We start from the raw sequence: 72,089 nt of genomic DNA on the forward strand, positions 1-72,089 counted from the left end.
CTATCGGGTGGAGAAATTAGTGAAATAACTTTGAAGATCTTTCCAACAAAGGCATATATGTTGATCAACGAAGTGAGCAAAGTGAAGATATCAACCATCATAATAAGTAGTAACACCCCATTCTGATTGCTAAATGTGATTGAATTAAATAGCTCTATGTCAATGACTCAAGCCACAAATCATAATAAATTGAAATAGAGATTAACTGTTTAAATACTTCCGCCATGGGATATGAATTTAATATAGTGCTGGATTCTTATTATAATACCAGCAGAATGATGAGAGTACTCTGTTGAGTGCACTAGATCTCCTTGATGACATTCATTAATTCATAAATTAATAAAATACACCTGGATATGTATGTATATTATACTATCTGTCATAATGCATTTTTAATTAAAGTATGATTTGACTGTTCTGTAGAATATGTTCACACTGTTTAGAAATGTAATCAGTTCTATTTACCTTCACTGTAACACTGAATTATTAGAGATTAGTTAATATAAATCCACTCACTGACAGAGATAATGAACAAATAAACTTAAATCATTATGATTGCCAAGCTCAATCATAATGGACTTAATGTCGTCAGACATGTTGACTGCTACCAGATTACAAACAAATTTTCTCCAGACTTCAAGTTTCCTCCCTATGTTATCTAAAGAATTTTTTGTACTTTTTTTCCTTTGTGCTTTTACAGTCAGAAGTACAAAACTAGGAAAAGTATATTTCTAGATACTTTGACAGAGACTAAAAAAGTGAGAATTGTTCTTCCAGACTGAGAATGGTGTTGGCATTCATTTAAAGTTTGCTCTGAAACAGACTATAAATTGATTGCCTTGATGCCTGCTTTAATCTCCATATAGCTTTTAATTGGAGCCATTAGTAACTAGTCTGTAACTGCTGTGTTATGCAGTTGAGATGAATAATCGAGCATTAGAGATGATAAGGGGTCTTGAAGTTCTACCAATTTTTATCAACAGAATGTGAGTTATACACATTGAGGGTATAGGAAGGCATTTATGCCAGGATTTTGTGGGTCAGTTCATTTTATGATCTACTATGGTGTTGTATGTGTATCTTGCCTTTAAGAGAGATCCCCTTTAAGGACTTCATGTAATGTGTATGTATAATGTTCCAACTCTGCCCAACAATTCCTCTGCTTTGTGTGTACCAGTTAAACTCAGCACAGAAACCAGTTGATTTGTTGCAATGTCTGCTTAATGACTTATGCATTTCACTGCTTTAAATTAACTAATCTACAGAGTTAATCTATCTGTGATGAGTGATTAATTATTAACTATTATCATCAACACAACATGGTGAACAGTGGTGGAAAACCTTACATTTATGCAGCCCTATCCTATTTTGAGCAGTCAGTCAGCAAGTTAATCCACAGGTGAAACACACAGCTGACAGGCATAAATCATGCCAAAGTACATGAGATAAACCTCAATATCTTTGTTCATTACAATGTCAGAGTGTTGAAGAAACAGCTTGCTGGTAAGCAGATAAATTCCAAATGAGAGACCAATTTAACTCACTTGAGAATGATCAGAATGTGCATGCGATCGAGTAAGGGAAGTTCAAAGGATTACCGTCAGAACACCCTCAGACATTTCCTAGTTTAATTTGCAACAAATCAGACCTTCTAACAGAATTTAAATGTTCAAACAGCATTCAACACATTGGGACAGAATCTTTTCAGGCATTGAATGCTATGGGCACTGATTAGAAATTTGGGAATATTGCAAAGAATGGCAATGAAGGGCTTCTCGGCATCAAGAGCAAACATCCCATTTTTAACCAAATGTTGAAAAGCATGATGAGCTTCACACTACTGAACAGCAAGCAGCCTATTTCCAACTATTTTTGTCCCACTAACATCAAATGGCCTCATTTATATGCAATATCCCATTTTAACACCTGCCCCATTGAAACTAGACAATAACATTTGCTGACATGAAAGTCTGAACAGTTAGCTGGCAACTGCAGACTGCCACTTGCACCTCAGGACCTCCATCTGTATACCCATGACTGTGTCGCCAAATACCAGACTAATGCCATTTAGAGGTTCGCTGATGACACCACCGTAGTCAGTCGAATCTCAGATGGCGACGAAACAGACTACAGATGGGAGGTGGCAGACTGAGAAAAATGGTGCACTGAGAACAACCTAGCTCTCAATACCAGCAAAACCAAGGAACTCTTTATTGACTTTCAGCTGAATGTTACTCATACCCCTTACACATTAATAGCACAGAGGTGGAACAAGTGGAGAGTGTCAAGCTCCTAAGAATGGTCATCCACAATAAATTTTCTTGGACTGTTCATGTGGATGCACTGGTTACAAAGGACCAACAACATCTCTTCTTCCTCAGGCAGCTGACGAAATTTGGTATGACAGCGAATACCTTTGCCAACTCTTATAGGTGCGCCATCAAGAGTATCCTGTCTGGATGTATCACTACCTGGTATGGCAACTGTACCATTCAAGACTGGAGACGGTTACAGAGAGTGGTGAACTTGGCCCAGACAATCACAAAGGACAACCTCCCATCTATAGAATCCATCTACCAGGCTCACTGTCAAGGAAAGGCCACCAGCATTCTCAAAGATCTATCCCACCCTGCAATGCTTTTCTACAACCTCTACCATCAGGGAGAAGGTATAGAAGTCTGAACACATGAACCAGCTGGTTTCACAACAGTTTCTAACCTACTGTTAAAATACTGAATGGACTCACAAACTCTTAACATTCGCCTGTATCTGTGTTTTGGTTTTGCAGCTGTTTACCTATTATTATTTACTATCTATGCTACTTGACTCTGTGATCTGCCTGCATTGCTCGCAAGACAAAGCTTTTCACTGTGCCTTGGTACACGTGACAATAAATTCAATTCACCTTGGTCAGTAGTTACCAATATCTCAGGGAATGCTCCATGAATAGCTAATGCATGCAGCCTATATTTACAGGTGCTGGGATTTGACATATACCAGTCTCATCACACCTTCACGGCACATTCCAGGTTCATTTCCTTGGTGATTCTGCACTTCCGTGCTGCATGGTGGATTGGAATGGCAGATGTGCCAGCAAGCCAAGGATCAGCTGCAACCTCTGGCAGGTCCAAATATGTTCCCAATGAAAAGGACAAAACTGAATGTCCCTTCATTTACAGAGAAGCCCGGAATCTATTGTCGCCAAATCCATTTCCTCAAGATGAGCAAAGTGCAGTGTCGCTGCAGACTGAGGATGTCTCATGACACTGTCCTAGAATTAGGCCACCTGCTGAAGCAACATCTGGGATATGAAGGACTGGGTGGCAATCCTGTCCTGGTTAGCACCAAGGTGACAGCGGCACTTTAAGTTTGTGCAACTGGCTGCTTCCAAGGATCCTCTGGGCATCTGTGTAGAACCACTCAATCCTCAATCCACAAATGAACTAAGACTTTCATTGATACAATTTCTGTTGATCACACGTGTAATGAATTTAGTGCTGCAGCCAGGCAAGAGGCTGGCTCTCAATAGGTGCAGGCTACTATAGACTGTACACACACCATATTGATAGTGTCATAATATGACATTATCAACACATAAGCAGTCCATTCCATCAGTGTGCAGGTCACCTGAGTTTCAGTACCATATCTTGGCTAAATGCGCTAGGAATCCTGGGACCTGCTATGATGCCTATATCCTTGCATTTTCTCATGCTTCTGCTTTATTTAAATGGTCAGGTGCCTAACAAAACCTTGGGTTACTGGGAGGCAAGAGTTATCCTCTGACATCATAGCTGATAACTTATTTATGTAACTCCCTGACTGAGGCAGAATGTAGATATAATCCAACCAAATCTTTGACCAGGGTCATCATCGAGCAGACGAATGGCTCACTGAACATCAAATTTCACTACTCGGCTTTGTTGGGGGGAACCTTGCAGGACATTCCAGACATAGAATACAGCATAACACTGGCATGCTGTGCACTGTACAATTGGAGCATTCAAATAGGTGATGTGATGGATTCTAAGGAGCCATGTGAGTGGCAGAGTCTTTTGAAGAGGAAGATGAAAAATATCACCTTCTGCATTATAGAGTGCTGCAGTAACAAGCCAGACAGAACTTCACTGACATGCAGTTCCAGTCGATGATAGGTGGATCCAGTGATCATTCATTGATTGGAAATTTGTCGGAGTTTGAAAAGCAAGCAGTCCTCATCCACTCCCAGAGTTAAATACACCTTCAGTCTGTTCATTTATTGTTCACGTTTGCTGTTGCTAAGTAAAATAGAATGTTTTGAACTGTTTCAACTGCGTGTGGCATCATCAGATTGGGTGGAACAAATGCTACTTCACCTTGAGGCCAGGAGTTCACGCTGGGCCAAAAGACTGCCATAGGCTACTGAAAGACCACCATGCCGCAGCGAGAGACCATCACGCTGGGCTTCTGAGAGACCACCATGCTGGAACAAGTGATTGCCATACTTCTGATTGAAGCATTGACTTATAACTAAAGCATTATGCAGATAGGTTTGTATCAATTGTTATTTGTGAAGGGAATTCAAAGATTAACAAAAGAAAACAGTTTTGTTTTGGTCAATTCAAGCAAGGTAACTCATAATATAGACATTCTGAATGTAGTGTTGAGGGACAGAGAGCTTGGGATATCCTTCTGACAACAGCAAAGGACTTAGGTGTTTTAGTTTTTTTAATTAAAACTCTCACTAATTTTCACTAAGTCCTGACCAAACTTACAGACCAACAGATTAAGGTGAATTCTTGAATAGGTTAAAAATGATTGGTATAAGAAGCCTATTGTTTTGTAACAATTTAGATTCCACAATCATCAAAAGGAAATGAAACCTCCAATAAGAATTTGAGAAATTGGGTCTAGTAGAGCTGTTAGCACATTCGCTTCTGAGGCAGAAGGTTGTGGGTTAAGTGCCATTTGAGGACAATACTAAAGGCTGATACTTGAGCGAAGTGTTTCAGAACTGCTGAACTAATCAAGGTGGCTCTTTCACATGAGATGTTAAACTGAGGCGATGCAACATCTTCCATGTCCTGGTTTATATTTTACCCTTAATTATTCCAGAAAAAAGAACAATGTGCATAGGAAGGTGCAATGCATTCTTGCAGTCATTCGTTAAAATTTTGACATTTCAATTGAAAAAGAGATGGAGAGAAATTCTCAATCAGTTGGATTCAGACGGTTTTGTTTTAAAGTGTAATCAAAACAGGTTGCATGAGTGAGGCCTTTTGTGGCACAGTTGTAGTGTCCTTACCTGTAGACCAGAAGGTCTGGGTTCAAATCATATCTGCTTCAGGGGTGGGTAATACCATCTTTGAACAAGTTGACTTAAGAAAAAATGTTGCACATTTGTTCTTTTTACAACCCGATTCTCTCTTCACCTATGTACCCTGTAAGATGGGAGTGGAGTAGAGCTTCCTGGGTTTCCTATGCTACATTCGCTTTCCTTTTCTTCATTTCCACTCTTTTCTTCCCCTCATTTTCTTTGTTATTTTACTCACCTCTTGTTGAAGAGCTCAGTTGTGGCGATGGCATTAGTGGCAGCGAGGGGGCCCAGTGTGGACTCATAAGTTCCTAACAACTTTTGCATTGACGAGGTAGTTCTAGCATTGTCTCATGACTGCTGTGGCCTTGGCAAGTGCAGATTTGCTCATAGCGGAGATTCATGGGAGGCAGGGGCAGGTTTGGGCCCAGTAACAAAGCCAGCAGCTGTATTGGTGAGGTGGGCCTGAAATGGACTCATGGCAGCAGTAGAGTTGAGTTCGGGCTAGTGTAGTCCTTGGCTGGATCGATGCCATGTGCATTGGCAAGGACCATGGGGGACTCGCAATGATGAGGGTGTTGGTGGAAGCAAGATGGCGCCGAAGACTGGCAACTTTCGTTCCAGCGGTGGCAAAGGGATCTATGCCTGCCCACCAGGCTCATGGCCCATGACAGAGCACTTAGTAAGAAAGATTGTAAAGTTGAACACTTTTTCTTTATCTTTTTATTATTTTGATTTTATATTCTATGTTTTGGTTTATTTTTCTGTGTTTTAAGAAGGCACTGAAGAGTGGTGACATTGTAGAACACGTTTTGCTAAATTTTGTAACAAAGTACATGTGTAACAATAAATAGGTCAAATCAATCAACATCACAGAAAGAGAGATTACTGACCATTAATGGAGTGTCATAAAATCAACATAATGAAGTATGAAAATCTGAAATAATACTAGAAAATGTTGGATATATTCAGTTGGTCAAACAGCATCTCTGAAGTGAGAAACAAAGTTAAAATTTAAAGGTGCGAGCTTTCATCAGAACTGAAAATGTTAGGAATGAGATGGGGCATTGATGGGGTGATGTGACAAGGACTAAATGGAAGGTCAGTGAAAAGGTCGCGGGGCAGGAGAAATTAAATGCTTAAATGTTTCATGGTTCAAAAGCTAATTCAAAAATAAAAAAAGCAAACAGTAAAGTTCTGAGATAAAGTGTAACTGGCTGGATTGCAGAAGTCCAAGTGGAAGTTGAGAGAATTAAGAAAGAAACAAAACAGAAAACACAAGATTAGGGCAAAGGTTATGATGGAAAATTGTTGACTTGAGTGTTGAGTACAGAAAGCTGTGGAGACAACGTATTGTTCCTTGAACTTGTGTTGAGCTTTATTGGAGCAGGCCATGAACAGAAAGGGCAAAGTGGGAGCTTGGGTAAGAATTGAAATGACGAGTGGCAGGAAGTTTCGAGTCAGGTTTGTAAACTAAATTGAGGTGGTACCCAGGGTATGTTGGCCTCTCCAGTGTAGAAGAGACCACATCATAAGCATCAAATACGATATACTAAAACTGAAAGAACAAAAGTACATCGTAGCTTTACTTGGAGGACTGTTTGGCCCTTGGATAGTGAGGAGGGAAGAGTTAAAAATACAGGTGTTACCTTTCCTGTGCTTGCAACAAAAGATATTAGGCTTTTTCTGAGGTTAGCATTTGTGAAGAAAGAATGAGGTCATCAAATTGTGAGAGCTCTGAGCTCTAACAATGTAACATAGAAGAGATGCAGAAGATTATTAAGATCACTTCACTTTTTTTTTATTTATATCCACAGAGGCCACTAATACATTTTGGATTTCTCTACTAATTTGGTGCCAAACATATGTGCATACACTTGCCGTTGATTTAAAATCCTTTTCCTTATCCTGGAAAAAATGACCAAATCTTTGTTATACTGTTTTTAAGAGTACCCAATTTCACAAGTTTTACAACCTGCAACTGAATTACTCTTGAAATGTATATAGATTTGTTTTGGGACATAACATATTCTCTAATTTTCATTTATTTGCAGCTAAGGCACTTGTCCAGCTACTAAGTTTTCAACATTTTGAAAACTGAGCCTCACCAAAAGAAATAAATATCTTGTTTAGGTGGTTGTTTTTGTTCAGCATAGACTTGATGGGCCCAAGGCTTTTTTCTGTGTTGAAGACCTCAATGTCTCTATGACTCAGTTCATAACTTAACAGCACAAATTCCTTGAATATCACTTATTCCTTGAAACCATCATCAAATCTAAGAATGATTAAACCAAACCACACTCCAAGTGTGATATCATTAACTGCTCACAATTAGAAGGTAATACTTCTTGGAGTTATTTTTAACATCTTTTGCATTTGGCTTTCTTTAGCAATTGCTCTTAGATGCCATATAAAACTTGTTTTGCTATCAGGTTATTCAATATACATGTAATTGTGTAATCTTTCTTTCATTATGTTGTTGTATTTAATCCTATTAAATCGTATAGATTTATTAGATCCTGGAATTTGTCAAATTCTGAGTTTTGTAATATCTAACACCTAAAAAACTTAGCTTTCCCTACCTTAGCAAAGTCATTAAGAAATATTAGAAACAGCGGGGAGCTGAACACTGAGCCCTGGGAGACTTCACTGGTCACAGTTATCCAATTAAAACAATGACTATTGATAGCAAATTTCTGTTTCTTATTATACAATCAATTAAGAATCCAATTTACAACTTTATCATGGATCTCATTATGTCTCACTGTAGTTATAAACCTCCTGTGAAGGGTCTTTTCAATGCAACATAATAAACTTCATTTGCAAGTGTTGAGATGTCTTCATAAACTTATACTAGATTTGTTTGGAAAGCCAAAATCATTTGCTTTGATTTTGTTGGTTTTATACCCACTGGTTGTTCTTAAGTTACTGCAGATTTAATGACTTGCCTTATAAATTTCTTGTTGTGTAGTCCTGTCAATATATCTAACACTAAGCATATTCAACCCTAATGAATATTTCCCCAAGAGGATATCTTTATAGCACTGTAATGTTGGAAGATCTGTGATAAAGTGAGAAAACAAGAAAGAGATATAGAGAATAGAACACTAACTTGTCTTTTGAATCTAAAAACAAATGTAGAACTATGGATGCTGAAGGACCGAAACAAAAACATAAATTGTTGGAGAAACTCAACAGGTCTGGCAGCATCTATGGAGAGAAAGCAAAATTAACACTTTTCAGTCCAATGACCCTCTTAGCAGCAATTTCTGTTCTGTGTTTTGACTCTATCAGCCATTCTTCCAGAGCCAAATATCCTCTAATAACTGACAAACAATGGAATAGGTGAACTTGGTCCACCTAAAAAATACAAATTTTACTAGTATTCCATCAGCAAATGCTTATTTACACTTTTGTGACTGTCATATACTTACTGCGCTATAGTGTCTGAACATTTTAGATCAGATCTGTTCCCTGGTATTACTAACCTGCCTTGTAGATAAACTAATAAATCAAAGGACAATGCCATCCATATCTAATCAGTGCAATATCTTCAATGAGAGTCAGCGTGTTTCACACATTTGTTAAGTACAATATGCCCTGGTGTTTAGATAGTTCTTGCATATGAAGCAAAGTCGAAACCCTATCTCTTAATTTCTATCTTCACTTTTCATTTAAACTTCTTTGAACAATTTTCAACTATCCAACTTCCAATTGAATTACTTCAGTCTGGTTTCCATCCTGTTCATTGTATTAAACTGAGCTGATTCAATTCAGCAAAACCACGAAATGAGAGGAAACCACATAGCTCTGTAAGACTGTCCATAGCTCAAATAGATCATACCTTCACTTCTACATCAATTCCTATTTTCTTGCGATACCCAGCATATCCCTCTTGGTGGCTGCAAAGCTATTGATAGCAATATTTAACATACTAATGGACTGATCCTGTATGGGGTAGCAAATTCCAAATATTCAAAACCTTCTGAATGATGACATTTCCCCTCATCTCAGCTGAAATGTGCAGATCACTTAATCTGAGACCATGCTAGTTCTGGACTTATCAGCCAGAGGGAAACAGGTTGTCAATATCTGCCTGTCCAAATATTAAATTTCAATGAGAACACCTTTTATTCTTCTAAACACCAGTGCATGTTCGCCCATTCTGCTCGATCCCACCTCTTAGAATAGTCCCCTAGTCACCAGAATTAATCATCAATGCTATCTGATGCTAATGTAAAGGGTCACCCTGTTTTACATCTCCATTCTTTCAATATGTTTACCACTCCATCCTTTCTCCTCTGTGGTCCGTTTCTGTCGTATAATGGTTTTGTCATACCACAATCAGCATAAAATCCATTATATAGGCTGTCGCTGCATACAGACTGTTATATTTGCTGAGTCTCAAGGTTCCATACCTGAAATCCTCTAAATCTTCCTTTACTCTCTTCCTCTCAGAAAAAAGTCTTTATAATTATTAGTGTAACTTCTAATTCTTTTGTTCAACACAATGCATTTTATGTTATTTCCCACCCAACTTTGTTTTGTGACTGTTGGTTGCGCTGCCTGATTGTCTATTCAACATGAAGTTTAGATAAGCCATAATTTTCCCACTTAGGTTTTGGTTGAAATTATCCTTTCGTCCTCAATCGAAACTTCTTACACTTGGTCCCCACTCTGCTCTCTTGATCAGGATCAGCAACTGCAGAATTTGTTACTCTTCTCAATTCTGAGCTATCCATCAAATCCTAGCTTAAATGTCCCCAAAATGACTAATTTATTTCTCTCAAACATTACCTTTCTCACACCCTAACTCACACAAACACCTTCAACCTTGATCTTGCCATTGTTCTTTTGACCATCTTATTGACACCATTACTGGCTGCTGCATCACATACCATTAATTGAGTGATAGCTTTTTCTTTTAGAAATAACCCATCTTCTGGCAGCTTGAAGGCTGTGTAAGTGTAAAATATAACAACCTGACATGAGGGAAGCAATCCATTGCTGCAAATCAAGGAGCCCTTTCATTTTAAGCATCGTAATTCAGGGGAAAAATGATATATTGGCTGTCCAAGACAAATAGGGCAGTAGTAACTGAATGATGAAGGCATGCACTGCAGAAAACTGGGTGATGTATCTTGCAACTGTCTGCAAGGAGCCTGAGGCAAAAAAATGTGAAGGGTGGTGGTGACTTTGACAGCTACTGTCAGTGAATGTTTACCTGGGACAGAAAGAAGCAAGTTCTGGTGCAGGAGGCTGTGTAGAACAGTGAAAATCTGTTTGGTGAAATGCAGTCTCCCTTGTTAAATGCAAGAAAGTAGCTCTTGGCCTGGAGACCCTAGGGTTTGGGTAAAATCTTCTATTGGTAGCCCTCTCATCTACTGTCTTTTAAATACCCCTTTTGCTGCCCAAATATAAAAATTGTCTTTCATTATTCCACAATGTGGGTGGGTGAGTTAAAATCAGTTCAACTGTTCTTTGATGGAAGATATAAATGCGTGAAATCAAGACAAAGCATATTTCTCTTGACTGAAACAATAACTAACCAACCAGTCAGTTTAATCATTTATGCTGCTTCATTAAACTTTGGGAGACCAAGGCTTTTGAATGTAGGATTCATCATATATTCAAAACGTAAGAATTCAACAACTGTATTTCAGTGTTAGTGATTGAACTCTCAGATGTCATGTAGTCTTTTTGGGTTTTTCTACTTATATTCCTCCAGGATGAAGGATCTAAACCAAATTGATGAGTGCAGTTATGTTGACATTTTGCACTCCTGGAAAGTGGATCTAGGTGTGGCATCGGTGTTGGCAGGGGCAGGTCTTGTAAGCAGTGATGGTGGTATTGGGCTGCATGTTGGTGAAGTAGGAATGGTGTTGAAGGTTTGGTTCAGTTACACGGAAAACAACTTCTCTCTTTCTCAACATTCTCTGGAGCTCGGAGTCCACAACATCCATTTCTTTCCCCCTCAATAGGTTCTGCATCTACAAGTCAGATTGATTGGTTGGATCCCTGTAAAGAACAAAACAAAAATAGCATCCACAAATGGCCTTTATAGAGATCTATAATTAAATAATATGTACTAAGATGACAGAGTAAAATTAAAAGCCATTTAAGGCTCTAGTAGGACAAATGACCAAAAAGCTGGCATTCAGGGGCATCTTAAAGGATATAAGAGAAGTAGAGATTAGAATGGTATAGTGAGAGAACTCCAGAGCATAGGAGCTAGACAGCTGAAGGTTTGTTCATAAATGGTGGAACAATTAAAATCCAGGATCATCAAGAAGGCCAGAATTGATGGAGGTAGGTAAAACTCTGGAGAGACTGCAAAAAGAATGTCATCTTAGTTGAAGTGTGAAATGCAAGGGATTTAATTTCCAACTGTGGGATATGTTGTGATTTCCCATTCTGCGAATGGGTATGGAGGGGAGTGCAGGTGGGAGATCCCAGCTGAGGGGGAATTTGGAAATAGGGCAAATAGTAAGGCAGTGAGGAAACAATCCCATTGCTTTTGGTCAACAAGCAGTGCTGTAGGAAAGTAACCATTTTCCTCAGGCTGACTTTTGCTACCTTGAACTGTTGAATTTCCAGAAGTTTATAACATTGGGAAGACCAGGGCTAAACTTGTAAAGTGGTTTATCAGCCTCATTATCATAGAATCATAGAATCCCTACAGTGTGGAAACAGGCCGTTCAGCCAAACAAGTCCACACCGACTCGCCGAAGAGTAACTCACCCAGACCCATTCCCTTATGCTATTAACCTTTATGTATCCCTCACTAATGTACCTAACCTACACATCCCTGAACACTATGGGCAATTTAAAATGGCCAATTCACCTAACCTGCACATCACTTATAACATCACTTGTCCCAGCCTTACTGTTTTTGAGATTAAACTTACTCTCTAAGTCTGGGTTTAGTTCAGGTCTCAACAACACTGGAGTAGAACAATGTTATGGGATACTGCTTCAGTGAAACTCTAGTACAGCATCAAATCCAGTTCAAACACTGGCGTGAAGTTCCCGAGGACTTGTGAGGAATTTAAGAAGTTTTTTGTCAATATTCTGTGTTAGAGAACACTCCGGTCTGCATCCTCAAAATATTTATGATTTGTGTCCAGATCCATGTGCAGGCGTCTGACTTGATGGAATTTACAGGTGGGTGGAATAAATAAGTCACACCCTGATAGCAATTGGTGCATTGGATATCAATTTCAGATTGATAGCTGCAGTGTAAGCACAAAACTACTTTCAGATATGCATATATCAAGAATCAAATTTGACAATGAAAATCATCAACTGCAGGGAATGTGACTGGACATAATAAGTTATCCCGAAGGTTGAGGAAATGAAGTTGAGTTTTCATATGTCAAAGTCTATAGCCATGGGCACACACCCTTGACAAGAACCTGTTGTGGAAAAATTAGTTTGCAATTACTATAAGCCCTAAATTAGAAATAATAACCACCAAACTACAATATTGTGCTATTTATGTTTGTGTGACTTCTCATAGCAGATTGTAAGGTTTTGCAGTTTGAAAATTTTTTGCAGTGATTGTAATGTCCTTTAAAACTGCCATCAACTAGCAAACAGAGAAAATAAATGGTCAACTGGTAATTTGATCTTTCGCAATTGACTTAAGCAAAACTTATTTATTTTGTTCATTTGAAGATCTTTAAATGACTGATAAAGTAAAGATATTATATTGAGAAAAACTGTGTTGACAAGAAGTTAAAACAAGGTTATTAATAAGTGGGAAAATTAAGCTGAGCTTATTTTTCATCTTAAGTCACACAAAACCAAATGTTAACAATGATAGATTGCTCCCAAAACTATTTGAAAAGGATAATTTTTAACATTAATTTTCTTAAAAAAACACTCCAACAGGGGTGCTTTCAGATTTTAAAAAAATATCTCTGGAAATAATTCAAATTTGAAGTTGTTTCTTGGCACCAACACTGCAGTAATTAACTTTTGTAGCCAGACTGTTTTTGTGTTTATATCTATTTTTCTTGTTGAAGCTACATGCTTTTTATGGGGGCCTCTGCTGTCTGAACACCATATGAATAAACAGAAATGTAGGTTGGGTATGTCTATGGAGCTGAAGCACTTATTTTCAACTTATGTGTAAACATAGCCTAGTCTTCCTTAAAATATATATAAAATACATGTACTTCTGTCATCTTATTTTAGAGGCCATACTTAAATTGACTTTATTAGTATTACTTTATGCCCAGCAAGCTATAATCAGATGAGTTCAAAAATCATTTGATGATGGGGATCACAACTCATAAGCACCCCTCTAAGTAATAACACTACATTACAGAGTCATAGAGATGTACAGCATGGAAACAGACCCTTCGGTCCAACTCGTCCATTTCGACCAGTTTCCCTAACCTAATCTAGCCCCATTTGCCAGCACTTGGCTCATATCCCTCTAAACCCTTCCTTTACACATACCCATCCAAATGCCTTTTAAATGTTGTAATTGTACCAGCCTCCACCACTTCCTCTGGCAGCTCGTTCCATACATGTACCACCCTCTGCGTGAAAAAGTTGCTCCTTAGGTCCCTTTTAATTTTTTCCCCTCTCACCCTAACCCTATGCCCTCTAGTTCTGGACTGCCCCACCCCAGGGAAAAGACCTTGCATATTTATACTATCCATGCCCCTCATAATTTTATAAACCTCTCTAAGGTAAATACTAGACTATCCATTTTTAATTCCATCAATGATAATAATTTCACTCACTAAAGAAGCAGTAATGTAACAACTCTGTAAGCTTATGTCAATTTCACCAGTCTCTCACCAATTATTACAATTTTACTTAAATATATTTTGAATTGTATGTTTAGAACTTTTTGTAAGAAGGATTTCTGAAATATTCAATTTAAGAACCATTAAGATTAAATTTAAAGTAATTCTGTAGTTGATTTTATGCTTATGAAAGTAGCTGTGAGAAGCCATTCACAAAAATTGGTTGCAGCATTAGTATTGCATGGCAGTCAAATTTGTAACAGATTGTCGGACTGAGATGAAACCCTATAAGCCCCTTTGAGTACTAGCATCTGCAACCATGACTGCATTAAGCTGTGACTGCCTGGCACAAACTGATGTCTCATGATCTCAGTTTGAGCTTCCAAGGGTGTTTTCTGCTTGTCTTTCATCATTCAATAGAAGCTGAGAAATCAAATAGGCTGGGGCTGTTTTCCCTGGAGTCTGAGGGGTGACCTTATAGATGTTTACAAAATTATGAGGGGCATAGATAGGGTAAATATGCCAAGTCTTTTCCCTGGGGTTGGGGAGTCCAGAACTAGAGGGCATAGGTTTAGGGTGAGAGGGGAAAGATATAAAATAAACCTAAGGGGAAACTTTTTCACACAGAGGGTGGTATGTGTATGGAATGAGCTGCCAGAGGAAGTGGTGGAGGCTAGTACATTTGCAACATTTAAGAGGCATTTGGATGGGTATATGAATAGGAAGGGTTTGGAGGGATATGGGCCAGGATCTGGCAAGTGGGGCTAGATTGGGTTGGGATGTCAGGTTGGCATGGACGGGTTGGACCGAGGGGTCTGTTTCCATGCTGTACATCTCTATGACTCTATAAATGCTGCAGCATGGTCAGGTTTGCAAGTGACTTCCCTTCTGTACTGGAAAGAGTGGGCTCCAAGTTCTCTGTGAAGTCCAGTGAGAAGTTGGAGGAGGACTGGAGATGTTGGTTATTGCAGAAAATAAAAGTTCATTGTATGGGGGTAGCATACGATCATGGATGTAAGGTTCACTTGGCTAGCAGAAAACAGATTAGACATACATGGGTCTTTAATTGGCAGGATGTGAGCAGCAGAGTTGTCTGGGCTGAGACCTCAACATTTTACAATTTATGTCAGTGAGTTATTTGAGAGGAATGAGTGCATGATAGCTGGATTGACAGGGACCAAGATAGGTAGAAAAATACCTTATGGAGAAGTCATAACCAAGTTGAAGACCAATATAAGCTGGTTGAGTAAATGAATGGGCAAAGAAAAACTGGCAGTTAGAGGATAATTGAATTGAATGATTTATTATCACTTGTATTTAACAAATGAATACAGTGAATGTCTCCACATTCTGCCATTTTGACTTACAGAATGTACGGTGAAGATATAAGTAAAAACTGAGTTCTTCCTCCCTTCTTTTGCTCTGCTTCACGTTGGGTTGGGGTTCTCCACAAGAGGCTCCGTGCCCCCCGCATCACTGTCCACTCCAAGAGTCCCACTCTGAGGCCACCACTGCCATGCTAATGCTAACACCACGCCATCACCGATACAGCCACCGCCTCTCTCGATCCTCTAGGTGTACCGACTCAGGCCTACTGCATTGCTGCAGCTGACCAATGCTGACTGCAGAGGCCTCACTGCTGTTGCTGCCGACTTGAAAATTTGGTGGTGCCAACATTGCCTCAAGCCCTGTGCTGGACCCACTACGTCGAAGCCATGCTCGGGCACCATCTCTCATCGCTGGGCCCAGAGCTCACTGTCATCGCGATCTCTCAGAGGGCCCTCTCTCCTCCACACCACTGCCTCACATGCTCGGGAAGCCAGACCCACTCTTGTTCTGCCAAAGATGCTGAAAAGGCCTCCAAAGAGAAATAAAAAAAAGAAAAAGGCACAAGCAAAGAAGCGAAAGTAAAAAGAAAAAAGGAGAGAAACAAAGAAAGTAGGCAAAAGTGGACGAGCCCCGGGCCAAGAGCTCAGATACCGTGCTGCTACTCCACCCTGTGGGAGAATGAACCGTTGTTCGCTTTGAAAGGAAATTATTACTTAAACAGAGGACAACTGCAGAATTCTGAGCTGCAGAGGAACTTAGATGTTTAGCTGCACAAATCACAGAAGTTCTTTTGTAGATACAACACAACACATAATTAAGGCGGCTAATGGAATACTATTTTTTATTATTGAAGGAATTGAACATAAGGATAATACTGCCATGCTTCAGTTATTTAGGGAATAGTGTGCAGTTTTGGTTTCCTTAATTAAAGATGGATGTAAATGCATTGGAGGCTGTTTGGAGGAGGTTTACGGAGTTGATACCAGAAATTAGCAGGTTGTTTTATGGGTAAAATTGGACAGGCTGCTTCAGAGATGAGGAGTACTTTCTTTTCTCTGAGTGGGTTGTATGACTTTGGAACTCTCTGACCTAGAGTTGAAACAGGTGCGATTGAATATGTTTAGGACAGAGAAAGATGGATTCTTGGGTTATTGGATTCAGGGGTTATAGGCCTAGATAGGCATGTAAGACATGTAAACAACCTTTTCCTGTTTGGCATCCCATCAATGTCCTCAGTAAGACTCCTGCAGCAGAGCAGGCATGTGATTTCACTCTCGGCTGAACTGTCTGATCAGTAAGCATCAATAATACTGTTAATTATAAAGCCAATATTCTTTGAATATTTTCAATTTTTAAAGAGCTAATTGTAATATCTTTTTTCAGATTTTCTTTAACAGAACTTATGTTCTGACCTTGTAGCCAGTGTTGCTTTGGCTCATGATCCCTATCCCTGCAGCCTGTGCTTTTCTTTTTGTCTATCACATTCTTTCCCAGAAACAATGTGTCTTTCAATCACTCTTTCTAATCAGATATGTCCTACTTTCTCTCCAGTCTCAATACTTCCCATTTTTTTCTTTTCTGTCAGAAATCTCCAGGTCTACAATTGTTTTAAATGCTTCTACTGCTCCTGTTTTGAACTGGAGAAACTCCTCAAACACTATGTAGGACAAACAGGAAGAAAGTTAGCCACCAGGATACACGAACACCAGCTCGCCACAAAAAGACACGACCCTCTCTCCCTCGTTGCCCTACACACGGAGGGAAAAAAAACACCATTTCGACTGGGACAACACATCTATCCTGGGACAGGCTAAGCAAAGACATGCCAGAGAATTCCTAGAGGCCTGGCACTCCAACCACAACACCCTAAACAAACACATAAATGGTATCTAGATCTATCAACCCCTCAGAAAACGAACAGGAAATGACATCACCACAAACCCCAGGAACCCCATCCAGGACAAACATATAAATAGGAAGCAGGAGACAACAGCTTCGCTTCACTTGGAGGTCACCACTGATGATGTTACCTAGCCAGGTAATGAAACGTCTGGATATCAAACCTACAGCTCAGCGAGCAAACCTACACCCTAAACTCCTCAAGCCCACCCCACCCCATTCCATATCCACATGGTCTCCAACTCCAATTATCTACCCATACCCTTTGGTTCCCGGAGACCAAAACTCTATCTGTACTAGCTTGAAATATATTGAATGATGGAGTATCATCAACGTCTGGTGTAGAGAATTCTAAAGATACGCAACCTGTTGAGTGAAGATCACAGGCTGAAAAAACAATACTCACAAACACAGGTTTAACAAAGATTAATGAACAGGGGCTACCTTTTGTTGTCCATAAATGTTCTATCAGGGACTTTCAGGGATGAATCCTGCCTTTTCGGCAATGTTAGCTTTTGTCAGGTTTTGTGGAGGATTTCTCTCTCGTAGATCTAGTGAGGTTTCCTACACTAGTTTGCCAAATGCGCCTCATTGACTACACTACACACCCCCATGGCATGCACCTTATCTGATGCTGGGTCAATCCTACCACTTGGAGAAAGTGAGGACTGCAGATGCTGGAGATCAGAATCAAAAAGTGTGGCGCATCCAAGCCACCCGATGCTTGGAGGAAGAACATCTCACCTTCCGCTTTGGGCCCCTCAAACCACATGGCATTAACATCAATTTCACCAGTTTCCTCATCTCCCTACCCCCACCTCATCCCAGATCCAAACCTCCAACTTGGCACTCTCCACTGGCACATGTCCATCTTCCTTCCCACCTATCTGCTCCACCCTCCCCTCCAACCTAGCACCATCTTCCCCCACCTGCATTGACCTATCGCCTTCCCAGCTACCTCGCACCCACCCCAGCCACAACCCCACTATTTTATTTATCTCTCAGCCCCCTTCCACTCGCCCCCCCCCACCCCAGATTCTTGATTATGCCTGAAATGTCTATTCTCCTGCTCCTCTGATACTGCCTGACCTGCTGTGCTTTTCCAGTGCCATACTTTGTGATTCTACCAATTGCCATTCCTGGTAAAACTCACCTCTGTACCTATATCGGAGAATACACTGGCATCCTGGTCAGAGGCACCATATTTAAAAGCCTGGACACCTGGACATTCCCTACATGGTAATGAGTTTTGAGAAGATTTGCAGCTCAGGTTGAGATTCTGGATGTAGGTTTGCTCACTGAACTGGAAGATTCATTTTCAGACATTTTGTCACCATGCTAGGTAACATCTTCAGTGAGCCCCCAGATGAAGCACTGGTGGTGTAGCCTGCTTTCTATTTATATGTTTGGCATTCCTTGGGTTGGTGATGCCATTTCCTGTTCTTTTTCTCAGGGGGTGCTAAATGGGATTCAAGTCAATGTGTTTGTTGATAGAGTTCCAGTTGGAATGCCATGCTTCTAGGAATTCTCGTGCATGCTTCTGTTTGGCTTGTCCTAGGACGGATGTGTTGTTTCAGTTGATGTGGTGTCCTTCCTTATCTGTATGCAAGGATACTCGTAAGGATGTAAGAAACCATTCCTATATGGTTCATTGCTTTTGCCTTGGATTTGGCAGATTAGGAGAAATCACTGTATGGATAGGTTTCTAGAGGTTCAGTTGGATAGGGTGATGGAAGGAAGGGAAATCCTGTTCTCCCAGGACCAATTTGAGGTTACCTCTGGGTCAGTGCATTTTCAACCATCTGGAAGAAGGCAGACCTTCCGACTGTCAGTGTAAATGCCACCATCTTCTCTCCGGTATCACATACTCACTCTATCTGTGTGCTGTACCCAGCTGTCACTCTCACCTTTGTTTCCCCCACTACTGTTACACACCCAATTTGCCCATGCTAACCCTGTGCGACCTCTGTGCTCCCTACTCACAGAGTTAAGAAAACAATGATTTGTAAATTTGTTTGCAAAATTTATGACAGTATGTTTGTGAACATTCCCTGGTATCATGCCAGGAAATCATGGACGTGTCTTTTGGTCCAATTGTGATGGGAGTCAGGTTGACTGTTAGATAATTCCAGTACTTGAATAAGAAATTGAGGGCAGAATCTTATCAGGGTCTGAACAGTGTGGACTATTGCAAGATAACAGAGAATCATGTGAGAAGTCTGACATGGCCTTCCTCAATAATGAGAGCAATTTGTTGTATTTTCAAACTCAGTTCTAGACATCGAGTCTTGATTCTCACTAGGCAGTGATGCCTATGAGTGGAGATTAAATTTTATTGTCAGCCTCAGTAACTGCAACTCTCTCCTTATTAACATGCAGCTTCCTATACTACCACCAACTGTGGGGAAACTAGACATCAACAATTCCCGACCTGAAAACCAGAATAGGTATCTGACAAACTCAACTTGCAATTTGCTACAATAAATTGTTGCATGATACAGGACTGTGTGAGTACTGTGTATATTGTAACCACCATGCATACTGTAACCACCAAGTAAGGAAACAGTGTAGCCAAACAGTTGTTAGATGGAATACTGTTTGACAGAAATTCTTTAGTGTAAAAATGCATTATGGTAACAAAAACACAATCCCAGATGTCTCAGATATAGGGGCTGAAATGAAGTTGAAATCCAGTAATCAAAGCCAGTGTTGCTGATTGCAGGTTGACTACTTGCTATCCAGGGGGGAAAAAATAGCAGTTTCAGAGGAAATTATAAGACTCCCTAATCCTAAAGTGATAACTCGAGACCCTAAATAACAGACAGACCATCGGGTGGGAGGACAACACCAAAGCAAATGAAGATTTTGTGTTGGGATTATGGTGAAAATAAAAAGGATATGCATCAAAAACTGCCCTTGAAATCAAATGTAAAGAAAGACAGAATATGAAATACTAAACAAAACATTGTTATGATATTATTTCGCACTGAACTTATCTGAATTAAAAAGTACTATATTTTTAAAAATTTACTCATGAGACGTGAGCATCGTTGGCTGGACCTGCATTTAATACCCATCCCTAGTTGCCCTTGAGGTGGTTATAGTGAGTTGCCATTTTGAACCATCGCATTCCATGTGTTACAGGTTGACCCTCGATGCTGTTAGGGAGGCAATTCCAGGATTTTGACCCAGTGACATTGAAGGAATGACAACGTATTTCCAAGTCAGGATGGTGAGTGGTGCAGAGGGAAACTTGCAGCTAGTGTTGTTCCCAGTAAGGATCTGTATATTTCACCCCCTGTCATTTTGCTGCCATTTTGTAATTCATATGGCTCTGCTCTTGCTTCTGTCTTGCTTTTTGAATGGATTTATTCTGCCATTCTTGAGTCATGCTCCTCTCTATTGATTCCCTGAGTAATAGTACTGGGATACTGGCCATTACTGGAATCAGCTGTTAACATCTTATAGATTTTATCTTGGTAAACCTCAGGTGCCACATTCTTGCAAAATGGCAATCTCTTGTGTTAGTAAAATGTATGAGTGATAAAGTACATCAACTTTCTTAGAAACAGGATGACATTCAAGCTGTGTTATCCTCGTTTTAAATCTCATTTGGAAAATACTTATTCATTTATTGCTTATTGACAACTCCAGAAAGATTTCATCCATAGTGGAAATAATGTCTCTTTTGTTTCATATTATCTTGCATATTATCACATAATCTGATTTTATCATTTGGTTTCAGCATGACCACAGTAAGGCTCACCCATGTTATTGGCCCTTGAACTGGCTCTATGATGTTTTGCTTGACCAGTTCACTGATCTTTGCCTCAACGTTCTCTCCCAAACCAAAAATGAGTCCTGTGCAGAAGGTAAACTATAGAATACATGCTTTAGTCATTAGTCACAACTTACTTAGTGATTGTGCAACCTTCCAATTTCTTTGAACATCCATCCAAATCTCTCTCTAAGCTGTGGGTAGGATTTCACAGAATTAACTTGCAATAAAATGTACAGGATACCTGAAGCTTGAATAGTTTCTTTGCTCATAAACATCTCCCTATCCTTCTCAAGCATGACAAATTCTGTCTCTATATTCTGATACCCAGCTCACACATCCACAGTGAAGCATCTTTCAGTTTGAAGTGGGGTTTTAGATGTGTAAAGACAGAGTTTTTTTTGACATATTTTTGAGATATATACTTGATTCTCTTTTTCTTTAGTTCCTCCCACGGTGCTCTGTCAATAATATTACTGTCACTGCCTGAATCTACAATAATGCTCAGTTCCACACCACCAACAATCACTGGCACTTTCGCGTGGCTACTCCCATTAATGGAAAACATGTATCAATGATTTCTATTCATGTCCTCACATCCTGCATCTTCTTTAACTCATCTCACAGTTGTGCTCCTTTCAGCTCTCTTTCCTTTATGTGATTTGCCACGTTTCTCTCAATGTTCAGCTTTGCTTCTGTACTTCTTGATCACTCTTTGCCAAATAACTCTTTGTTCCCACCTTCTCTGCTTATCTTTCCCTAGGACAACAGACATCTCTTCCACAGTACCCCAAGTTGCCACATCTGAAACACTCTCTCTCAGAATCTGCTGATTCCATTTACTTGTGCCTGGATTCTGTTATGTCATTTGATTTAACCGCATTGTGCCTATGGCGGAGATGGGACCCAAGTTTCATGTTGTGAAATTGTCCATCTGCTGCTTCAAATGTAGACACCATTTCTAAAGTGTCATCCAACATTGTCACCTCCTCTTTTGCAGCTTAAACCTGAAGTTGTCCAATTTCTGTATTTCTCCTCATTGCTAAAGTTGCATCTCAGGCTGAAGGCACAACACTCAATCACAAAGTTAACAAAAATTAGCAAAGTTTTAATGGAGCTGCTTCTTATTGCTCCTAAACTTGCTAGTTGGCTTTTCTATGTAGTATCCATTATACATTTAGTTTCATATTCTCGTTTAAGTATCTAATACTCATGTCATCCTGCTGACAACCACCTTGTGCTGAAATTGTAAAACAACTCGTCAACAGACAGTGAAATAACCTCTTAGTATCGATTCTGGCAAGCCCTTTCATAACCTTATAAAAGAAAAGTGTTGCAGCTGCTGACGATCTGAAATAAAATGCTGGAGAAACTCAGCAGGTCTGGCAGTATTAGAGAGGGAGAAACAGTGGTAGGGGATTTAAGTTTTAAGTCCAATATGACTTTTCTTTTGGAACTAGGTAAGGTTGGACTTGTAAATTTCACTCTGCTTCTCTCTCTACAGATGCTGCCAGAGCTGCTGAATTTCTCCAGCACTTTCTGTTCTTACTCCCTTCATTATCTTGTTTGTTTCAATATGATTACCTCTAAATTGTATAACCTCCAGAGAGATTTATTCAGTGCCTCTTATAATATTACAATAGTTTAATTTAATGAACATTTGCTGCCTGTCCCCAATTCAAACATATCCTTCATTTACATATGGAGACCAAAATGTTACATTGTACTCAGGTGTGGTCCTAATAAAGCTCAGGGTTATTGTGGCAATACTAATTAATTCTTGTACTCCAATTTCTTTACAAAAAAGGTGAACATATAATTTGCTTTCCTAATTGATTGATGTACCTCCATGCTAATCCATGTGTTCCTTGTATGACTACATTTGAGCTGCTCTGCACAGCAACATTTGCAAGCTTCATCCTTTTAAAAAATATTCTGTTTTTTTTATTCTGATGACCAATGTAAATAACTTAACACCTTCCCACATTGTTGTGGTTCTGTTCGCCAAGCTCGGAATTTGTGTTGCAGACGTTTCGTCCCCTGTCTAAGTGACATTCTCAGTGTTTGGGAGCCTCCTGTGAAGTGCTTCTGTGATGTTTCCTCCGGCATTTATAGTGACATTATACTCCATCTGCCACCTTGCGTTCTAATCATTTAGCCTGCCGTTATCTCTCTGCAGCCACTCCGAATCTTTCTCACTGCCTGCATTCCCACCTAGCTTTGTATCATCAGCAAACGTAGACATATTACTTAGTCTAAGTCATTAATATAGATTGTAAATGTCTGAAGTTGTGAGCACCAATCCCTGCGGCATTCATTAATCACATCCTGCCAACTTTAAAATGCCCTATTTATCCCCACTCTCTGCTTCTTTTCCATTAACCAATTCTCTATCCATGCTAATATACTGCTCCCAAACCAGGAGTCCTTACTTTGTGTGTTAACCATTTGTGTGGAACATCTTAAACACCTTTTTTGGAAACCTAGATCTATGATATCTATTCCTGCCCCCTTTTCTACCTTATTAGTCACACCGTCAAAATACTGCAATGGTTTTTCACAAGACTTTTCTTTCATATAACCATATTGACTTGTGCTAGTCATACTATGATTTTCTGTATATATACTTAAAGCTTCCTTTATAATTGATGCCAGTTCTTTCCTGATGACTGATATCACTATAACTTGGGCAGTACCTGTCTGTTTCCTCTGTTCCTTCTTTCTTGAAGAACAAGTGTTATATTTGCTACCCTTTGATCTGTTCTAAGACCTAAATAATTTGGGAAAATTATTGCTGGTACATCCACTATCTCTGTAGTTGTTTCTTTTAGAATTTTAACGTGTAGGCCATCACACAGTGAAGGGTAGATCGATTTTAGTCCCTTCACTTCTCCAGTATTTTTTCTCTGCTGATATTAATTGTCTTACTTTCCTTACTATTATTAGATCCTAAATTATTCTTTATTTCTGGGTTGCAACTTATCTTCTACTGTGAAAACAGACACTAAGGGCAAAATCATCCCAGCCCCTGAACAATTCCAACAATGTCAAGTCAATTGGTAAAATATGGTGAGATCTAAAACATTTGGATTCATGAACTGTCAAGAAAAAGGCTTTTTTTTTCTGATTCTGAAAAATTCTGATTCAGCAACCAAGTTTTGCGCAGTGAGTTGAGAATCTCATTAATAAGTGGTGAGAGTTCTATTTGCATACATTAGCATGCTGTTAGTACCTCATCTCATCTCATTAATATACAGTTTCCTGTGAAATTCGGAATGGATACCTGGCAGACCCATCTCTGAGCCTTCATCTTGGTCAGCAGACCCAAAAATTTCTCTGACCCCTCCATGGGCAGTGACTACCTGTACCTCCTATCCACTAAGGTTGGCATCAGATATGCACCCACCCTCACCACATCATCCCGGTACATCTCTGACCCACTTAGAATGCAATTCTCCACTTCAAAATTAGTAATCATAGAGCACTTACAATCCACTATTGTATTCACATGGCTTGCTTGTTTTGCATTCATCAGACAAAGATCCCTAGGTCTTAGAGGCATTCCATGGCTCTCTTTATTGGAGTCTTCCATGACTCACTTAATGGACAAATATATTAAACCTTCAAGAGCAGGTGTCTTACAAGGATAATTACTGGGAGTCAAGGATTAACCTCTGCAACTTTTGCTGGTGACTATTACATAACCTCCTGACTAAGGCTGAAGTGTAGATACAATATTGCCCTTTCTTCAACAAGAGTCATTGTGGAGTAGTCAATAGAACTTCTGAAGGTGAGGTTCTAAACCTTGAATCTATCTGCAGAGACCTTGTAGTACATTCTTCATAGTGTACTACATGATCCCTGCATGCTGTGTGCTGCACAACTGGAGTAGGCTAACAGGGGATGTGATAAAGGTTGAAGAGCTGCAGTGTTCTGAGGAGGAAGATGAGGTCACCAAGCAGGAAGGACATAAACAGTCAGCATGATAAGACACTATAGTGTTGGATGCATCAAGCCAGATAGAACTTAATTAACACCGGTTCTTGTAGATACGAACTGGGTGCAGTGATCATTCATTGGCTGTAAATTCGTTGTTCAAATGGCAAGTAAACACTAAGAGAAAGTGAGGACTGCAGATGCTGGAGATCAGAGTCAAAACTGCAGATGCTGCCTATCCTGCTGTGCTTTTCCAGCGCGACAGGGTTTTTGACTCTGGCTAGTAATCACGGTCTGTTTGTGGAAGCAACTAAAAGTTTTTTCTTTCCTTGTGCTGTTGTTGAATAAAAGTAAATGTTTTCAACTGTTTTAAGTCTGTCCTGCAAGTGCTGGTCCCACAGTGAACAATGAGAAGATATTATGCTACATTGGTGTTAGAGCCAAAGCACCATCAGACAGAGTTCTACGATGTTACAGTGAGAAGGCTGGTTAACCTGCGTGTCTTGATTTTTGTAGCTCGAGTATCAATCAGACAGGTGATGATGTAAAAGAGCAAGACATTTATAAATGTGCATTTGTGTTTGCAATGAAGTGTCAGCTGTATCACTGATGTACCCTCAGAGGTGTTCCTTCATCTCGTACACATCCCACCATATGCAATGTGAAGGGCAGCTTCTGGCAGACAGAATAGAGGGCACAGCTGAGCTTTAAACAAAGCACCAGTGCCAGGAATGCTCTGAGGTTCCAACAGAGGCAAATACTTCCTCTGATAACATGAGCATGGTGCAATCGGGGTGTGGTGCATAGATAATAAGGCAAACTGCAGAAGATTGTATAAATAACTTGCTGGAGCTGATGGAGAGAAACTTTCATGATACTCCTTAAAATAGATTTTTGGCTAAATACAGCCCTGTTTTTGTTCAGTGTGTTTGTGTAGTGATTAAAACAAAGGCCAAGTGAGATCTCATTGACTATGAGATCCTTGATTGGGGTTGTTAACCCTGGGCCAATCAAGGATCTCAAAGTCAATGAGATCCAACTGGCCCTCATTCCAATCGCTACAGTCTGCCAATTTCTCATTCACTGCAATAATATCTCTTGTCTCTCCTTCTAAGTGTCCAACATTTACTTTAGCTATTCTTTTATATATTCATTAAAACTCTAACACTGTTTATATATTGTCAGTTAGATTACTTTCACATACTTTTCTTTCTCTTTTTAATCAACATTTTGATGATCCTTTCTGGTTTCAAGAAAAATATCTTCCAAATCTCAGACTTATTATTATTCTTTGCAAAATAATCAGCCTCCTCTTTTAATCAACTGCTATACCTAAATTCCTTTCTCACCGTGTTTCTTTTCTTTGTTTTGATTGTTTTGAACATTTCCCATTATTTATTCATCACCATAGTTTTTTGGTCTTTTACCCTATCAAATGTATCCAGTTCTTCCTTCATATCTAAATAATTTGCTTTGTTTAAACTTAAGCTTCTTGTTTCTGATTACAGTAAGTCTTTTTCATTTATGGAAACAATTGTATTATGAGCACTATTTCCTCGTGGATCCTTTGCTATGAAATTGTTAATGCTGCCTCATTAGACAATTCTAGATCTAAAATAGTTTATCACTACTTGGTTTCATGGCATATTGCTCCAGGATGCTATCCTTAAAGCATTCCACAGCCATGTCTGCTAGTTTGATTGTGCAATCTATATGAAGGTTAAATTCCTCTTCAACTATTATATTGCATTTGTTACTAGCTACGACAATTGCTTCTTTAATGATCTATCCAACAGCATGACAATAGTTAATTAACATATAAACTACTTCCACTGAAGGTTTCTGATCCTTCTATTCCTAATCTTCATCCAGAATTATTCTAATTTCTGAGCCAAGACCCTTTTTCACAAATGTCTTCATGTGATTATTCATTTCAGACCTGTCCCTCCAGTGTTTTCCTTGTGCCTGTCTTTTTGAAATGTTGTGCACACGAGAATAATTAGTTCCCAATATTGGTCGCCCTTTACCCATGTCTGGGTCATGGTTATTAGATCTAAACCATTCATTTACACCATCAGATCACTTAAAGCAGATGATGGCATATAATTCAACTTTGAAGCTTCAAAATAAATACCCTCACAAATGGGTGTGGACTTATATCCAGCACATAAAAATGAACCACAATTGAGTGTGGGTAGTCATCATTTTCAAATACCATCAGCATCCACTACAAAAAGTAGGCATGTCTTAAACTCCCCGGAATACACCTTTGTGACCTAATTGATCCCTTGCACCAATGATAAGTACCAGTAAGTAATAAATTCAGTTTTGGGGTGAAAATTTGAAATAGACTCCTAGTGTGGGCCTGAAAAGTGGAACAGCAGGATAGAATGTAGGTCGGAAACTGACTTTTATGCGATGTTAAGAACATGCTTTCTGTGGCTGGAAAAGTGGATTTGCTTTACATACCATGCAGACCTTAAACTAATCCTTTTTGCTAACTCAGCAACTGGGTACCAAATTAGGGACCTAACTCAAAGTTAACTGAAATGTCAGGATAACTAGTGTAACCTGTTCTAGCAGATTGTGAGAGATCGCATTCAATCCTGATAACTTCACATCTCTTTGTCCAAAAAAAAGATATACACATCCTTTGGATTAATTAATTAATTCTGTGCCATTTTACACAGTTATGATTATTTACAAGAACATGTAAACAGAAATATGTTTATCCTCAAGTCTAAAAGGAAAAAATCAAAAACTTGAACTTGAAGTTAATGAATATGGTGGTATGATACATCTCCACATCCTTGTGTGAAAATGGTTCTTCTGCAAGTTTTCATTAAAATGGCCAGAGGTAACACATCTTCCAGGGTTTAGCTAATGGAGTTTGATTATGTGAAGAACAATACAATTAGTCACGACTGAGACTTTTTCTTGACAGACAGACACAGATTAATCCTTATAATCCCATCCTTCAGGCCCTGTCCCTTCAGACGGATGTTAATAATTAGGCTTCTCAATCCCTCTTTTTTTCTCTCCATCAGGGTTGACCCTTTTCTACAAAACATCATTCCTTTCTGTTCCACAACACGATATAGTGACATAACTGACAGTCAGATAAGATACCTTCATTGTTCACATATTGCCCAGCTCATTGTTACTGTATCACTGCTTTGATGGAATCTGAACAAACTTTTAAAAGATATAAATAATCAAAAACTGATTGGCTGACCTGTTCAATACGGATTTTATTAAATCTAGCAGTTTGTTGTTTGCCGCCTTCTATTTTTGTGATAATAAATTGAAGTTTGTAACATTGGAAGAAGAGAATTTGCTTGATTCGTCCATTAAACCAAAATTGCTTACTCTCTTTGAGGAGTCAGCTGCTCCCATGTTATACTGAAACAGTACACATGGTGGCATCATTGTTCTGTTGCTGAACACATTTGCCCACAAAGGGTTTGCAACAATCCTTTTTGTCAAACAGACTTTCTTTCCAAATTCCTGTCCATTAACATTAGTATCAATACAAGTGGGAGTTACTTTGGTCTGATTTTTTTTTCTTAAACTTGAGTAATGTGAAGTCCACTGTGTTGGTAATACTAATCACATATAGACCCATTTATAGGATAATGATTTATCTGAGGTAAGAAACCTGGATGCATGACATGTTATCTTTTTCATACATATCTACAGTATAACACCTTCTCTTTTCGTGTTTTAATATCAGGGCATGCTGGGGCCATTTTCCTTCCCATCTGCAAGCAGGTGGATTGGAGATAACTCTCATTCAGCTTTGTTTTCTTCTGACACCATCATTAATCATTCCTTAAGCCACACTTCAACTTATAATAATCAGGACTGTCTGCTGTGTTCTGGGAAAGAATTGCCTCTCATGCTGTAATGTGAAATTGAAAGTGAATGGCCAAAGCTGGATGCTTCTCCAGCATTCCCAGTGTATCTCATCATTTAGGTATTTATCCATCGAGGTCTTGTATAGGGAGTGACTCGTTCGTCCCATGAGGACACAGATTGTAACAGAGGATCAGATTTGTTACCCTGGCTTTGGGCTTTGATTGTCCTCCTATAAGTTTGGGATTAAACTGAAATTTCCCACAGGGCTGTGCAGGATTTGCTAGCATTTAAGTGTTTAACCTGTCTGTTTGTGAATGAGAATCCTGTGATCAAACTGTTCCACAGAGAATACCTTGTTGCAAGATAGCATCAAATGACAGACAAGATCTCGTTTCTCTAAATTCCTACAAAGATTGGGATAAATTTTGTCCAGTGAGTATTTTTTTTCCCCCAAGTAGACTGTTTTAGATGTTAGAAACAGTACACACATTGCATCAAGACTCAGGGTTAAACATAGCCAAAAAACAACTTTTCCAGCCTGACACATACATTGCATGAATCTGCTGGGAATATTAACTAACTTTTTAACTTTATGTTTCTATTTCTTTAAAAAAAGGTTATTTTCTTAAATAACAATTCTAAAGATAACATTTTTTTATTATGAAAACCAATCTAAGATATTTTTAATCTACCACTTCTTGCATCACCTGTAAAACCTTCGGACTGTTTGAAATGAATCACCTGTGATGAACCTTCCTATTGAACACAACATTCTTTTGGGATAAATTAAGCTGCTTGCCTTTTATGGCTTTCACCTTAACAAAACAAGAGAGACTTTCTTTTCTAAACACAGGCCAGGTGCGCTGTGCAGGATATGCTCTGGCTAAAGACCCTCTATTCATGTGAATGCCCCACCTGGCCTAACAAACATCCAGCTGAAAACCAGAAAGTAAAACAAGGTCTTCAATGTCAGAACATATTCCAGATTTAATTGCTGCCACTGTACAGCTCACAGCCAATATACAATTGGATAGAGTTTAACAGTACACAACACTGGATAGCTGCTATTTACCACAGGCCATTAATTTAGTGGTTACTTTTCTTTTTTGCTTCGCTTTTATGTTAAATTTCCCCGAAATGGTTTTACTCCTCTAATGGTACTCAAAATGATGAATACACCATTTGATTGATTGCTTACATTTTGATAACGCCAATTGTCAGAAGCAATATCAATGTGGACCCAAGACCAACAACTTGAATTTATACAGCACCTTTAACATAGACAAATACCAGCCCAAGGCATGAGCAAAAGAATTTCCCCCAATCTCTCCCCAAAGGGACATTACAAAATGTTTTGTGCAGCTGTGACTGTTCTAAGACATTTCTCATCTGTAATTACATTTTGGGAATCCACTGGGTGGATTTTAGTGTTGGAAGCTGAATTATACCCAAATATATATCGGAACGAAGTACATTACAGGAAACATGTACTTCAGTTCTGTCTGGTAGTGACTGGTAGATTTCCCTCCCCCAAGCATTGACCTCAATATGCCATTGCATTCTTTCCTACAAAGCTGGTGAATATAAAGGAACAGGAGAATAAAAATCTCTGTGTCACAGCAAGCGATGGTAAATCTGCATTACTTCTAAGAAGCGGTTTTTATTTGAACAGAAAAATAACATATGTATCTTATCAATGTTTTTGAAGATTTATTTATGCTTTAAAATATTAATATTAAAAATATTTGAGGTGCACTGTTAAAGACATTAAGAACAATCATATCCCAGCCAGTATGTTCTTATTCTTTGCAATGTGCTGTTTACGTAGGCTTTTGGGAACATTGATATTCAATCGAGTGGGGCCAGTTAGCCCAGTTGGTTGGACGGTTGACATGTAGTTCAGAATAATGCCAAGAGGGCAGGTTCAATAGTCATTCTGGCTCAGATAGGTTTGAGATCTGCTTCCTTTGTTGCCCCTGAAAGTGGAAGACAATGGCAAACTGCTACTAGCTGAGAATGAAACATCAACAGACAATGAGCTAAAGACCTGAGTTGGAGTATAACACACATGGAATTGATGTGTGATGGAGAACTCAAAAATCTGCAACTCTATACAAAAGAGATTAAATAACTTCATTAACTGCTGTCCAAGGCATGCATTCAATAGGACACAGTCCTTGAGAATGTTGGTTTTAATTTCCCATTGGGAGAAAGTACATCAAGCCTACTTGTGGCTTACCTTCTACCTGCTGCTATCAAGGACAATGAGAAGAAACAATTTTGATTCTGGTGCTAATGGCGATGCCATCGACTACTACTGAAAAGGTTTCTCTTAATTCACCAGCTTTAAAAAAAAAATCAATGAAATTCATTCTATTCCCGCTCTGTTGGCTGAAAAGCGAAAAGCCAACATTTCTAGTGTACTGGGCAGACCTGGTGTTTGACATTATGCCTAGTTGGAGATTTCAATACTCAAAGTTTCCGTATTGCAAGTAAAAAGAGTAAAGGGACCACACTCAAGACACTAACTTGGTTGCTGTTTCTGCAAATATTGAATGACCTTGTTCAGCATTAAGGTTTTTCTGTTTTTCTTCCTGGTCATAACCTCATCTTCACAATGTTGGACTTCTTGCTCCCTCTTCAACATTACCAGGTTAAACCCTTGGTAAAGGAACACCAGGCAAAACTGTGCACTTTGAGTCCTGAAGTATTGTGAACCATCAAATAAATTTATCACCAGTAGTAGCCACTAAACATCTTCTTGAGGAATATTTATGTTTTAACACTAGTGTTCAAGTATTACTCTATACCCTTTAAAAGATGACAGTGAGATTTTAAAAGACTGTTTCTGCTTCCCTAGACCCCCACTGCCCCCACCCCCACCATAGCCCATACTCTATACCCACTTTTATAGAACGACCTGCAGAGTTGTTGCCAAGGCCTTTCAGAACCAAACACTAGGAGGTGGAAAAGAGCCAAAAGGTTAATTCACATGACAATTTTCTCTCCACTTACTGTTAAAAACCTGCATCTTGCCCATAGTAGCTTAACTGAGATTTATAACCCCAAAGTGGAGATCAAATCTGCTGCAACAACACTTGATGGCACTCTGTCTCCATGGCAGCACATGCGCAATTATACCATGCCACTGCACACTGCTCTGTACTCCACAGTAGAGGAATTGCTGCCTCACTCCATATCTCCAGCAGCACCATTACTCCACACCATAACACACTGTCCAGTGCTCCGCACAACACCAAAGTTTCTTTAATATTCAGTTTTGCTGCATGGCCAGTTCTTTCAGTCCATTTTATTATACAGAAACATGTATGGTATTTGTCATGGCTGCTTGCTACATTCCAGACTGCTGGGTGAACATGTACCCACAATATTAAATGAAAACAATACTTCACACACACCTCTCCATCGCTCCATCACCTATACCCTTCCATTGCCTAAACCCCTCCATCACTCCATCTCACCCACAACTCTCCATTGCTCCATCGCGCATTCCCTTTCATCGCTCCATCACTCACAACCTTCCATTGCTCCATCTCTCACCCAAACCCCTCCATTGCTCCATCACCCACACCCCTCCATCGCTCCATCACGCACACCCCTCCATCGCTCTGTCTCATCCATACCCATCCATTTCACACACAATCCTCTATCGCTCCAGTTCACACATTCTGCATTATCACTCCACTCACTAGATTTGCTTTGATTTGCTTCATTGATGATAACACAACTCCTACTTCCTATCGGCGGAAGTGGGTACTGCAGATGCTGGAGATTAGAGTCAAGATTAGAGTGGTGCTGGAAAAGCACAGCAAGTCAGGCAGCATTCGAGGAGCAGGAAAATCAATGTTTCGGGCACAAGCCCTTTCCCGATGAAGGGCTTTTGCTCGAAATGTCGATTTTCCTGCTCCTTGGATGCTGCCTGACTTGCTGTGCTTTTCCAGCACCACTTCCACTTTCTATACTCAATGTGTAAATTCAAGATGACTGGATTTTTATCTGGGTGTTGCAGAGTATGGAGTTAAGACTGATTCAGGCATCAGCTTCTGTATTTGAGGTAAATCCCTGTCCATATTGGGCATGGCTTTTGGAACATGTCAAGGAAACAAGAGATGAATTGCACAAAGGTGGATGGATATTTAATATGATGTGGGCATTTAAATGCAAATGGAAAAAAAACTGATATTAATTTTTACAACAACCTATGACGTGGTAATGCACATTTCATCTCTTATGTGACAAAATGCACCTAAAACTGAAGAATATTCATGTTGTCAGGAAAGCGGGTCCGTGTTCAAGTACAGCACTGCAGTTATTGTTGTGGAATTTTCTCATCAAACCTTTTGTGCTTCTCTACCTCCCTCTTTGACTTAATCAAATCCTCGGTAAAATCCCTCTCTTTGACCAAGCTATTGATTAGCATTGCTGCCTCACAACGCCCAGGTTCGATTTCAGTCTCGGGCGACTGTCTATGTGCACATTCTCCCAGTGTCTGCGTGGGTTTCCTCCGGGTGCTGCAGTTTCCTCCCACAATCTAAAGATGTGCTGGTCAGGTGAATTGGCCATGCTAAATTGCCCAAAGTGTTAGGTGCATTAGTCAGGGGTAAATATAGGGTAGGGGAATGGGTCTGGGTGGGATGCTTTTCGGAGGGTTGATGCGGACTTGTTGGGCCAAAGGACCTGTTTCCATACTGTACTAAAACTAATCTAATCTAATCGATTTAATCAACGCTCCTCGTATCTCCTTGTTATTTGAATGCTAACTGGTGCAGTGGTAGTGAGTGAGAGGGTACATTGGAGGGTAGTTCTAATTGTCACTCTGAGCATTGCAGTTTGTCTATGGGGGAAAAGACATGCTCTCAATATGGTGACCATAACCATTGCTGTCCAAGTGGATGTCAGCTGTAAATGTACTTAGAGCACAACCAATGCTTTGACATTTAGTTTTTCTACCTTCTCAGACACCATAAACTTGACCATTACCACATAAGACCATAAGACATCGAAGTGAAAGCGAGGCCATTCGGCCCATCGAGTCCACTCCGCCATTTAATAATGGCTGATGGTTGTTTCAATTCCACTTACCTGCACTCACCCCGTAACCCTTAATTTATTGCGAGATCAAGAATCTATCAATCTCTGCCTTGAAGACACCCAACATCCCGGCCTCCATCCATAGGTTCACTTTTGTCGGTAAATGGGAACAATAGAATACCTGCAGCTGTCTGACGATCACAATCCTTGCATTACTTCTTCAATAAAACATATGTAGAAAGGTTAAAAATAACACAATGCCAGGTTATAGTTCAACTGGTTTATTTAGACTATAACCTGGTGTTGTGTGATTTTTAACTTTGTACACCCCAGTCCAACACTGGCATCTCCAAATCTATGTAGAAAGGGTTTCCCCATTCAAAGTACCTAGCATTTTAGCAGATGCTTGCAAAACAACTAACAACCAAGTGGAAACAAGAAACAAATGAAGTAAAAAGATTCTTTTTCTAAATGGTACACCCATTTTATATTGGTAACTATATGACTTAATGCTATGCTGTCATTAACACCAAGAAATTTTGTAAACATTTAAATGATGTGATCATTTTAGTGGCATTAATTTCAAACTGTCAAGTGTTCTGCTGTCAACACAAAGCCTATTTGGAAATATGGATGGATAATCATTGGGTCGAAATTGGACATAACTGATCTCAGTCCATTTATTGAATTAATTGGGAAATACACCCTGTATTTTATATTTATTTATGCATGGATTATTTTTTATTCATTCTTGTGATGTGGACATTACTGGCACAGTCAAATTGTTATCTATTTCTAATTGAACTGAGTGGCATCAGTTGCCGTTTTTATAACTCATTCATGGGATGTGGGCATCACTGGCTGGGCCAGCATTGATTGCCCATCCTTGGTTGCCCTTGAGAAGGAGCTGGTGAGCTGCCTTCTTGAACCACTCCAGTCCATTTTGTGTAGGTAGGTTCTTAAATGTAGGGAGATCCACAATGCTATTCAGGAGGAAGTTTTAGGATTTTTACCCAGTCACACACATTTCGGAGAATATTTTCAGAGACAACAATATTACTGTGGGTCTAAAGTCACATGCAGTCCAGACCAAGTAATGAACAAGAAAGTTTTTTGTGGCAATCAAAGATATTCAAATGGTCACAAGTAATGAGATTTTGTTAACTGTGTGTAAACTGCACCAGCAGTAATAGTACAATTGGATCCTATGTTTCACAGCATTTGCCTCAGCCTTTGGATTAGTTGACCACTGATATTAATCACTACAACATGTCTCCCCAGTGACCATCACTGACAAGGCCATCATTTGTTGGACTATTCCTAATTGCTCTTGAAATGGTGGAGGTGAGCTTCTTGAGCCTTGGCAAACCATGTACTGGAGGGACACCCACCATGTCACTGGGGAGGGAATCCCAACATTGTGACCCAGTCATGCTCTCGTACTTCTACGTGGTAAATGTCATGGATATGGTAGGTGCTGTCAAGCTGTATTGAAGTTGGCACATTAACAACTGTAAATTTTCTTGTTCTTGAAGCTGTCAGAATAAATTCATTCGAGTTAATTATTAGACAGAATTACTGAAGGGAAAAATCTGAAGGATATGATGAAAAGGCAAGTTATTGAGACTGCAACCTGACAGCTATTATGTGAGTTTTATTAATTTGGAAACTAGGCATCCAGTATCTTAGGTTCACTTTCCAGATGTTGGACTCCCAAACTGGAGTGAAAGAAAAACACAGGTAGAACCTGTTCAGCTCAATAGTCCTCTGCTACTCCTAGATTCTTTTGTATTATTGTGGTTAGCATCATCTGTCATGTGCTTATTCTTTCTTTTCATAATTACAGCTACACTGAAAATAGGGATTAATGAGTTACGTTTTTAAGTAAACTGAGATATGGTAGGGATGTTGTTCAACATTGGTGTAGTGGGGTACAGTGTGATCTTTGGCTGTTTAATATACACCATACCAGATTTGCCTAACCACTTAAAAAAAGGTGTACAATGGACTTTCATTGACCACATATATCAGATGGCACAAACCATTGGTTTTATCGTAGACAGTGAAAGCCATTGGTTTTAATAACAGATGGCCAATGACCATTGTTGAAATAGGGAGTGGCTCCTGATATATGGAAGAATAATGGGCAAACAATGATCCTTTGGCATACTAAGACAGGTCATTGACAATTGACTTACAGGTAATTTTGCATTCTCCACCAATGGTGAATTTCAGTTCAATCATCTCAGTTTAAACAAAAATTTTCCATAAAAAGTTTCCACTAAATTTTGCCATTTGCTGTTTACTATGTATATATCTTCAGCATCTTAAAACATCTTCCTCTTTTGCAACTAAGGTATTCTATTTTTCCTATAGGAATATTTTTATTAGAAAAATGTGGTTTAAATCCCTGGTTTAAATGTTTTCTCTTGAACGTTTATGCAGGTGTTGGACTCACTACAGGGAGCAGTGTGTAGACTTTATCTGTAATAAAGAGTTTTTCCTTCCCATATATATGTCACCTTAAGCCAAAAGCACATAAATGACAGTAGGGTTTAAATCCTCCAGGGACTAAGGAAAAGAGCCTCCTAATACCTCATAGTGCCTCTTCACATTTATATTACAGCTAATATATTACATAGGTAGCTGAAGAATATAACAAGAGAAAGGATTGTGGATATGAAGGTTTTACTTTTAAAAATGAGTCTGAACTGCTAGACTCTGGAAAGGAGTAATTCCATGATAAGTAATCTATCATTTCTTGTTGTATAAATTGTTTCAGATCAAAGCCAAACTCTGTCACCTCGGTACTAGATCCACAATTTAACTGGGAGAAAAAAATAATTCAGTTGATGTATTAAGAATATCCAGCTATATAGAAATGATACAAACTTCTGCAATTAGAGATTATTATATATAGTTATATATAAAACAAATAATTGTAGACATGTAGATAATCTTTTTACTTATGTAGCTGAAAGTTGGTAAAACACCAATATAGTTGGTGGTATCTATAGACATATAAATATGTATACAAATGTATATCACAAACCTTGAATCACATCACATGCATAGTTCATAATCAAAACATTTGTGTTTAAGCAACAGAATTTCAATTGTTATCTGACTTGTAAAGTTGATTCAGCTCAGGAGATCCCACACAATCTCAGTGGTGACAGAGGACCCATTGTTATAGGAATGGTGCATGCTGGCCATAAAAACACCCGCAGTAAAGCATTACTGGAAATCTCACATGTGTTGTATCAGTCACAAATAAAATGTTAACAGTTTTTTACACCGTGTTATAAATAAAGAGTGACACCCTGAAGATTTTTTATTATTGACTTTTAATTTTAGTTTCAGAAAGCAGAATTTACCAATAATTGCTACACATTTTGCCTGGATTTAAAAAAAACTGTGCTGGTTTAAGGCATCTAAATACTTAAAGGCTCTTTCTGAGGAATGAATGAGGAATTGCATCTTTCAATAAGTCTACATTACCTCAGATCATGTTAAGATTTAATTTTGCAGATTATTCCTGTCTATGATAAATTTTGTTTTGTAATATAATCAATCTTATTTTAGTTTCATAAAATTCTTTCTTGAATATCCTAAAATCACAGCCCATCATATTTTACTATTGAATATGAATGCAACAACTTGCATTCCTGCAAAATGCTCCTTGATGGTTATAATTCAATTGCTTTGTTGCCACATTTCTTCAATTTAACTATAGTGTAAAGTGGTGTATCCAGTCAAGTGGAATGTAGCAGGTGAACACCAATATTTCTGTCCTAGACTATTAACCATTCATTACTGTCATTTAAATCCAGACAGAGGAGAAAAGTTACTTTTTAATTTAGTTCCACCAAAACATAAGCCATAGCAAATGGCTCAATGCCATTAAATGTCCCTCATGGCATCTGTTGTGCTAACCTCAAGGATCCCCCGTTTGTGAAACGGGGAAGGGTTAATAAGCTTACTGCATTCTGCTTTGTGATAGGCTGACACCATTGATTTTATCAATGGGATGATAACCTGCTTTCATTCTGTAGTATTTTTTAAACAGATTTGATTCAAATAAGTTACTCTTAGCCTAAAAGAAATTGCACAACCTCCATCTCCTTTTCTCTAATAATTTTCAGTTGTATTTTGAACTTCCATTTATTATTTCTGATATGGGACAGCCTTAATAAAAGGCCGGCTTTCTAAGTTTATGTCCTTTTTATTCATAAGTAGAGGATATAGCACAGGATGTTGCTGGAAAACAATATTTATTGTAGGACTGAAACAGATAATGTAATTGGAACAACAAAGTTGTAAGTAGGCTTGGGATTCAAGTAAATGGAATTCAGATTAGACAGAATTTGTACATAAAAATCAATTTCATTTCCATTCTGATGTATTGAATGGGTCTGTCACTTTAAAACAGTGACCTTACCCATGCATAGTGAAATCTGTCTTTTAGTATGTCTTCTTGCTTGCAGTACTAAAGCTTGCGAAAATGCAGAAAAAGCATCAGTATTGCTTTGTGTGGCCTCTGCTGGCTTACAAAACCAGCAGCAATAAGAGAGTGACAGCTTAGTGGGTTTTATGTTTTCTTTACAAAATGAGCCTAATTTACTTTGATACTGCATATGTATGACCCTAGTCCATTTTCAGTGCAGGTCCTGTGGCTATCCATTTGCCTAATGGTCTGGGAGTGTGCCATTCACTCAGTACATTTGTTTCCCTAGCACTTCCAGGTTTTGCTCAGTTTCTGAAGTGTCTCATGCTCTGTATTCACAATGTCCATTTGCTTGGCACTCCAACAGCATTTTTTTGTCTTTCCCTAGCTAAGGAATTTGGACTGGATCCGACTAATTTTCAGCTGTGGTGAACAGTGAAATTTTAATCTGAAATACCGAAATAATCATAGTCTTGACCCTAACTTTGTGTGTAATTAATTAGATTATGGACCAAGATAAAGTGTTCCGATTAGGTGGATGTATTGTAGAACCCATGAAATACTCATGCATTTAATGCAGTCTCACAACCTCTCATTGTTCTACTGTTATGGCATCAAGCATTAAAATAACACAGCAACTGAGACTGAATTCAAACATTTGATTAAAACTATGGACAGATGTACCTAATACACATTACCTAGTTGCAAAAATTAATTCTGCACTCCACATTTAGTTCACTCGGGTTCTGTCACCTATTGGCTTGAAGCTCAAGTCAAGGAGCTCCAGGAGTTCAAAATCTACAGAAAACATGTATCTTAGAGCATTTTAATGTTTTTTTTATTTATTGTCAGTTAAGCATTAACTAGTTGCAACTCATAATTCCGCTAAGTTACCTTCTCCTCTTTGATCTTAAACTAGATTTAAAATTTAATGCAATATTGAAGATAACAGAACTACCTTTATTGATTACTTCTAACACAAGAAAACATGATCCATATTGCGAATATCAGGTGACTGTAAATGCAAGGCATACAATCACAAAGATATATCAAAACACTCATGAACTGGTAATCAGTACTTTCAAGGCTTCATTTTCCATTTATGTGAATGGTAAATTAAACTAAATTAATACCTCTTTGGGTTGATTGAGTGGGAGCAGAGCAACTGATAGTTGCTGTTTTTTTTAATGGTGCAGGAGGTGGTAGATTTTTAAATTTAAGAATTGAAATTGTCCAAGTGACAGCAGCTTGATTAAAAATGGGAGCAGAACGAGTTCTTCGTAAAATGGGAGGATGCTAGTGCTGTGAGGATTTCAACAGCATGTCTCTGCCATACTCACAAGTTGCTGCAGGAACTGTCAGGACAAGTTTATTATTCGCTTTTTCTGAATATGCTTAAGAGAAATCAACTGCACCTTGTTTTGAAACATTACCTATGACACAGGAACATCAGCCCCTCAATCATTTTCTGTGATCCATGCCACTGCAGACCTGTTGTTGTTTAAAAATGTACTTGATTTAGGGAATAATAATTTTAAAATGTTACACACTTACCTCAGGCTCAGATTTTTTTTCACATTACTCACTTCAAGCAGGCATAGAGTCACTCATGTGGAAAAGCTAATGTAATACTGCCTGAAAAATGTAATCTCTCATGAAATTATAATGCTAAAGATCAGCAGAAAGTATCACAATAAATAAATGAAAGTATCTGTTTAACAGGCAAACTAGTTTCTAACAGGGTTAACAAAGCTGAAGATTTTGCAAGCAATAATCTTAAATTGCTGTTATTGCTGATGTTAAAGGGTTTTATTTTCTACGACTAGGCAATAGCAAACATAAAAGGTTGGGGCTCTCACAGTGATAGACTCTTCAAATAATAATGGCATAATTCAAAAGAAATTGGCCTTCTTCCAAAAAAAGTTTGTATTTCATTCTTTTCATCGTTTAATAGATAGGAATACATAGCAATCTTTGTACAATTATCCATTATTCCTTTGGCTGACTTGTGTTTAACAATAATTGCTAGACAGAATCGATTCCCTGCACCAAAGCTAAAAATATAACAAGGGGCTTTTCCAGAAATCTTTCGAGAGTTCATGTCTAAGTTATGCTAGTTACATAACTTTCACTTCCCAATTTCTAAATAAAACACCACTTGCATTTTAGCAAACCTCAAATACTACTACCTTCCAGGTCATACGGCTTTCCTGTTTTCTGTTATCCAGCAGCTTTATGAACAATATGGATGATGAGTTATATTGCAGAATTTAACAAAAGGTTTCAATAGATTAGATCCTCATTACTTTTTCTCATTGCCACGTAAATGTTAACATATTAATAAAAGAGATACGAATAATTTACAAATAAGAAGCTCACCTTTCCTTTTGTAAGCTTTTTTTCCCCGCAAACAAACAGTAGACGGAGACACACTGTCTTAATTGTGAAAGCCCAGTTTAATCAGCAAGAATGACCCACTGAGCGACAGTTCTAAAACAGGAAAGAAAAGATACAGGTTTTCCTTTTTCTATAATAAAAGCTGTGGAAGTTGCGTGGGGTAGAGTCTCTAGGAAATCCACTCTTTCTTTGAAAAAATGTCCGTGGGTAGATACAAGATTGGCACAACAATAACTGAAAATAGCAAGGGCTGATACGCATTGTCAGCTAGAATTTGGGTTAAGACAGTGACTTTTGTCTGCAAGGTGTCTGTGTTGAAAAGAGAGCTGGGAGTTGCAAAATTCTAATTTTCCTATTTCTGATTATTAAGGGTTTATGACTGAATAATGAGCACACAGGTATCACACAGGAGATTTTGCAATTAGTCTACTGTGTATATAAGTGTATTAAAATCCATCACTGACCTAAAAAGAAACACCACTTTTTTTTTGCCTTGTAATATTAAGTAAGTAGCATCAATGGTCATAAATGAAAGCATTCATCAAAGGTGTTGGCCGTGGCAAAGGATTAGTGAATGCTGATGAAGTGTCCAGCTTCCCATAACTCGGAATGGGACCAGATTCAGAATTCCTTTATCATCTCGCTGCTGCATAACAAAGGTCTCATATATTTAGTGCAAGTTTGGCCTGGGCCACATAATAGGATTAGGAATAATTTTTACAAATTTACAAAAAACAGATCACATGGGAAGGCTTAGAATTTGCTGATAATTTCTCCGTCCTTGATAGATCAAAGGAAGCAAGAGTTCTGAAGCCAAGCAGCAGTTTGACCCTGGTCAGGCTTTCTAATGAAAGGGTTAATCTTCTCAGAGGTGACCATAGAGGAGCAAGTGGTGTGACCAAAGGGAGATTGAGGAATTAGAAAATCATTCAAAAGGAGACTGGGTAATATGACAGAATGAGAAAGTTACTGAGCAGTTCCACCTTAACTTGTCTTTAGTGATCTGAAATGATTTTCTAAATGATATATTTGCTATAACAAAGAAACAGCAGCTACAGTTTGTTTACTTATTACTTTATATTAAACTAATTTATTGGGCTTTTAATAAGAAGTGTTTGTCTTTTAAAAAATTGCAAGCTATTTGGTTGGACATATCTAAAATAGGGGCTATTGAAATCAATATATTCCTTCGGGACAGTTGACATCATGCAGCCTTCTGCATTAACAAGGAAGGCAGGACACTGACAGAGGCAGTAAGTCAGTGCTGGATAACCTCACCCATGCATTTTGAAATTCATCGACAGCAATCAGTATGGGAAGGCTTTCCCAGTGCATTTTAAAACAAAATGCAGTGAAGTGAATCTATAAACCTTTTAAGAGTCATGCAAAGGTTGTAGCTAAGGCAGAAGGCAAAGTGATCTTTACAGTAAGGTTTTCAAGAGACATTAAAACTCAGCCACCACAACAAAATATTAATCTTATAAGCAGCGCAATTTTATTCTTCTAATTTATGACTTCAAAACAATTAATCTGTTCAACATCATGGACTATATTTTCCCACTGGTATACTTGACAGACCAGCAGTTAGGACAATACTACCATTATTACTACTGTTAGAATTACAGCCTAACTAAATCTTCCCTAATGAATGAATGGCAACAATTTACTCATTTAATAACAACGAAAAGCATCATTAAGATGTATCAATATATGCCACTCATATTAAGACAACATTATGAAAATGTCAGACAGCTCAATCATCAAGTAGCAATGGCAGAGGCAGCTGTTACTTTTTGTTTCATAAATAAATCCAAAAGGTTGAGATCCTGTGGAAGAAAGAGTCTTCATTTGCCAGAATATAACTACATGTGCTATGACAGCTACCTGACTTTCTCAAACTGTAAGTTTGTGCGGCAATTCAAAGAACATAGTCAAACACTAGCAACTCTGAAATGAAAGTTTAATTGCCAAAACTTTGCCAGCAACTCTCAATTTTTGCTGTAATATATCTGGCAGCTAATTATTACTTTCTTTCCTCATGATAATGCCTGTAAATCTAGAGTATTAAACTAATTGCCTCGAACCAAGTAACAAATTCAAAGGATAAAAATTCCAAAGGTATTATCTGCCCTTTGTGACTTCTGATCTCAATAATTGGCTACAAACACCAGTCAGGATTGTGCTCAAAAACTCATAGTGAAGCCAATTAGATCAAATCAGGAAATTGGACTTATCTTGTTGGTCCAAGGAATGGTTGGTGGGTGTTACTGAGGACACCAGGCTGTACAACATCATTCCTTTTTCACAGATCAGAGGCAATTGTGATACGATAGCCAAACTGTCTTTGTGCCAAGGTAGCTTTCCTTATTGTGTAAAATGTGATCTTAATGGATTTAACATTGACAAATAGTATTTTATTGAATGCCAGCAGATCTTCTATGATATTTATCACAATTATCTTTTCTTCCATGTAAAAGATAAAACTAAGACCATTGTGCAAATAAATCAAAGCATATTTTCATTAAATGATTTTCTGAAATTCTTATTGGTGCTTGGGAATTGCATTCTATGAATCATCCTATTATTCAGTGATAACTGCAAGTAAGTGGCCTTTATTTTATATATTATATCCCTTAACATTTCTAAAGCTGAAAATTCAAACAGACAAACATAACTTTCGTTCTTCACATGGAGCAGTATTTTTGCAGCCAGAATCTCAAATGTCATTTAAATGGTGCAAGACTGCAGAAATCTACAGCACAGAGAGATTTGAGTGTTCTCAAGCAAAAATCACACAAAAAACTAACGTTCAGGTTCAGGGAATAAAAATGGAACATTAGTCTTTATTTCAAGGAAATCTTGCTAAAACTGTACAATGCACTCATTAGATCACACCTAAAATATCATGAACAGCTTTGAGCCACTCATTTAAGGAAAGATGTACTGACATTGGAGTGGAGAGGGAAGTTCACAAAGTTGATTAGATGTATGGAGGGGTGATTTTATGAGGTGAGGCGGTTTGGATTGGGCCTGACCCTGTTGGAATTCAGAAGAATGTGAGGCGACCTTAATGAAACATACAAGACTCTTAGGGCACTTGGCAGATTAGATGTGGAAAGGTTAGTTGCCCTCAAGAGTCTGGGGCCAGACAGCATAATCTCAGAATAAGGAGTCATCCAATTTAGACAGAGATTAGGAAGAATGTCTTCTCTCAGAAGGTAGCGAATTTGAGAAGTTCATTACCTCAGACCTTCCTACATAAAGACACTCACTTGAGAGGATAGATAGAGTCTCTGTTTCAAATTTTATCCAAAATACTCTACCTCCAACAGTGTAGTACTTCATTAAGTAGGATATAAACCCACAATGTTTGAACTCAGAAGGAGGAGTGGTATGCGTTGAGACAATACTGACAGTGAGGCCATCTAGAGTGTATAGCAAAGCAAGTTGTCAAATCTATGAATGGTGCAATTTTGTCATCCCAAAGATTTTTGCAGCTGAAAAATGCAGTACAGCTTACTATTAACAGAGTTGCAGTCAGAATCTATGTTCGATATCTCTTATAATGAAAGGTTCAGGTTGTGCCATTGTGCAATTTGGATTATAACAGCTTAGAAAAAGTCAACACATTTGGTGCTATTAGGCTCCTCATTTTCAGCCAAGTATTACCTTTAAAATACTTGACTTATTTCTAATGAGAGGCATCACTAATTTAATTTAATTTAGTTAAAGGCCAAGACCAGTTGGTGGTCATTGTATGTTCATAAACCTTGTTGTATCAGGAGTAAGAACAAGTAACAGAAGAAGTGATAAGCAGAAAAGGTGTGCACGCATCAGGAGTTTTTAAACCTGCAGTCACCCTCATGGAACAAGGTGAACCCATTGATGTCAAAGCTTCCCTGAGTTAGTCCTTGCCTACAGCTGCTGAAACATGCCACTTGCAGTTGTAAGGTTTTGGGGACTCAGGTGGTAATTGAGTCACTAGCTTCTGATCTGCTGATGTAGCCACGGTCCTTATATATAACTAGTCCAGTTGGGTTTCTGGTCAATGACTCCGATAGTGGGGAGTTCAGTGATGGTGATGCCATTGAATAAAATGGAACATGGGGAAATGGTTCGATGCTCCCTTGTTGGAACATGTTATAACACACCTCTGGTAAAGGTGGGAATTGATCCCAAACCTTCTAGTCCAGAAATAAGGACACCATCACTGCCCAACAAGAGTTTTTAAACCTGTGAATGTAGATATTTGTAGATTGTAGAGGTGTTACAACACACCTTTGGAGCAGGAGGGATTTGAGTCCTGCATTTCCTGACTTATTTGTGCATTCAATTACCCACCTTTGATTCGTATATGTTGCAGTGAGTATCTTACAAACTGTCTCCCTAGTTTTTGATCACCATCTACAAGGTATAAGCAGGACTCTGATGGAATACTCCCTACTGGCCTGGATAACTACAGCTCCAAAAACACCCAAAATACAGCAGTCTGCTTGACTGACACCCCATCCGCCACTTTTAAGCATCCAGTAATTCTACCACTGAGGCACAGTAGCAGCAGTGTATACCATTTGCAAGATGTATTGTAACAACATGTCAAAACTTCTGCAAAAGTACCTTCCAAAACCATGACATCAAATACTTAGGAGGACAATGGCAGCAGATGGATGGAAACGTTGCTTCTTGAACATTCAACTCTAAGCATCACCCCATCCTGACTTCAAGTTACATCACTGTTCTTTCACTGTCACTGCATCAACTCCCTTAATAACAGCAATGAGGGTATACCTACACCCAAAGGCAGCTCATCACCACCTTTCCAATGGCAGTTAGTAATGGACAATAAATATTCACCCAGCCAGTGAAGCCAACATCCCATGTATCAATAAAGCAAATAAAATGTGTATGTAACAACAATCCCCAATCTTGAAAATTGCACTTGATCTCAAAAGTCCAGTATTTTAGGGAGAGATTTTGAAGTACCTGCTGCTAATTGAGTGGAAAGGTATTCATCTCTGTATGATCTGGCTCCAATTTTGGTGGTCTCTTGCTGTGGCTTCTTCACCAGAAATATATTCCATATATCTGCCCTATTCACTCCCTTTGTTATTTTAAATAGTTCTTCTAGATTACCTCTAAGGACATGGGTTTGCAACTAAAAAGCTAGTCTAGTGGTACCATCATTGAGTGCCCTTAAGGGAAGAAAAACTGCCATCCTTACCTGGCCCAGCATAGGTACAATTCTAGATTTGTATCAATGTGATTGACTTGCAACTGCCACTGACATGGCCTGGCAAGCTGCTCAGTTGTAGTGAAGCACCATTAAGTTTAAAGCAAGTAATGACATCCAGCATCAATGTTAGCACTGAAAATGACTGTAGCAAACCCAAACCTGACAACTCTGCAAAGTCCTCTTGGACTAACATTTGGGACTTGTGTCAAAGTTCCCACAGACAAATCAAACAACATTTTAATGTAGATTAGAGTGATGCTGGAAAAGCACAGCAGGTCCAGCAGTATCCGAGGAGCAGGAAAATCGATGTTTCGGGCAGGAGTCCTTCATCAAGAATTCCTGATTCTGAAGGGCTCCTGTCCGAAACATCGATTTTCCTGCTCCTCGGATGCTGCCTGACCTGTTGTGCTTTTCCAGCACCACTCTAATCTTGACTCTTCTCTCCAGCATCTGCAGTCCTCACTTTTACCTCACGTTTTAATGTAGCCATACTCATGGAATCACATCTCACAGACAAATTCATGGACTCCACCATCACCAATCCTGGGTATGTTCTCTTTCACCAGCCAGACAGATCGATCAAAAATGATGGCACAATGGCATTCAACTGTGAGGGATTTGCCTTGAAAGTCCTTAATATTGTCTCTGGACACCATGGCATCATATGGCAATAGTTCAAATGGGGACAAGGAAATCTTCTGATTATTGCTACATACCATCCTCCCTCAGCTGAATTAGAAGTTCATGTTGAATACCACATGGAAGAAGCAATGATAGTGGCTGGAGCATAGGGTATGGTCTGGTTGGGGGACATCAATGCTGGAGAATGGCTCAGTACCACCATGAATGACTGGGCTGTCCATCTTCTAAACGATATAGCTACTAAACTGGATCTGTGTTAGATGGTAATGGAACCAGCAAGTGGGAAAAACCTACCTGGCCTTGTCGTCACCAATCTATCTTTCCATGCAATGCAATTGTCCATGAAAATATTGATAGAAGTGATCACTGCACAGTCATTGTGGAGACGAAGTTCTGACTTCATGTTAGAATACCCTCCATCCTACTGTGTGACACTATCACCCTATTAAATGGGGCAGACTGTGAACAGCAGGCATACCTAGAAATGAGGCATGCCAGACATTGGAAACAACACTTAGTATACAGTGCTAAATAAGCCACAAACAACAGACCATACCCAAGCTCCACAGTCTTGCTGTGCTGGTTATGAATGAGAGTGGATAACTAAACAGCGAACAGGAGATGGAGGGTCTGCAAGTATGCCTACCTTTAATGATGGGAGTAAGACAAGGCAGGAACATTTCAATTCATCTTCACCCAGAAGTGGATGTTCCATCTTGGCCCTCTCCTGAGCTCCACAGCATCACAGTTGCTGGTCTTCAACCAATCTTACATTCACTCCACATGATAAAATGACTGAAAATGCTGGGTATTTCAAAGGCAATGGGCCATGACAACATTCTGGCAATAGTTTTGAAGATGTGTTCCAGAATTAACCATGTCCCTAGCCAAGCTGTTCCAATACAGCTACAACACTGGCAACTACCAGGCAATGTGCAAAATTACCCAGATATGTACTGTCCAGAAAAAGCAAGACAAATCTGACAAATTACCACTCCAGTCGACTGTCAATTATCAAAGTGATGAAAGTGAAAAGTCCTCGATAGTGCTATTGAGCAGCACTTGCTAATCAATAACTTACTCACTGATACTACATTGGCATCCCCCAGAGTTACAACCTCCAGACTTCATCACAGCTTTGGTCCAAGTCAGAAAATGATTGAATATTCTCTGCATTGAAACTGTTTAAGAATGCAACTCATTTCCACCTTCTAAAGGGCAATGAGGGATGTGCAATAAATGTAGTTCTGGACAGCAATATCCACAAACCATGAAAGAATAAAAAAAAGCACCAGATTTATGTAATTAGTCATAATAGGCCCTGTATTTTTAACGTGAAGCTGAACTGCAGCACCCTAACATCAAAATATTTTTCTTGAGTATCTGCTAACCAAAACTGAACATAATTCTTCAGATGAATCTGTTCCAGGTCAAGTTGCAACTAAGATGGCTCATCCCTTAAGACCTGCCACTGGCCATGCAATGCCCTGGGAGAGATCAAAATAGGGCATTTTCAGGAAAGGAAAAAAAACAGAAAACCTCATTGACAAACTACATATCCCCATATACCACCTTGCCCCACAAAGGTGTTAGCAAAAATGATTTCCGTGATAAATAATGAATCCAAGAGACACCACCCAACATTCCAACTTATGTTAATATGCAACACTACCACTCTTCTCAATGAACTTGTCCAGCTACATTTTCAGTGGATCAGAACCCACTGTATGACCCACAAACTCAATGAGAACTTAGCTTCTCAAATTTACGTGCAATGGCCAAGGGCTCATATCAATAAGCAGATTTGCCAATCTCTCATAATAATACATTTTCTGAAAAGAACACTGAACCATTATTCTGCTAAATCCTGCTCCTCAAATAACTCAATCTTCCTGTCTGCCTATTTTACACACACACGCATATTTTTTAAATCATCTGAGATCCAATCGAAATACCTCCTCTGAACTTCTTCCAGGGCTTCTGTACCTCAGACCATGTGGAGGCACCAGAGTTAAATACAGCATTCTCAATGAGGCCCAACCAAAGGTCTTGCAGCAAATATAGAAAAAGATAAATCCATGGATTTCCTGTTCATTAAGTTGTTGCTAATTCTCAATGAATGTCATCTTAGTGAAGTGAAAGGCTTGATATGCTGAAATTTGATCAGGACAAACAATTTCCCATTGAATGATTTGACTCCATACACAATTAAATCAGTTACTGTAAATCCAAACGTAGAGTAAATACTGCAGTCATGTCAACTACTGTACCATGTAATAGAAAAAATTCCAAATGACATGAAGCTCTCCCTGAAATACATTTAAACCAAACAATCCCTAATGACTTTTTGCACTTCTGCTGCAACCAAAACTGGAAACAAACATGTTGATATTAATGCATTGGGAACTGCCACATTATTATGTAATATTACAGCATTACAAAACTCAAGTTTATTCAGTGAAGAAAATGTAATTTTCTGAAATGTTTCATATTTCCACATAATTGAGTTTTGTTCTCCATGTGAAATTTACAGTTAATATATATTTTGCAAATGCTTTGATGCTGAAAAGCAGCAAAGACTCCCTTTTATAGAGTAAACTTTGAAAATTTATTCTAGTGATTAGCAAAAATGAATCCAAACTAGAGGTAAAACCTGTTTTCAGTTATGGCTGCATAATGTTTTTTGAAGTGCAAAATGCCAGTAAAGGTGTCAATTTCTTAATCAAGTGCAAAACTTAAAATGGAAGTGTAGACTGAAATCTATGTGAACGTCGTCTGGAATTCGACAGATACAATTCTAAATATAGGTTAGTGCCAGTGACAGGAGTGGCTCGGTATCTGACAGACTATTGTGCCACCCTAGTGCACTTCACCACCTGAGGCACTGGTTCCAGGTTTGATCCAAAACTAGTCTGACAGAGTTAATCAAAATGTTTTCCAGCTTGATCCACATTGTGTAAATCTGCATATATTTGTTTTTAGAGCAAAGCTGGACATGTGATCAAATGATTTATTGACAGCAGGAAGGAGTAAGCCTTGATCCACACTGAATTAGACTGATCAAAAAAATGTGATATGGTAGCCTGCAGGGTTTGGATCTGCAGTTTGTTTGTTTTATTTAAAGCTGTCACTGAAATTTGACATTTTTATAACAGGCGCGTTTGGCAACATAATCATGGACCATAAAATAGAAATGCAAAAAAAGTATAATTCTCTCTCCCTAGAAAAGAAATAAATAAAGGGTACACAAAGCTGCTACCAGGACATAGCTTAAAAGGAGCTACAAATCACAGTTGGAGAGAGTAGAACTAAAAGAAAATCCTCCAAAAAAGGGATTGAAATGGTTTCAGCTGAGAGATCACATGGGGCGAGATGTTAAGATGTAAGTTCAAATGATCTGCCTTAAAGATGGAAATTGCTGAGATGAGGGAAGGGAATTAAAGGTGAGCCTGTGGAGGAACTAGAATGACCTCCAAACTTCTCCAGAAATTTTTGCTTTAAGGAAGAAGGAGGAAATGCTGTATCAGAAAACAAAGACCACCAACTGTCCAATTACATTTGCTTTTTCGGGACAGTAAACACAGCCTGAAGTCTGCTATCAATATAGACAAATTCAAAGTACTGTTGTGTTGAAACCTGATTAGAAGTGGCAAGCCTCCCAAAAATCATCAGGGCAAGATTATAGAGAACATGAATTTGTAACAACTCCTCAAAGAATTTTCAATCCTAGTACTTAAGTAATGACTCGGGAATTTTCACAACATATTAGTAGGATTTCCAATCTTTCTGTACTTCTCCAGCAATATTCTGTCCAACAAATCCTCATCCAAGAAAACTATTGCGGGAGCTTTATTAAGGATTTTAATCAGCTTTAAAGTCAAATAGCAAGAGATGTGCTGGCAAAGTTATAATGATGGGCAAAAAATTTGATTTGATATCACTGGGACCACAATGTCACATTCACCCCGCTACTGAGCCATAGCTGCCGAGCTGCATCGGGTCAAAGCACCACTTCTACTCAGAAGTAACAGGGCTTGAATTACTTTTGCAACATCAAATCTCTGGTAGTGTAAAACTAATCTGTCTCAGGACAATTCAAGCCAGCTCATATTTCTGATTATTGAGTGAAGAATTAGACATTTGGTAAATTCTGGCCCTGTCACTTTCCCAGCCATATGGTAATTGCTGTCTTAGGAGAACTTAGTTTAGTAACTTTTGTTCTTCATGGATTAGCAACTTCAGATACTGATGGTTTTTTTAAAAATGATGTTTTGCATTAATTGCTTTTTTTTACAAGGTAGACTTTTCTTTGCCACCTCAGCAATACCTCTTTCATAGACAGTATTGGGGTTCCTAGCTGACAAGTTTGGAAAATGAACAGAGATATTCCAGGCAGTTCAAGCTGCATGAAAGATCTCCCCCTCTCTCTCCCTCTCTTTCTCTCTCTCCCTCTCACGCGCACGTGCACACACACACATTTCAAAGGAACAGCAGAATCAATGTAGCATTATGAAATTTGAATGCTCGACTAAACATAATGCTACATGATTTCTCATCGAAATGCCAATCAGGATTTTGTTACTTATAGTGACATAATTTGAAAAAGAGATTTGCCATTATAGGTATTTTTCATCAACCTGTTCAGAAATGTTTTGACACACTCTGGAGCAAGTGGGATTTGAAACCAGTCATCTGGCTCAGAGGTACAACCACTACCCTTGTGCTACATCAGCCCTACACTCATTCAATTGACTGAACTGGTCCTCACCCTCAACAACTTCTCCTTTGAACCCTCCCAATTCCTTCAGACTAAAGCGGTAGCCATGGCACCCACATGGGCCCCAGCTATGCCTGCCTCTTCATCGAGTGCATGAAACAGTCCATCTTCCGTAGTTACAGTAACACTATTTCCCACCTTTTCCTCCACTACATTGATGACTGTATCGGCACCAACTCTGCTCACATGAGGAGGTTGAATGGTTCATCAATGTCAAGAACGCCTTCCACCCTGACCTCAAGTTCACCTGGACCATCTTGGACGCCTCCCTGCCCTTCCTGGATCTCTCCATTTCCATCTCTGATGACCGACTCAACACAGACATCTACTACAAACCCATCAACTCCCACAGCTACTTGGACTACACCTCCTCCTAACAACCTTCCTGTAAAAACGCTATCCCTTACTCCCAATTCCTCTGCTTCCACCGTATCTGCTCCCAGGAAGAGCAATTCCACTCCAGAACATCCCAGATGGCCTCCCACTTCATTGACTGCAATTTCCCCTTCCACATGGTCAACAATACCCTCTAGCGCATCTCCTCCACTTTTCATACCTCTGTCCTTGAACCCCACTCCCCTAATCAAAACAAGGACAGAATCCCCCCCACACCCTCACCTTCCACCCCAACAACTTCCATATAGAAAGTATCATCGTCCGCCATTTCTGCCACCTACAGTCAGACCCTACCAACAGAGATATATTTCCATCCTTACCCCTATCAGTGTTCTGCAGAGGCCATTCCCTATGCAACTCCCTCGTTAGGTTCACACCCTCACCAATCCACCCTTCACTCCCGGCACTTCTCTTGCCACCACAAGAGGTATAAATTCTACACCCAAATCTCCCCCCTCACCTCCATCCAAGGCCTTCCACATCCAGCAGAGATTTTCCTGCATATCCAAACACCTTATCTACTGTGTCCATTGATCTCAATGTGATCTCCTCTATATTGGGGAGACAGGATGCCAACTTGTGGAACATTTCAGAGAACATTTCCAGGACACATGCGCCAAACAACCCCACTACCCTGTGGCCAACCACTTCAACTCCCCCTCCCACTCTACCAAGGACATGCACTGCCAAATCCAAGCCATCTGATGACTGGAGGAAGAAAGCCTCATCTTCCGCCTTCAGACCATCCAAGTACACGGCATCAACATCGATTTCACTTGTTTCCTCATCTCCCCTCCACCCACCTCATCCCAGATCCAACCTTTAAAACTCGGCCCAAAAGAGAAAATGCTGGAAAATCTCAGCAGGTCTGGCAGCATCTGTAAGGAGAAAAGAGCTGACGTTTCAAGTCTGACTGTCCCTTTGTCAAAGCTTAAAACTCAGCCCCACCCTCTTGAACCTGTCCCACCTGTCCATCTTCTTTCCCACCTATCCACTCCACTCTCCGCTCTGACCTATCACCATCACCCCCCACCTGCATTTACCTATCCCGTCTTCCCAGTTACCTTTCCCCAGCCTCCCTCACTCACCCCTCCCCAACTTAACTCTCAGCCCCCTTGCCCCTCTACATTCCTGATGAAAGGTTTATGCCCGAAATGTCGACTCTCCTACTCCTTGGATGCTGCCTGACCTGCTGTGCTTTTCCAGTGCCAGACTTCTCGACGACAACAGCCCTAGATCTGCCAATGTACGCTTAATTATGAAAAGAGCTTTGTCTTGATGGGACCTTCATGAAGAGAAGACCACTGAGTTTCCTTATTCTGTTTCTTTGCATTATTCTTACATGCTTTTCATTAGATGTGTGCAGGTAATTTGAGTATGATGTCAGGCAGAGAAACACTACATTTAATTTCGTTAGCATTAATTACAAATTATGTGATTAATGTTATCATTTTTAACAGACTTTCATTGAAGAACATAGTAATTGCCAGATGATAAAAGCCTGAATTCATCTTCTTCACCTTCCAGTCCTGTTAATCACATGATACAGTAATAATTCAGTGGTTGACTAATCATGATAATCAACGTTTATCAATTAATGCAGAATTGGCTCCAAATAAGGACCCACCCAGCATGGTGGCAATATTTACAATCCTTGATATACTTAATTGCTGATTTAGTCACAGTTATAGATAGCAATTTAGGAACTTGGAATATTTAAAAAGAATTATCAACTGATTAAGGGCTCTAATGTTATTCATCACTAACAAATATTTTCTTTGTTAAAAGTACCCAGGACTGACTGCTGTGTGTAAATATGCAATATTCCATCATCATTAGCACATCAAATTGAAAGTTTACAAACAATTCTAATCTAATGACTCCTTCATAAAAATTAATTCCTATGTTGCCGGATTGATGTTTGAAATTATGATTGAACCTTTTCTCATCTGTGGCAGTCGGCTGTTCATCTTGAATTATCTCTTGATCAAGAAGATAACAATAAAATAGTTGATTCTATCAAGCCACACAGAGATTAATGTAAATTAAGGTAGATGTTGCAAATGATAAATCTTGCATATAAATAAAACAATCTTGGGAAGTAAAAGACTTTGGAATAAAGTTTTATTTTCTTGTTTTAAAAGCTACAGGATTCTGCATTCAGCTGGGACATTTTCTTTCCCCAGAAGAGGAAATAAATGAACAACTGAGTACGTTGTTTGAAATGTAGTTCCAAGCTCAAAGAATTTGGTGTGTCCACACGATTGAGTGGAAACTTGCAAATAACTTACCGAGAGGAATGTCAATTGGTCATGTCAACACTCCAATCAACCAGTTCTTCCAATAATGCATGAGAAACATTGTTTAACATATAGTGGTAAGCTAATATTAAACCAAGTCCATCAATCGATCAGTTTCTGTAACACCTTAGCAAAGAATGCAACATAGGAAGAGCTCTTAGAGATAAAATGGTAGAAATCCATAATATAATCAGGATATGCAGGAAATGCACAGCAGATCAATCAGTATCTGAGACAGAAGGTGGTGGTGATGGATCAGGTGGACCCTTTATCAGAACTGTCATGGGTTTCCTGACTGTGTTACTGTGCATATTCAACATTTTCACTGTTTATATGTTAAGCTTATTCATGATCTTTTCCTCTATATAAAGGAATAAAAGTGCCTGCACTGGTCTGCTTGTAAATTTTGATTTATGTTTTAAATTCTGAATATTGAAAAAGCACAGATGGAGCATAATGTAATCCAATTTGGGAAAAAGCACCACATTTACAAATATTTTATGAAAGTTTCACTGACTGGTCTAGGCTGAAAGAATTAATTGCACTAACAGTGGGAATGGAATTGGTTTGTTTACTTGTGTTGAAAATTGCTTTAGGAGTTTAGAAAATTGGAAAGTATGCCCATTGTAAATTCCATAGGGAAAACTATTGTATTCTGTGCATATAATGGTAAACTGGACTTTGACCAATACAAAGTATGCTTCTGCTAAACACAAGTCCTTCCTCACCTTACTCAAAATTACATCATCTCCAAATACATCCTGTACCCTTCAACATGAGCGCATTCTCCATTTCTTATCACCACTGTTCAACATCATCTAACTATAATCCTGCCGACTAAACAGTGCCAGGGAGACAAATCATTGACACTGGATCTTCTCCCATTTCTTGACTCCTTCTCCCTTTCACTCTTTCAGATCATTTGGCTGTCCAGATTTAGAAATCATATCACAGTGGGACTAGGTTATATAGAGATTTAGTAAGACTTTGTTGCCTTTGTATTATATACCCCTATTTATTAAACTTTATAAATTTTAAAATTTAACCTGTTTTTCTGATCGACCTGTTTAACAATGTTATTATGCATCTCTGGAGCACTTGGGACTTGAACCCAGGCCTCCCAGTCTGGGGCAGGGGCACTGCCAAGATTTCTAAGGGTCTGCATTTTAATTTAATTTTAAAATTTTTTAATCAGCCTATTTTTGTCCAATCAACTTGGACAATATACTCTAGAACAGGTAGGACTTGGACGCAGGTCTCCTGGTCTGGGGGTAAATGGTCTGCATTATAAAGGGCCCAGGTGATGGGTTCCAGTTGGGCAGACCAAGAGAACTCACACTCAGTGAGCTCTGTAAGGAGATTAATTAGTGATTTCCCATGGGCCTGTAGGAGTTATCACTTCTGTCCCCCACTGCTGTGATGATGGGGCCTCTTGTGTCACTTTGCCCATGGCTCCATTCCTGTTGCTTTCTGGGTCTGGTTGAGGGGTGTATAATAAGTAAGCAAACATCTCTTCCATGAAGACCTTTAAAGAGACACTGCAGGAGCAGTGACCTTTGACCCAGCTTCCACTACTTCTGTCTCAGGATGCCGATGGCGGTGAGAATATCAAAACAATCACTTATGTGTAGGGTTCCCACCAACAGAGGTGGTTGATGTGCTTTTTTGTGGTCGATGTGCTTTTTTGTGGTCTTCACCCTGGTTTTAACCAGGTACAATCTGGTAATTTTTTTTTAAGGATAATGCCCACACTCCATGGAGAATTATCAACAACGTTCTTTATGTGGACAGTACCTCCCATTTAAAATCCATGGCTGGTCTATATCCATTGTGGCCTGTTTGTTGGGATTATTGTTTTAATTCAGACTTGCCACCCATGTTCAGGCTAAGCATAATTCCAAGGCACTGGCCCATCAATAGTTCCACCAGGATTACTCCTGCTGTCCTATAGTTGAAGAGTAAATGTGCAACATCCAATGACTCTGAAGTTTGCTTCTCATGCACCTTTTGAATACCTGGACCATTCAAGGATGGGTGGTTGGCTGCTGTCTGGATATGCCTTACCCTGCTTGTCATTATAAAAATCTGAAACTTGCTGCTGAATAATGGGATCCTGTTGTCTGTTACAGGCATACCATGTATGCTATAACATTGGCTGAGATTTTTTAAAGTGTTGTAAGAGCTAGTATGGGCCATTCAGTGAACGTCGATCCATTTTGGATGGGCGTCAATAAGGATCAAGAACATAGACCTCATAGGCCCTGGAAAATCTGCAAGGACTGAACCCAGGGTCTTCCTGACCATTCCCATAGTTGCATGAAGCTGCTGGTGGGGCATTACAGTTTTCTTGGAAAGTTTTGCATCATTAGATCAAGTTTTCAAAATCCATGTCAATGCCAGGCTACTAAACATAGCTCCTTATGAGCATTTTCATTGTAGAAATTCCTGGGTGGCCATTGTGCAATCCTGAAGTATTGGTCACTGGCCTGGATGCAGGACAACCACCTGGACCCCCCCAACTAAATAATGTCATCTTCCATGCTCAACTCTTGATACTTTGAGACACAGGGTCGCAACACTTCCAGAAGATGCCCATATGGTCCACCATTTCAGATGATGTGATGCAGCTTTGCTAATAGAAGATCCTTTTGGGTCCAAGCCTAGATTTGCTTGGCTGATACTGGTAGAATGTCCATGAAGTTTTAAGTGATGATGACTTCCTTCATCTTCAGAGGTGAAGTTAGGCTGGTGGGTAGAGGCATTTGTCTCAAGGCATCTACATTGGCAAAGTGTCTCCCTGAGCAATGTTCCAAGGTAAGCTCATTGGCAACAAATAGCAGTGCCCAAGCTGATGCGATGGGAGGAATTGCCTTGTCTTCCTTGAAGAGGTTGAGCAGAAGTGTGTGATCAGTTACTTTGGTGGAACTTTTTCACTGTGAATACCACACCCAAACCTTCTTTCTTGATCTGAGCATTCCTCCTTTCTGCTCTGCCAGGGTTTGTGATGCGTACGCGATTGGATGTTCTGTCCCATCGTTCTAGTGGTGTGATAATACTGCTCTTAATCCATGGAGAGGGCGCATTGCAGATTACAATGAGTGGTCTCATGGGGTCGTAATGTATTCGTTAATTTTTGTTTAAAGTTTGCAAAGACTTTCTCTTGTGGCATTTGCCATGACCATTTTTGTTATTTTCTAAGCAGGAGTTGGAGGGCTGCCAGCAGGATTGCCAGGTTGGGTAGGAATTTCCCATGGTATTTTATGAAACCCAGAAAAGGCTTCAACTTCATTGTGTTCCTTGGATTCAGAGCCCCACAGGGTGTAAACCATCCTTGGCAACCCTATACATTACTCCATTTTCTTGTAACACACAGTTCTTCCTTTTTAACTGGATGCCAGTCTCAGAAAAATACTGCAAAACCTCCTACAAACTCTCCAAATGTTCCTTCACAGTAGCTCCTGAAATTAATTCAATATCCAGATAGACTGCCAATTTGGGCATCCCTTGGAGGATGTTCTCCATCTCCTCAAAGGGCAAGTGCGGAAATTCATACAGTTCTTTGTGAGTATTTGTAGTGACAAACTTCCTGGATGACTCCTCAAGCTCCAGTTGGAGGTAGACATAGCTCATATTCATTTTAGAAAATATGTGACCCCTCCCCAGCCAGCTTTGCTTATAACTCTTCTATGTGTGGCATAGGGTATCTGTCTATGTGGGAAACTCTTGTTGTCTCTCAACTCATAATTTCCTCAGGGACAGACTGAGTTGTCAGGTTTTAAAACTGGAACGAAGGGCACAGCCCATTCAGCAAACTGCACTGGGTATATGATGTCAAGTTCCTCTAGCTGTTCCAGTTCTCCCACTACTTTGGCATGTTGAACATTGGGGACCAACTGTAACTTGAAGTTGGCCCTCTGGGCCTACATAGATCTTGAAACTCTTTGTGATATTTACCAATGACTTCATATAGATTGCCAGTACCCTGTTAAAAGATCTGTTTTCAATCCAGGTGGATTTTCTGTAGCCAGTCCCTTCCCAAATGGTTGGGACCACACCCTTGCGTCAGACAGTCTGTTGCCCATGTGTAACTGGGGTTACAGTGGTCCCAAGTGAGGGTTTCCCAGTGTATGTGGTCAATCTAGTCTTGGTGTCTCTCAGACTAAAAGGCAAGATGTCCCGTTCAAGTTCCTTAAAGGTTTCCCCCAATAATAGATACAGTGGACACCATGTCACTACCTCCATGTCTGCGGAGCGGGGAGGGGGGGACATTTACCCTGAGTTTTATCTTAACTGTGGTTGCTTTGACAGCAGTGATATAATTTAACTGTATCAATTTCTCATCCTCAAGCTGATTTATTTGAAGGCGACTTCATGTTGCGACCTGGGTGGTACGTGTTTTCCCCATGTTGGTCACCTTGCCTGGGGTGGAGCCTATGACCACAGTTGGCCAAAGATGTTCTTGCTCCTCACTGTATTGTGGAGGAACTTCCTACTCAGTTCTAGAACCTTGCAGCCTCTGACTCCAATCTCCCTTCCTTGGCAATCCTGCGTACTATCTGCTGGGGATCTGGATCTGCAGTGTGGGGGATTGCCCAGTACGGAGGACAGTAATGCCTATGGAATCCTGATGCTTTCAAATCCCTTTTCCTGCATTTTCACTGGGAAGGGCCAGTTCTATGGCTTTCTTGAAGCCTAGATCTGGTTCAGTCAGTGGCTTCCTTTGGATCACAATATTGTTAATTCACTAAGTAAGTGATCTCTCAGTATTTCCCAAAGTATACTTAATGTTTCACCAACTTCCATAGTCTCATGATGAATTTAGTCATTGTTTTCCCAGGAAGTCTATTTGCTGTGTTAAATCTGTAACTCTGCAATATAATAATTGTTTGGGGGTCAGTGTGGTCTACTACCATATCTATCAGTTTATCAAAGAATTTTACTGGGTTGGTTAATCTATATGATGATGAAAGTCAGGATCCCACAACCAGCCAGAGAATGACATTTTCTTGGTGATGCTTTTCTAACCCGTTTGCCTGAAAAATTACCTCATTCTTTCAGCATACTGGGGCAAATCCTCCACACCCACATCATAAGGTTCCAGTTCCTGAAACAGCAGCATTTTTCTTATTTCCCCATCATTGCCTTATCGGGTTTGTTGAAAGGTAAGGGTGTCCAAAACTTTTCTTGACTCTCAACAACTCAGGAAGCCTGAGTAGAAAGGCACATTTGAACACCAAAATAGAGCCATCCTGGGACAGACTGGTCTGCATTTTAAAATAAATTAACCTATTTTTCTAGTCAACCTGTTCAGAGATGCTATTATACACTTCTGGAGCAGGTGAGATTTGAACCCAAGCCCTCTCTGTCCAGGAGTAGGGACATTACCTGAACCAAAAGAAAATAGTAAGGGGCTCTCTTGTGGTGCAGTGGTAATGAGCTCCACTTTGGCAGACCATTGCCTGTTATCAAAGGAACTCCTTCTCAAAGAGATCCATGAGGAGATTAATCAATCATTTCCCATGGGTCTTGTCAGGGTCATCACAACAATATTGCCATTAATTTAAGAAGAAATGAGGTATGAAGAAAATATAAACAATTGCTGAGCAAAAATAGTCAAAGCAATAGATCTGATTCATTTTTTAATAAAAAAGAATGATTAATAGTTTCTGACTATTAAAATGTTGAGTCAGCAGTACTAACTTATAACAGTTTATTTGCCTTTTTCTGTAAGAAGCTGAGACTGAGACAAAATAGCCCCCAAATTCTAATCACTTAAAAAAAGGCAGAGGAACAGGACTCAATGCAGGAACTGGGTTTAACCTGTGTTTTTCTCTCATGTGCACTCTCCAAGGTGGCCTCTGCAGAAGTGGGACTTGGAAGCAGTTTTGCCTTTCAGCTTAGGTTTTCCTTCTCTCCTAGACTAGTGTATGGCTTGATTTTGGGAATTGAGAAGGAGTTGGAAGGCGTGTGTGTATTGAGCAGCCTCTGCCTGTACATATGCATGCATGGGAATTAAGCTCACTCCCAATCTCAGAGTTCTCATTCTCATACACACTCTCCTACTCTGTCACAATCTCCCTCTCTCATGCACACATATGCACAGGTTCACATATGTTGTATTGGTTCTGAAAGGGTTTGTGTGGGAGACTGTATTAGACTTCACCCAGTTTGAGGATGGCACACTGCCTTAGGTGGAGAATTGAAGAACCTAGCTCGAGAATCTAATGGGATCAGAACTGTCAGCCCTGACATAGACATAATCACAGAAACTAACCAGTCAATGTAACTTGTACCTATTGCTATCACTGAATAATCTACACCTTCTTGTTCAGATAAGTACCTCCTGTTAAGTCTCAGGATCCTCTACCACTATTGACAACTAGGACCTTAGAGTCAGTACTGAAAGTAAAACTGATGATGTCAGCCTACTTCAAATATTAGTAGGTAGTGGTTGGTTCCACAAACATGTGTCATGATGATCAGAGGTGGGATTATTGCTTAAATGCTTTAAAGCAACAATGGTTAAAAAAAAATGATTAAACCCAGGAGAAAATAACTCCAGGAGATAAGTGAATTTAGTACTTTGAGGACATTAACTCTCTAAAATTACTCCAATAATCATTCACCTTCTAATACAGTGAAGCAGCCTGGAAAGAACAGAGGGAACAACAGAGCAAAACTACTTCAAGTTAAAACCTTCACCTGACAGATGGTAAGAAGTGCAGGAAAGACAATATGGAGAAGGAAAAATAATAAGTTGGAAGTTACAGAGTTCTTAGTGGAAAGAAAGGGTCTAGTTCAAGGTTTGGCTTAAATTCAACTATTTTGGAAATAAAATGTCTCTAAGTACAGGATAAAAAATTGAATTAATGGTGCACTGGGCCAGGTTAGGAAAGACAGAAGTCAAAAAGGAGCACTTATTATTCACAGCAAGTATTGCTGTCATAGTGAATGCACTCCACACCACAGGACTACAGTAGTGAAATCATGGGTCATATTCATTTATACTGAGTAAATTTAAGGGGGCAAACAGACAATTTAAAAGATTTAGAAGACAGAGTCTAACAGAATGGGACAGTTAAGAAGAATTTTTAAATTATGATAAAATTGGAAGGTATATAATGTTTTTTAACTGCAGAGTTAGCGAGTTGATTTATTAAGGCCACAACCATTTATTTGTTTGAAAAATCGGGAACTGGGATGTGCATCGTATATTAGGCTATGAATGGTGTGAAAGCATCTATTTTATCTGCACAGGAACGAGAAAATCCCACCTCGGCTGCAGAAAACTGGAAAAGTACCATTTCTTCTGCAAAAGGTAGAAGATCACCATTTGATTGCAAGAAAGACAGGAAAGTTGACATCAGGCAGTATCGTGATACAGATTGCTATACAACAGCATTGAAACTTTATTGGAAGAAAATAAAATGCATTGCTATGACACATTGTCTAAAAGCTTGATGAAAGTTTAAAACACTGGGATTGAAACAACTTGAAGAGATTGCAAGATTAAAAGCTTAAAAGACAGCAAGTACAAACAGCAATGAGATGCTGCAAATTGAAAATAGCTTTATAATATTAAGAATAAATCTCCACATTATGAAGCAATGGCAAGAGAAAGAAGGCTACCTCAACAATATAATGTCAGAGATAAGCAATATAGAACATAGCATTAACACCTTAGAGAAAATAATTCTTCAGATCCACAATTACTTCAAAATGAAACTGAGCAAATAAATAAATACACGAGTTAGCACCTAATGCTGACATTGCTATGAAATGCCAAAATAAAAAACAACATACAAATGTTTTTGAAATAATTCTAACAGCTTTTGATTATTACTTAAATCTGAGGACAACCAAAATTCTCGAAAGGGCAAGATTTAAAAGAAGAATCTAGTATCCAGTGGATTCTGCCATAATTTATTTCATGATCACCATAATTAATGGAGAACTGTGACTATGGACATTTGAAATTAGAATTCATAACCGACAGAATTGTTGTTAGGATTACCAATGAGTCTTTATTAGATTTATCTAGTCCAAAGAACATTTGACTTTTGAGAAAACTGTTCAAATTGTGCTGCAAGCAGAAATGCGGAAGACTCACACAACGTTCTGAGGGGTGAAGAACAAACTTAAGATAAGTCAACAACAGAATCTATCCACCTTATAAGGTGTAAAATCCGTCGCAGACACGAGTGACAAGCTGACACAAAGAGTAGGCCAAATAGCAGATATTAAGGAGAAAGTGAGGTCTGCAGATGCTGGAGATCAGAGATGGAAATGTGTTGCTGGAAAAGCGCAGCAGGTCAGGCAGCATCTAGGGAACAGGAGAATCGATGTTTCGGGCATTAGCCCTTCTTCAGCAGATATTAAGAGTCAGTGACAGAATGTTTGAGTGCAAAGGCCTCAAACAAAAGTAGTGCCCAGTTATGTTGAAACAATGTTATACAGGTCAACTACAAATCTATTTGCAGAATTGCAGAAGATGTGCAGAAACAGGACATAGTTACAGAACAACAAACATTGTGGTGGTTACATGTGCAAGAAGCTAAATGGTGTGAAGCAAATATAGCTAGAAAAGATACCCAGGAATCCTAAAGGAAATTGGTAATTCAACTGGTTCCAGTTTCAAATGAAAATGTCCAACTCGCAATAATTTGAAGTAAAAAGCAGTTACATACTTCAACAGAGATGTATCAGCAGATTGAAAATAATGAGTTGCATAAGCAAAAAGGAAATGAGGTGCATGTTATGAAGCCAGACCAATGCCCACAGATTCAAGACGTAGTCATAGTCAAAAAAGGAAGTTGCTTGACCTGAAAATCTAGGGTATTTCAAAGAATTAAGTGTAAATTTCAATTGAGCTGCCATCTTCCTTGGTGGACATTCGTGAGATTATAGTTCCCAGATAACGTATTGGAACTATTACCTGAGCTAGCAGGCATGAACCTACCTTGAAGGGAATTCAAGAGATTAAGGGTCCTCCAGAGATGGTTATGGACCAACTCCTTGGCTAAGCAGAACTGTCATTCCTTGAGAAAGAAATATTAGAGATATAAGATGCCCAGATTACAGAGGAGGAAGTGCTGGATGTCTTGAAACAGTTTAAAGGTGGATAAATCCCCAGGACCTGATCAGGTGTACCCGAGAACTCTGTGGGAAGCTAGAGAAGTGATGGCTGGGCCTCTTGCTGAGATATTTGTATCATCGATAATCACAGGTGAGGTGCCGGAAGACTAGAGGTTGGTAAACGTGGTGCCACTGTTTAAGAAGGGTGGTAAGGACAAGCCAGGGAACTATAGACCGGTGAGCCTGACCTCGGTGGTGGGCAAGTTGTTGGAGGGAATCCTGAGGGACAAAATATACAAGTATTTGGAAAGGCAAGGACTGATACGGGATAGTCAACATGGCTTTGTGCGTGGGAAATTATGTCTCACAAAGTTGATTGAGTTTTTTGATGAAGAAACAAAGAAGATTGATGAGGGCAGAGCAGTAGATGTGATCTATATGGACTTCAGTAAGGCGTTCGACAAGGTTCCCCATGGGAGACTGATTAGGAAGGTTAGATCTCATGGAATACAGGGAGAACTAGCCATTTGGATACAGAACTGGCTCAAAGGTAAAAGGCAGAGGGTGTTGGTGGAGGGTTGTTTTTCAGACTGGAGGCCTGTGACCAGTGGAGTGCCACAAGGATCGGTGCTGGGCCCTCTACTTTTTGTCATTTACATAAATGATTTGGATGCGAGCATAAGAGGTACAGTCAGTAAGTTTGCAGATGACACCAAAATTGGAGGTGTAGTGGACAGCGAAGAAGGTTACCTCAGATTACAACAAGATCTGGACCAAATGGGCCAATGGGTTGAGAAGTGGCAGATGGAGTTTAATTCAGATAAATGCGAGGTGCTGCATTTTGGGAAAGCAAATCTTAGCAGGACTTATACACTTAATGGTAAGGTCCTAGGGAGTGCTGCTGAACAAAGAGACCTTGGGTGCTGGTTCATAGCTCTTTGAAAGTGGAGTCACAGGTAGATAGGATAGTGAAGAAGGTGTTTGGTATGCTTTCCTTTATTGGTCAGAATATTGAGAACAGGAGTTGGGAGGTCATGTTGCAGCTGTACAGGACATTGGTTAGACCACTTTTGGAATATTGCGTGCAATTCTGGTCTCCTTCCTATCGGAAAGATGTTGTGAAACTTGAAAGAATTCAGAAAAGATTTGCAAGGATGTTGCCAGGGTTGGAGGATCTGAGCTACAGGGAGAGGCTGAACAGGCTGGGGCTGTTTTCCCTGGAGCGTCGGAGGCTGAGGAGTGACCTTATAGAGGTTTACAAAATTATGAGGGGCATGGATAGGATAAATAGGCAAAGTCTTTTCCCTGGGGTTGGGGAGTCCAAAACTAGAGGGCATAGGTTTAGGGTGTGAGGGGAACGATATAAAAGAGACCTAAGAGGCAACTTTTTCACGCAGAGGGTGGTACGTGTATGGAATGAGCTGCCAGAGGAAGTGGTGGAGGCTGGTACAATTGCAACATTTAAGAGGCATTTGGATGGGTATATGAATAGGAAGGGATTGGAGGGATATGTGCCGGGTGCAGGCAGGTGGGACTAGATTGGGTTGGGATATCTGGTCAGCATGGACGGGTTGGACCGAAGGATCTGTTTCCATGCTGTACATCTCTATGACTCTATGACTCTAAGATCCTCCAGAGGATAAATGATTCAAAGATCCAAATCAAGGCTAACATTCCTGAAGCCAAGGACCTATCAATCTACCTATCAATCTATCACAAGGGATTATGTAGTGGAAGAATACTACCCCATCTTTCCCACCACCCCCCCCCCCCCCACCCCTCCCCCCATCCCCCACCCCAGGTCTGCAACTTCACATTTCAGTGTAGTCCAGTAGTAAATGTGTAAGTCGCCAGATTCCAAAATGGTTCATGCTCAGAGACTATATTGGGTTCCATGCATCCAATAGTGTTGCAGAGTCTTGAGTAAAGGATCAAGGACTCTAGCTCTAGGTTCTGGTGGGGTCAAATGTGTCATTTCTGGCTCCTCATAGTCTTAGTGAATATGTCTAACTAGCCAATATTGTTCCTATTGCTATCATGCAATGAACCACAACTTGTTGTTATGACAAGTGCCTCTTCTTGTTAAGATTCACATATGATTCATCCTCTAACGCTAGGCATTCAGACTCATTAGAAAAGGGAGAATTCATAACAACATTCCACCTCTACCATTAGCAGGCTGCAGATGGTGCTGCAAATATAAACAACAAACAAACTCTCTGTTGCTCATTTGTCATTTACTTTCACATTCTCACTTTCACTTAATCACAAATTGCATGTTTTTCCACTGGCATTAACAATAAATTTTATGGTGGATTGGGCCAGCCCAAATTTTGTGTGTTAACATAACATGTGGAGCATATTAATTAAATGTTTTTTGGTGAAAACACAATTTATATCACAAAGCAAGTTGGAGTGCACAGCTAGGACACTGAAATATGGTTTGTCTGAGTAAAGACTGAATTTGAAAAAAGTAAAACTAAAGCGTGGGGGTAGGGAAAGCAGTGTGGAATAATAACCAAATGATGTTTATTTCCAGTGTCAACACCTTGTTATTCTCCATAACGCTGAGTAACTTGTGACTTAGATAACATGCCAAAGAACCAGACTTTTATGCTAAATCACTCAAACAACAATACAGCGGCAAGATGAAAGTTGAGCACAGTTGCATGTAACTGGACAAAAAACTGGGTGGAGGCTTGGCCTCAGGGGAAGTGGAGTTGGAAGCAGAAAGGATTTATTTAATTGTTCCCTCAGAAATATATATTTTCACATCAAAACATTCCTCTTCTTAATTTCACATTATTATTTGTACTCTCATGGTAAAAATCACTCAGTGTCTACTCAGTGACGCAGCCCAACTTTATTTCCGGCCTCACGGTTTCCAGTCATATCCAGTATCCAAAAGATTTTGAAAGTCACAATGACATCTCCTGTAAAAATCTTCTAATTTTGCCTAGAGTTTCATATGGTCATCACTTATTTCAAAGTGTCCAGTGCATTTACACAGCAAGCTAAATCTTGTTCCTTCACCTGATCCACTGAAACCTCAGAGGCAAATATTTACCAGTACACCCAACATCTCTGTCTCCTCATGGTCATTGATCTTCAGTCACTTTGTTTTATCTCATGTACATAAGCCTGTGGATCTGCACAGACATAAAACAGCTAAGTTCCTCCTAAGCAGCTGATCAAAATTCAGCTGCATGCACGGTTCTGTGACCTATGCTTATCTTTTAAAAGATGCTCACAGTCCAACATCTGTAGAACACAAGAATTCTCTTACAACCTGCACACATTATGTACAATTTACAAATGCAACAATAGCCATTTCTGTAAATTCAAAAAAAGTAGGAAAATCCAATCATGCCGTAAAAGGTGACACGCTGACCCAATGATTATGGCAAATACAATTCAAAATTGTAGAAGATGACAAACTTGTTTGTGAAAGAACCTCTTTTGCATCTCATTAACACACCAATAATTGAATACTGGTCATACATAGTCAGTGCACAGTTATTTTTGTAACAAAATCACAATGCATGAAAATAGCACTCTTTTGCCTTACGAGAAAATAAATACTTGTGAAAACATTTACAATTGCCTGTATAATTACTGATTATAAAATTATACCTTGAATTCTTGTCTCTCTCTATGCTTTAAATATGCTTTGACTTTAAAATATCAAGTTGCTCCTTATTGTGCTCAAGTTGATCATTGTAATCCTAGTTCAAGGGGATTCTGATATATCCTTTTTGTATTTTACTACTGGGCAAAAATGATTAATTTCGTTTGGACATTCTGAATTATAATTAAATTCCGTTTTGCTCAACGTAAAAGAGGTAAAAACAGGAAGATAATAATTGCTGGCAAAGACAATTGTTAGTTGCAGAGAGTTATTGTGTTCTGAGACTTGTAGTTTGTAAGGTTTGGGAGGTCTTTGGCAAGGCACACATTTCTCTTGTCTGTGAGACCTTTTAAAAGGTCTCCTTGTTAAGTCTGAAATGACACTATGACAGGCTGCATGAGAGATTTAGACAATGAAGCAGACTGCAGTACTGATTATTTCCACTTGCTTGATTGGCAGTTCACGCCCATCTAACAATATCGAAATACACTTTGCTACTAATTTTCTTAAAACGAAAACTGCTCGTATTTCAAGGTCACCTTATTAAAAGAGTTTCAAGGCAGATTTCAACAAAGATGTGTCTATTTACAAGAGCACACATCAGTGGTCACTGGGGAAGATACGCTCTGGAGAAAAAAGATATTTCCTTATAAACTTCACACATCACCGCAGATAAAATTGGCCTTGCCTGTTCACATCCTTCCTGTCTGTATACCATTAGGAGTACAGTTCATAAACAATCTATATCATACAAAGATAAAATGATGGTTAGTTTGACATAAAAAGTCCCATACTGCTTTACTTGTTTTCTGTGGACTTTTTCTAATGCAACCCTGAACCTGTTTTGTTTGGATTCATTGGAGCAAGCTTTAGACTCATGCTTTTGTTTGATGCCTGGCTGGTAATGAAGAGCTCTTCACCTCAATGCAACTTTATTTCACCATTAGCTGAAGCCCTTGAAACAGTCATTGAGAAAACAGGAGTTTAAAACCCTTCAAAATCAAGGTGTTTAGTGCCACTCTTGTATCAATCAAGGAGCCCCTCCAGTAAGTGCTATTTCCTTTCTGTGCTTACATTTACATGAAATATTCATAAAGCATTCAGTTGTGCTCTTCAGTCTCTTAATAATCACTTTTAAGAAAAAGCTGCAATCATCTCAGTCAGGGCAGAGTGTTATGGGATGTGCTGTACCTTTCAGTGCCAGGCTTCCTGCAGATTACTAGTTTTGTAATGAGGTGATTGACATCACAGGCTACTAAAGGCTCTCATCACAAACCCAGACAACTACTGCCTGTTGTCCTGTCTTCACAGGCCTACCCTCTCTTACAATTGTTCATCTGGGTAATGGTGTGCAAAAAAGAAATGAGTAAGCAATATCCTTTCTATCAATTTATAATTTAAAAAAGGTTCAAAATCAAAAGGTTTTAGTGCACCGCAGGATTCAGAAAAAATAATTGATAAAAATATTGTGACATTACTTAGCAAATATAATCCTAAAACCTGACCGTCTGTCAATAGGCATTTCCATTATTTTCAACTTTCAATTTGAATGAATTGATTACCTATATTCTTTATGCTGGCTTTAAAGCACAAGTTCAATAGAAACCTTTCATCTGTCTGTGCTAGTTTACTTTGTAAAGCAAGCAGTAAATGCTGCTCAGTGGAAAAGAAAGGTCAGTGCACAAGAATAGAAGCAAGAAGCCACACAGTGTTGTAAGAGATTTGTCTCCAACAAACTCTTGCCAAGGATAAAACCCAATTGAACCCATCTACGGGGATCAGTCAACATGAATGGTATTGATGTTTGTTTTGCTGTAGGCACTGATGGGGGTGGACTGCACAAAGATATACATCCCATTTGCACCATGCTTACTTAGATCAAGGAAAAGAGAGTTCATCACAAATAATTCAATGAAACAAAAACAATATTCTGTAGATACAGGAAATCAGAGCAGAAAGGAGCTCAGAAAACACTCAGCAGGCCTGGCAGAATCTGTGGAGAGAGAAACGGAATTAACAGTTCGGGTCGATAAACTGTTCATCAGAACTCTAAAAGGTCATTGACCTGAAACTTTAACTCTGTTTCTCTCTCCACAGATGCTGCCAGACCTGCTGAGTGCTTCCGGCACCTTTTTGTTTTCATTTCACATAATTGAACACAGCCACAAAATCTTGCTCAATGGCCAGTGAAATGTGTAACATGAGAAAAGTATTGACTCTTTTTCCAATGTAGAAATTTCAAGACTGCTTTGCAGTCAGTTTTCTGTCACAGCACAACCACTGTGCGATGCACTGTTTCTTTCAGCTGGTCTCCATTTAATGTAGAATCTTTAATTTCTCTTATCCTTAGAATTCCCAGCTTAACTGGTAGGCCAACCACACCCAGCTACTCATCTCTCGATGACGCTCTTCATTTGGCTAAGAGATTTGCATGAGAGTGTCACAAGTTAAGTTGTTTCTTGATTTTACTTTCTCCTAAACAAGGCTGACATCATGAGTGGAATAGTTTCTCTTGGCTGCTGTCCCACCTTGCACTATTTTTAAACTTCACCTCCTCGAAAAATCTACTGCCCATATCCTAATTCCCTCCTTTCAATCACATGTCCCTGATCTATTTTGCCATCCAGTCTTTGCCTATAAAATTCTCATTCTTGCTTAAAAAGCCATCCATAGGATTCTCCAGTCTCTGTTCCTGTGACGCCTTTCTGTCCTGCAACCCTCCAGGATGGCAACTCTCCTCCAATTCTGGCCTTCTTTTGCATCTCGCAATCTTAATCACCCCAACACTGGCAGCCATACCAATAGCTGCCTAAGATTTGAAACTATATTTCTACCTCACTTTCTCTTTTAAGACCCTTTGTAAAACTTCCAACCAATTGTGAAGTGACATGTCCAAACATTATTTGGTATCAAATTATGTTTGATAATGCTCCTATGAAAGCATTTTACTGGGCTAAAAACAAACAAATGCAAATTTTTGAGCATATTTGGCTAGCATTTGGCTCCTTTCAGTCTGGGACATCAGTTCAAATATCACTCAAATCTAGCTGAGTCTTTTAGGCTCCACTCCATTATTTTATTATGAAAACTGAATACTTTTATGTTTCTTCTGTAAACTTACTAATGTTCTACAAATTGCAGGAGGTGAGTAGCGTAACAGGTAAATGTAGTGAGTGGGGTGACAATAGCAATGTGGATATAAAATTGGTCAGCTGATAGGAAACAGAGAAAGATGGTCCTGAACAAGTGTCCCGCTAAGTTTCTCCAACATTCTCTGTGTTTGTATGAAACAAGGGTATTTTTTTCAGGCTGCAGTGTGGTGGAGTTACTGTGACATCAGTATTAGGACCCTTGCTTTTTCTGATTTAATAATGATCTAGATCTTGGTGTTCAGGCTACAATATTAAAGTTTGCAAAAGGCACAAAACTTGGAAGAATTGTAAACTGTGAAGAGGACGGTATGGAACTCCAAAAGAGTGTTGATAAGTTGGAGGGGTGGGCAGACAGGTAACAGATAAGGTTCAATGCAGAGAAGTGTGACGCAATGCACTTTGTTAGGAGCGACCCTGTAAGACAATATAAAATGTGAGGTACAATTCTAAAGGTCGTGGAGGAACAGAGGAACCTGGGTGTATATGTACACAGAATATTGAAAGTGACAGGACAGGTGCAGAGAGCAGTTAATAAATTATCCTTGACTTTTTAATAAGAAATAAGGTACATGAGCAAGGTGGTTTTGTTAAAATTTTATAAGACACTTGTTAGACTACAAGGTGGAATATTGAGTGCTGGAGTTCTGGGTGCCACTATATTGGAAAGATGTGAACACATTGAAGAGAGTGCAGAAGCAATTTAAAAGAATAGTTTCAGGAATGACCACCTTCAGTTATGAAGATAGATGGAAGATGTTGGGACTGTTCTACTTGGAGAGAAAGTGGCTGAGAGGAGATTTGATAGAGGGTTACAGAATTATGAACAGGCTTGATAGAGTAGTAATGAAAAGCTGTTACTGCTCATAAAATGAACAAAAATAAGACTGCATAAAAGTGATGTGCAAAAAGAAGGGTGATGTGAAATAAAGAATTTCACTCAGTGAGTACTTAGGGTATGCACTGCTTGGAAATGTGGTGAAAGAAGGTTCAACTGAGGCATTAAAGAGGATTATGGATGATTATTGGAATAGAAGTGGTATGCAAGGTTTGGGGAAAAAAATAAAAGATTGGCTCTAGGTAATTTGAAGAGCTAGTGCATGCATGATGGGCCAAATAGCCTCCTTCAGCACTTTAACAGTTCTGTCATTCTATGGTCAGTGCTGCTTAGTTTGATTTTACTGAGATTGAAGATAAATATTGTTGTGAATATGCCAAAACAAATCTATGTATGAGAAACAGGGTAGAACAACTCATTTACTTCCACACTCTTCTGCATCCATACTGAATCTACGGAACTCACATTTGATCTGCATAAAGAAAGCACGTTTCACATCTTTCCAGAGCAACTTTCTCCCTTGATGTCAATGTGTGATATTTGAAGTCAGACAATTTTCCAGGTGCTCCTGGAAGCTGCATAAAATCGTAGTTGGATACATTGCCACTAGCCTAGATACGAGATGCTGATCTCCCAAACAGGGCATTGTTATACTTTCATTACATCCCTAAAGTAGGTACGACAAGATACAACCATTATTCAGGACTACTTTGCCTCATCGACATTTTGTCTACATTAAATAAATTCCTCCATTATTGCACATTTAACCACCTTGATATTTTCAACAGGCTCGAGAACATTTCTGCGGTAGCCTAGCAAAATTATTGCATTCTCTCACCTTCATAGACATTTGTTTTTGCTAATTTAGCAATATTCTTTGCACACTTTGTTAAATCATATCATTTTTGTCAAATAATCCCCAGAATAACATTGCTTTACCTTTTGCCATCTTTATTCCTCCTTTGTAGACGGAGGCACTATTTCACCATAATAGAAATTGTCAGCCCTATAACAAAGCAACACTGTTTATTTGCTTTGGACAGCACAGTCTTCAAAATGGCATTAATGAAACGTTCAACATTTGTGCATGGTTAAGTGGCTTTTTAACTAACAGTGGGATTGTCTGATTTACACTTTGTTGATGAAATTGCAACCTCATCATGGCTGGCCCAAACTACTTTGAGGCAATTTTACCCTTCGGCATACTATTAGTGAGAGGTAGGGTTGGGTGATGTTGGCAGCATTTTGGAGGTGGCATTGCAAATAAGGCTTGACATGTCATAATCTGGATGTTCTGAAGAGC

At 39.3% G+C, this 72,089-nt stretch overlaps 1 long non-coding RNA gene across 1 annotated transcript; it reads right to left on the minus strand.

Moving 5' to 3' along the window:
• Positions 1-10,841: 10,841 nt before the first annotated feature.
• On the minus strand, positions 10,842-40,837 carry LOC122553737 (uncharacterized). The gene is made up of 3 exons (XR_006312813.2): positions 40,731-40,837; positions 39,906-39,986; positions 10,842-11,308 (listed from the first exon to the last, which is right to left on the minus strand). It is a non-coding gene; the product is annotated as an uncharacterized LOC122553737 (long non-coding RNA).
• Positions 40,838-72,089: the final 31,252 nt, after the last annotated feature.

Source organism: Chiloscyllium plagiosum, unplaced genomic scaffold, assembly GCF_037043375.1.
Source record: "Chiloscyllium plagiosum isolate Xiang-an unplaced genomic scaffold, Cpla_swu_hap1 HiC_scaffold_8, whole genome shotgun sequence".
Classification (NCBI taxonomy): domain Eukaryota; kingdom Metazoa; phylum Chordata; class Chondrichthyes; order Orectolobiformes; family Hemiscylliidae; genus Chiloscyllium; species Chiloscyllium plagiosum.